This window comes from Primulina huaijiensis, chromosome 6, assembly GCF_012295235.1.
Source record: "Primulina huaijiensis isolate GDHJ02 chromosome 6, ASM1229523v2, whole genome shotgun sequence".
Taxonomy (NCBI): Eukaryota; Viridiplantae; Streptophyta; class Magnoliopsida; order Lamiales; family Gesneriaceae; genus Primulina; species Primulina huaijiensis.
This window is the reverse complement of record NC_133311.1, coordinates 12872877-12935720: the sequence shown is the minus strand read 5'-3', so window position 1 is coordinate 12935720 and position 62844 is coordinate 12872877. Positions and strand designations below refer to the sequence as shown.

The following is a 62844-nucleotide window of genomic DNA, read 5'->3' as shown; positions in this document are numbered from 1 at the left end:
AATGAAATTCTTTTTGTTGTTTTTGTTATTGATGTTGTTGTAATTATTATTATTATATTGTTGTTATAGGATTGCATTGGAGCTATTGATGGCACTCATATTCCTGCCACGGTGTTTGGGCGTGATACTAATAGTTATCGTAATCGTCATGGGACGATTTCTCAAAATGTTTTAGCAGCATGTAACTTTGATTTAGAATTCATATATGTGCTCAGTGGATGGGAGGGATCTGCACATGATTCAAACGTATTGACAGATGCTTTATCAAGAAATAACGGGCTTAAAGTGACACAAGGTTATTTTTTTAATACTACTAGCTTATTTAATTTTTTTTATTTTTTAGGATTATATATTCTATACATTAGTTACTTGATCCTACAAAATATGGTTTGATAGGTAAATTCTTTTTAGTGGACGGTGGATATCCAAATCGACGTCAATTCTTGGCTCCTTTTCGTGGTGTGCGTTATCATCTCCAAGATTTCACTGGCCAAGGTCGCCACCCTGAAGATGCAAAAGAGTTGTTCAATCTCCGTCATGCTTCTTTGAGGAACGTAATTGAAAGGTTATTTGGCATATTTAAATCGCGGTTCAAATTATTCAAAACTGCTCCTCCGTTTAAATATACAACACAGACAGAGATTGTATTGGCTTGTGCTGGATTACACAATTTTCTTCGCAAGGAGTGTCGTTCTGATGAATTTCCAGTTGAAACCGAGATTGAAGTTCCACCATCTTCATCAGAACAAGTTTACGAAGATGACAACTTTGGTGAATTATTCGATACACAAGAACAACAACGGACAAAAGCTAATGCATGGAGAGATGCTATAGCAAATCAAATGTGGAGCGATGTTGATCATATTGTCAATATAAGTTAGATTTTATTTCATAAACTACTGTTGAAATTTTATCAAATTGTCATACTATTTTGATTTTTTAATCTAATATTCACAAAAAGAAATTGTTATATATTCTAAATTTTTTGATTAATTAATAATTTATGTTGAATTGGTTAGGATCGAGAAGTTCAATTTTTGAGTTCTAAATTGACTAGTGATTCATTATTTGTTAACTGAAAAAGTTAACAGAAGTCTACAAAAGTCTTGCAAAAAGTCTACAGGAGTCTATGGAATTCTGTTTAGAAATCTGTGAGATTCTACAAATGTCTGTCAAATCCACAAAAGTCTCTTACATAGCTTGTTTATATATTTATTCAATTTCTATTAATTTAGACATTAAAGCTTATACTTAAATCAAAAAAAAATTTATCTCTTGTTTCTTCCACTCCAACACTATAAAAATTTTAAGCATACCCAGAAAATAAATCATATTTCTTCAATAAAATATAAAACATGTGTATCAAAATCACATAAAAATAAGCTATCATAAATCATAAATGAAATACCAAAGACATAATATCTCTCTCAACAAATAATTGAAATTGCAAAACTTTTTCATCCAGAACTAACAAAAAACATGTTCTAGCATTGTGATCCAAAATCTCCAAACTCTTTAATTTATGTTAATTAGTGATATATTTTAAGAAAAAATGATCTAGTGGCAAAAATAATTACTAGTGGCGGAAATAAAAGACAGAAATTAACTAATAACCAAAATAAATTGATAATAAAATAAAAATTTTGACACATATATATTATTTTATAACAGGGAGTAAATCTCCCGGATTAGGATAGAATTGTCCTTCTACATCTCCCTATTTTTCACTTAGAAAGGAATATACTAGAAGACTTTGCCCATTTTCAATTTAAAATTATTTCTTGCTTAAATTGAAACTATTCGTTCACCTAAACAATACAACTTTAAGTAACTGAATCCTTATATTCAAAAACTCTCTACAGTGATGATTAAATATCTGTATGATAGGTTGTGAGAAGTCCCAGATTGATTGTGGATTATATATAATGAACTTGAATGAAGAGGCTTGTGAGCGGTTGAAGAATGATTTAAATAAGTGTGCTTGGAAATCTTGAGAAAATCGAGAGCTTGTAAGCTTTTCGGAATTCTTCAAATGAATGAAGACACTATCAATTTGTAGTTACTCTTGATTCTAACGTTTAAACCCTTGCAACGTTCGAATTTTTCTTTTCCGCTGCAAAACCAACTTTTTCTCCGTCCTTTCTTGTGAAATAGGATAGTTTTGGACTTTGTGAAGTCCGGTTCTGATCCAATAGCACTGAAACATGCAGTGTCCAGTTGAATTGGATAATATCCAGTTGTAGTACATAAGTAGTTTGGTCTGTTTGAACAGTGATCCAATATTGATATATTCTATTGCAAACATTGTGATTGGACTATTAGAACTCCAATTCCACCACTTATAAATACATTAAACCATAGCTGATTCCTATAAAAAAAAATGTACTGTTTTTTATCACAAAAACTAAGGAATTACAACTCAACAATTTCTTCATTTTTTTATGACAAAACTAAGCCCTGAAAACAAAGAAAATTTAGTTCAACAATATCAAGGAATGATAGAATTTATTTCATTGAGTTAATGAAATAACTTTATTACAAAAAAACTTCCACCACGACCACCTCTGCTGCTCTTATGATGAAACTCACAAATCTTCCTCCTCCAGTCTTATTATTTTCTGCTAGCCTCTTCATGTCTCCTCTTTTCATCCTCAAACTTCTTTTCAATATGTTATCCGAGAGTCAATATGTTGTTGTGACCGAGTGATTTGTCCGGATAAGGCCTCAACCAACAGATGAAACTGAGTATCTAGTCGCGGGAAGTTGTTGTGCACAGCTACTATGTGTTCAACAACTCAGAGACTATGATGTTCAAGCTGTTAAATCCACAATATTTTATGATAACACAAGCATCATAACAATTACCTGCGATCCTGTATTGAATTCACAGACCAAACATATTGATATTTGACATCATTTTATCCGAGATTATGTGATGAAGGACGTCCGAATAGAGTACATATCTACAGAACAACAGCCGTTGACATCTTCACTAAGCCATTACCTGACACTAAGTTTTCAAAATTTCGTAATATTTTTGGCTTAGAAGATTTAAACTAGATGAATAAATTTAAGGGGAATTAAATTCGAGTTTGTAAAACAATGTGTCAAGTTGGTACACAACTCTGACCGTTCTGGCTGGAGTTTGTGGAAACATGACTTCATGATATGATTATTCAAACAAGAAAAGCAAACGCGGTCTAAAACAAAAAATCACGCCCTCAATGGTTGTCATATTCACCCATAAACTATGAAAAACTAAGTAAGAAATAACAAGACATGGAACAATTGAAATTCAAACGAACATTCAGAGAACTCGTCTTTGACAATCTGCGTAAAAACAACCGATAAACGTCACAAAGACTGAATATATGATAATTTGATTTTTTTGATGAACAAAGCAAAAAGTTTTTGAATTTGTGAGAAAACTTGCAAATTTTGATAAAATTATTCAATATTTTGATAATCCAATGTTATAAGTTATATATGATAAAAAAAAAAAAAACAAAGTAAATATCTTTCAAAAATATGAAAATAATTTTTCCATAATTAATTTGAGCCAAAATCTCGAGTTTCTGAAGTTTTGGCCGAGAGGAACGAGTTGGAGCACACAAAAATCCCTGTCGGGGCGTGCTGGGCGCGTAGGGGCACGTAGAAGTGACCGCTAGGGCGCCTGGTCCTCGGCCTAGCGCGTTGGGGCGAGTTGTTTTGGCCGCTGGGGCGCATCTGCTTGGCATGGAGCGCTGGGACGGGCTGAAATGGGTGCTAAGGCGCTCCTGTTTCGGTCTGGAAACTTTTTTCTTTGTCCTTCAACATTTGAATGAATTATAATGGCTCCAAACTTTATTGACATGCTCTTGGTAGCTCGCCGTGAATCTTTGAAGCGCTTCCTTGAACTTCTTGCTCCATCCCCTAGTAAATTGTCATGTCGGTAACTCTAACGAGTCCCACGTCGTTTTCTTCGGAGCGTCATTGATCGCATCATCATCCCCTTTTGAAAAAATTTGTCCTCAAATATTGATCATCTCCTACATCATATAACGAAAGATCGGTAACATTAAAAGTTGAACTTACATTATACTAAACTGGTAAGTCCATCCGGCATGCATTGTTGTTGATATTTTCTAGCTCTTGGAATAGACCATCTCCCCTTGGCAGGAGTTTCGAACGCCTCTTCTCCAGAAGCCTCTCTTCCTCAATTGTGACCACACCCAATCTCCAGGTACGAAAATCATTTTTTTTCTCTCCTTATTGGCTTGCTTGGTGTATTGCAAATTCTTTTTTCAATGTTTGCCTTGACTTTCTCATGCAAGCTTCAAACAAGCTCCGCCTTTTTCTTACCATCCATGATTAACCATTCACTCATAGGTAAAGTCATTAAATCCAAAGAAGTTAATGGGTTAAAATCATAAACGATCTCAAACTGTGAATAATTTGTGGTAGAATGCACATTACCACTATAAGCAAATTCAATAAATGACAAACATTCTTCTCAATTCTTTAAATTCTTTTTAAGAATAGCACGCAATAGAGTCCCTAATGTAACATACCGTACTTTTTCTACTTAAAATTTGCGGAAGAATTAAAAATTTTCTTAATAAAAAGTGAACATAAAAAAATTCGATAAAAGAAGTAAAACTGTACGTCTCTCAAGTTGTTGCAACAAAAGATTTGAAATTCAAAATTTGACATAAGAAATAAATGTTTTCATAAAACTTAAAACATGGCGGTCCTCGGGTTTAGCCTCCCGCTCAGTCCAAGCCTGCTCCTTGGTCCCCACCTCCAGCCTCCTCATAAACATCCTCACCTGCATCGATCAAGTCTAGTGAGTCTAAAGACTCAACACGTATAAACTGGAAGTAATGAATAATACGTAATAAAACCACATGCAACTTCAAAATAGAGCTTACATACTTAAAACTTGAACTTGCATATCAAAAGCTTGAACATATGTACATACATACATAGACGTGCCATCAACATAAAACTTTTCTTAAACATGCTTGCATACTTGAACATACTAGAAGATACATAATTTCATCATTTTGCGTAGAGGCATGTTTCAAAGCAAGTGACCCATAACATAACCGCCTGATCAGACTAACCACAGTACTGGGATGACAGGGACGTATCCACTGCCACATCCATGAGATCCCCGTTCATAATTTAACGGGCTGATTGGTCCACGTTCATAATTTAACGCTTTCCAATATCGATCTAAACTCGTTCATAATTTAACGGGCGAATTGGTTCCCGTTCATAATTTAACGCTTTCCAATCCTAAACATAATTTGATCACAAGACATTTAGCGTACCTCAAAACTTGAAATATTTTTTTTTGCACGTCAACATACTTACTTGGCGTTGAGGGATTCGTTGGGCTTCGATTGGGGCTGTTGCCGCACTTACTAACATGAATTCCAATGCTTAATCTTGCATAACTTAGACGTAAATATCATGCTTACTTACGAGCTCGATCAATTCCTTAGGACGTTCTAAAATTCTCATGACTCGACCTTGTAAATCATTGTACTAAACCATGACATCAAACCAGAAAGCATACTATAAAATTTTCCCAAAATGACAAGCACACGGACCCCGTGCCTAGGTCCGGCTCCGGGTCCGTGCGGTGAAGTGTGTCGTGAAGAAAAGGAAAGGCACGGACCCCGTGCCTAGGTTCGGGTAGGGGTCCGTGTAGACTCTGTAACTTGACCCTTCGAAGAAGAACAAAGGCACGGACCCCGTGCTCTGGTCCGTGTACCCTCAGTAGGAGAAAACCCACGAATTTTTCTGTGCAAGAATTTCTTAACGTTCTAAACTCGGTTGCACGGACTATGAACCGACGCCCCGAGACCCATCTTAGCATGCTACTCCATTGACAACATTGGTACAAACACCTCGAAACAACGGCGTTCAACCTACGACACAATGCAACTCAAAACATGGAAATTGACATCAAATTGTTTCCTACGACTTCTAGTGAATTCAAGTGCCTATCGACACTAACCGGTAACCCAAATGCCAACTCAACATCATACTAAGCATACCTAAACGCAGCAACGATCGCCCGTCGATCTCCAACGAAGCCTGCAACAATAAAACTTCAAGAACGCATCAATACATAATTTTTTGAAAAACGCAGTTTGAGTAGTCCCACGAAAAACTCCATATCTCACTCAATTTTCGTCCAAAAATTTCGAATCTGATATCAAATCGAAGGTATCAAAAAATTCTACAATTTTTGTGTTAAAAGTTTTCTCAGAATCACTACCGAAAAATCGCAGTATTTAAAATGACAGCAAAAACTTAAATCTGTGATCCAAAATCGTTTCAAAATTGATCTAAACATGATTGCTCAAAATTCTACTCATCTCACATGAATTTTTACGCATAAATATCGACACAACGCATAATATGATGAGATCGATACAGGAATGAAAGAATATACGTGCCTTTTTATATTCCAAAATACCGTGACGACGATACCGAAGCGGGGAGAGATGCGAGGTTGATCCGGGATGATCGTGGCGCTAAAATCTTGCAACGAAATTAAAGAAAATTTGCTGGAATGTTTGGAGGAGAGGGGCGGCCGCTTCTTAGATGAAAACTCTAAGTTTTGCACTCTCAAAAATAGAAAAATCTGAATTGTGATAGTGTGTGTGTGTTTTACGGTTTCGGTGTGTGTAAATCGTGTAGTGTGTGTGTTTGGCTAGATTAGAGGATTAAAATATTTCTTAATTAAATAATTAACTAGCCAATCTAAAAAGAATACTAAGTCTCCCCTAATTAAAGTAAAATACACACTAATTTTAAATAAACTCCTTAATTCAAATAACACCCAAAAATGCAAAATTGTAAAAGTTTTAAACTCTTAAAATTACTAACTAAATGATTTAAGCTTAAAAGAACACTAAAACTCAATAAAACATTAAATCGCCCCATCCTTAACTAAAAATAAAAAATACCACATTTTAATTTGCCAAGATCGTCACCGGTCTTTTCCTCGATCCCGCCTCGAGTAATCGCCTGAAACATGAAACTTGAAAAACATTTTATCGTGCATCATATAACATAAGTAATTTAAAATAATGCATTTAAATAAATCATGCATGGTAAAAAAAATCAATTAATCAAATGATTTAACAATTAAATAATTGAATGGGTTATACGTGTACAGAATTTGGGCGCTACACATAACGTCCTATTAACAACCTCAGTTTTTCCATCCGTTTGAGATGACAAGTAATAGAAAACATTAATTTCGTGCCAAGTTAACCCACAATGTTTTTCAAAAATAACTCAAAAACTTAACATCACAACCAGACATAATCGTCTTAAGCATACTATGCAACCTAACGACTTCTCTAAAGAATAAGTCTGCAAGGAACACATTGTTAGTTTTGTGACAAGCAATAAAATGTGTCATCTTAGAAAATCTATTCACAAGAACAAATAGAGCATTCCCCTTCTTAGTTCTAGGAAAACTCAAAACATAGTCCATAGAGATTTCAACCCAAGGTTCACTAGGAACGGGAAGTGGAGTATACAATCCATGTGGTTGTGTTCTAGATTTAGCTTGTCTACAAGTTTTTCATTTTTCACACATTCGCTCAATATCACGCTTCTTATGTGGCCAATAGAAATGTTCCTGCAAGGCATTCAAAGTCTTAGTCACACCAAAGTGTCTCATCAAGCCTCTCCCACGTGCCTTCCTGACAAGTAATTCATGAATGGAAGATCTAAGAATGCACAATCTATCTTCTCTAAAAAAGAAATCATTTTGCAAATAGAATGTGTCTAGTGGACCATGCATACATGTTTCAAAAACTTCCCTAAAGTCCTCATCCATTATATATAATTCTTACACATCCTCAAAACCCAAAATTTTTTACTCCAATGTAGAGAATAGTACGAACTTCCTTAATAGTGCGTCGGAAACTACATTTTCCTTACCTTGTTTGTATTTGATCATGTATGGGAATGTCTCAACGAACGCCACCCACTTGGAACGCCTCTTATTCAACCTCTTCTATCCCTTAAGTTTCTTTAGAGATTCATGAACCATATGAATCACAAATTCTTTAGGCTTCAAGTAGTGCTGCCATGTCTCAAGAGTCATTACCAACGTATACTATTCCTTGTCATATGTCGGGTAGTTCAACGTTAATTCATTGAGCTTCTCACTAAAGTACGCCACAAATCGTCCTCCTTGCATCAAGACTCCTCAAATACCTACATCTGAAGCATCAAGTTCAATTTCAAATGTATTAGTAAATTCAGACAAGACAAGTAAAGAAGCATTAAATAGTTGTTGTTTAATATTATTAAAAGACTTCTCTTGCTCCTTGCAACAATGGAATGAAATGTTCTTCTTAATCACCTCTGTCATTGGTGTCGTCAATGTACTAAAATCCTTTACAAACCTCCTGTAAAATCTTGTAAGACCATGAAAGCTTCGAACTTGACCTATAGTAGTAGGCGTTGGGCAATCTCAAATAAGAGGTACATTGTTTTCATCAACTTGTATACCTTGTGAGCTTACCAAAAACCAAGGAAAACAAGTTTGCTTATACAAAAATCACACTTTTTAATATTAACATACAACTTTTCAAGTGTTATTAGTACAAGTTTCAAGTGTTCATCATGTTCATCTAAGCTTTTGCTATACACTAGGATGTCATCAAAGTACACAATAAATTTTCATATATGTGCACGCAAAACATGGTTCATCGATCTCATAAAAGTGCTAAGAGTGTTAATTAAGCCAAAAAGTATGACCATCCACTCATACAACTTGTACTTGATTTTGAAAGCAGTTTTTCACTCATCATCTTCTCTCATCCTAATTTGGTGATATTCACTCTAAAGATCAATTTTGCTAAAAATACTTGATCGATGCAATTCATCTAACATATCTTCTAGCCTAGGTATATGATGTCTATGCTTGATGGTAATGTTATGGAGAGCTCTACAATCAACACACATACATCATTATCCATCCTTCTTAGGAACTAAAAAAACAAGTACAACACAAGACGATATGGACTCACGCACAAACCCTCTATCTAAAGTTCACTTATCTGCCGTTGAAATTATTTATACTCTTTCGGGTTGCTCATGTATGCCGGTCAATTCGGCAACGCACTTCCGGGCACCAAATCAATTTGGTGCTCTATCCCTCTCAAACGTGGTAATCCTTTTGGTAGCTGCTCCGGAAATACATCATCAAATTCCTATAAAACAAACAACAATACTCGGAAGTGGTTCGGCTATATCACTTTTTTTTAAGACAACCTCCTTATGAAGAATTAACATAAGTAGTTCATATGTGTGCAAAAGTTGTTTCAATTCACTCTTTGGGCAACATATGTATTTTTATTGGCTTAATTCCTTTCTTTTTCTTTTTCTCTTTTTTCTTTCACATAATCATCTCACTCTTTTAATCACTTTTTTCAGTCATGTCGTTTTTTTTCTAAGGTCATGTCACTTTTTTTATCAGTCTTTTTTCAACATCGTCTCTTTTTCTTTTCTTTAATTGGTCCTCCAATATTTACTTTGGAGACAAATGGAGTAATACAATAGGTTCTTTCTTTAGAACAAATGAATACATATTCTCGAAAGCATAATGCATCACTCGCATATCATATTGTCACGGTCTCCCTAAATATGGCAAGTATGCATTGGCATCACATCGCACAATATCTCATCCACGTACTTCCCAATTGAAAACGCCACCAAAACTTACCTATTTACTTTCACATCCGCACAATCATTCAATCATTGTAGCCTATATGGTTGAGATGATGATTCGATGTAGGAAAACTCAATTTCTTCATCATCTCACTACTAGCCACATTGGTACAACTTCCGCCATCTATGATAAGGTTGCAAACTTTTTCATTCACAAAACATCTAGTATGGAACAACTTATCCCTTTGGTTAGTCTACTCCTCTTTCACTTGGACACTCATGATACGCCTAGTCACTAGCACTTCACCTACAACCGCCTCATATCCCTTATCAGAGTCCGCCTCATATCCCTCATCAGGAGTCCTCTAACTCGGGCATCTCATCATCATCACCCTCGTCACACCTCTCACTTTTAGATTCATACTTCCATAAGCATTTATTATCATCACCCTCTTGTTTGGACATTTGCTAACAATATGGCCAACTCCTTGACATCTAAAACACTTGATATCTCTAGAACGATTAATAGAAGTTTCATATTTATCTTGCATTCCTTGTTTAGGCGCCTCTCGCTTAATTTCAACTTTGGGTTTGGTCACCACCTTGCCTTCTTCACATCTAACAATGTTTGGACGCCAAGAAGATGATGAACTCCCCACTTGATTGGTGAGGCCAACTCCTCGCCTCTTGAGTTGTTGTTCCACCTTTACCGCCATCTGCACCATCTCATCCAAATCCAAATAGTGTCTAAGCTCCACTTGGTCCTGAATTTCTCTTTTCAAACCACAAAAAAAAATCGAGTCATTGTTGCCTCATTATCCTCCTCTGTTGATTCAAGTCATCGCTACCTGCAACTCTTTATAGTAGTTATCGACACTCTTTGTAATATGTTTCAAGCTTTGTAACCTCTTGAACATCTCTCTATATTAATGATGGGGCACAAACCTCTTCCTCATAACCCTCTTTAATGGCTCCAATTCGGTCCTCATCATCATGGTTAAGTGACCAAACAACGCTTCCGTTTGAATCTTGGAGAGTCGTTGGTTCGAGCCATCCCCTACTTCATTCTCAAATTTTCTTTCAGACATTGTACCTGCAGAAATGTTAGTAGAATAAAATATTCCTTACCTGAATTCTCACGATCACTCCAAAAAAAAATCACTCGGGTCTTTTTTCTCATTACTAGAAATAACTCATAAGTCAATCCAAATAAAAAAAACATTTTTTGCTCAAGAACTTTAATATTGACTAGATATGAAGAAAAGAACAATTTCGATGCTAAAATAATAGCACTAAATTTTCGGAATTTTATACTTTTTTATCTCTTCTCTTTACGAAGAACAACTAAAAAAAATTCGAGAATTGCAAGATTTACGAACAAAGGAAAAACAATAGACGAGATTTTTTTTGCAAAAATCTTGCGACACAAGAACAAGTTAATGAAGAACAATAGAGCAACAAAAATTTGAAATAACAAGATACTTGAATCAAAGGAACCAAATTGTTCTGATACCAAATGATATGATTCTTCAAACAAGAAATGCAACATCTAAAACAAAAATCACACCCATGATTCAATGAAATAAAGAACTATCATGTTGTTCCGATATTTTGAAACAAGTAACTAGTTGTAATATTCACCCCAAAACTATGAAAAGACAATTGAAATTCAAACGAATCTTCAAGGAGCTCGTCTTTGACAATCTACGTGAAAACAACCGGCAAACGCCACAAAGATTGGATCAATGATAAGTTTGATTTTTTGATGAACAAAGCAAAAAGCTTTTGAATTTAAGAGAAAATTCACAAAATTTGATAAAATTCTTCAATATTCTAATAATCCAATGTTACAAGGTATATTTAATTTTTAAAAAAACATGGTAACTATCTTCCAAAAACTTGAAAAATAGTGTTTCCATAATTTATTTGAGTCAAAATCCTGACTTTCTGAAGTTTTGGCCGAGATGAACGCGTTGGGGCGCACAAAAATCCCTGATGGGCGCATGGTCCTCGGCCGGGTGCGCTGAAGCAGGTTGTTTTGGCTGCTGGGGCGCATGCCTCGGCCTAAACCGCTAGGGCGAGCTGAAATAGGCGCAGTTTTTTTCTTAGTCCTTCAACACTTGATTGACATTATAATGACCCAAACTTGATTGTCATGCACTTGATAGCTCGCCATGAATTCTTGAAGTGCTTCCTTGAGATTCTTGCTATGTCTCCTCGTAATTGGTCCTGCCGATATCTCCAATAGGCCCCACGCCGTTTTCCTAGGAGCATCCTTGATCGCATCACTTCATCATATATTCTGACCGCTACTCTCTCTAAAACATATTAATATTTTTTAACAAAACAATATGATTAAAAGTTAATATTTTTGAATTCTTTTAAAATACATATTTATTGCATAAACGATTAATATTCGCTTGATTCTATCACGTGGATATATCAACCACCAAAAATCATATTTTGACTTTCAAAATTTTAAAATAAACTTATGATATGCAGACACATGGACTGTCATATCTATCACATCAAATTGTATATATACCATTGTTCTAAAACTCGAGATAGGTAACCGCTTAAGTGCCTCCTAGGCGCTAGGCGCCATCCAAATGCACAGAATAGGTGTGGGGCAACAGGCTAGGCGGGACTAGGTGGTCCTAGGCCTTTAGAGTTTTTTTGGAAATTTTTTTTTTGGGCTTTCAAATTGAACATGCCATAAGAAATAATAATAGATTTTTGTCCCAATTAAAACCACGATTTGCTGGATCACTCTCATCTTCTTTGTCTGCTTACTTCTGCACGCATAAGAAAATCAAATCAGACCCTAAATGTAAATTTTTTTTTATTTTGATTTATCTTGCATTGCCTATTATCTTGACCCGTCTTAATCAGAAGAAGCATGAGGAATGAACCAGATGTCAATTGGATTTTAACAAAATTTGTGTTGAAATTTATTATAAGAACCATTACAAGTTTCTTAATACCATAGAATTCGTGTAGCGGTGCCTAGGCTTTAATCGTTGGTCTGGCGCCCGACTAGTGACTATCGCATTTTAGAGCCTTGGTATATACTCATTATTAGACACTATTACATTCATCCCCTCCACCATCTATAGAAAATCAGACCGGTGAGCTTCCAGAAATGCCACTTATCTCTATTGATGACATTGTCAAATTTTAATCATTGTTTGATTTCGACCAGACCAAGATGAGTTGTAGGTTAATATTGATGATTCACAAGCTCAAGCCACCAAGGCTCAGGTGAACCAGCTGCCGAACCAACAGGAGAAATGCATGATGATATTCCTTCAACAAGTCTAACCGGTGGGGAAATCGATATTCATATTGCTTCCAAACCTAAATCAAATCCTCTCAATATATACAAGATTGGCCTTTCAACATGACATGGAAATCAATTTTATGAGCTTGACGAAGAATGTGATGAATATCTTATGCCACAACAAGTATTAGTTGGAAGATGTCTCCAAGTTCATCAGCAACTTGGACATCAAGCACTTTGCTCATACTATACATTCTGACAACTTCAAGTCAAAAATTCTGAAAGAAATCGGATTTATTGGAAAGCTTTACAACAATCTTAGTTTCGACCAGCTCAAAATGAAGAGTCAAGCCGCAAACATGAATGTTGAATTGTCAACAGGGGCGTAGCCATAATGTGGGCTGGGCTGGGCTTATTATCAATTTTTTTTATATAACCATAATGTAATCCAATTATTTCCTTAAGCTCATCCATTACAAAAATAAAATGAAAAGAAAAAAAAGAGATAAAGTAAAAAAAAACAATAGGAAAAAATGCGAGATGATGAATGGGAAGATTTTCTATGGAGTGTGAATAATTTTTGTGATAATCATGACATTGTAGTGCCTGATTTTACAGATCGTTATGTTGAAGGTACTAAACGTTCTTGTCAACAGAAAAATCATTTTACAGTAGAAGAATACTATCATTTTCATGTATTCAATGTTGTGATTGACAAACAACTGATGGAGTTGAATACACGATTTACTGAGCAATCAATTGAGCTTCTCACTCTCTATGAAGCCTTGAATCCCAGTTATGGCTTCAAATCATTCTCTGAGGCATCGTTTGGTTCATGTGATAGGATAAGTAAATGATATACAATAAGAGTGATTATAAAATAAAAAGTATGAATAAATAACACATTATGATAAATTATATAATGTTTAACATGATTTTAACTTGCTTGATTATTTTTTTAATTATATTATGATTACTAAAATGACCTCATCATATATTAATTAATAATATATTCTTAAAATGATTGAATAAATCAATAGATTTTCTAGAATTAATTTATTAAAAAATTATAAACAAAATTAAAATATTGTATGAATTATTAAATTTTCATTAATTTCAATTTCCGAAAACAACTAAAAAATCGATTAATATTATAAAAATAATTAAAATTTTATAATAACATAAATATGTATTTATTGTGATAATTAAAATAGTAATACAAATTTGAATATTAAATAATGGTTAATAACAATTATAATATTACGGTTAAAAATAATATCATAATAATTAAAATATGATCAATAATAATTAAATTAAATATAATATTAGTCAAATTAAAAATTATATTTAAATATTATTAAATTTGTTGAATTTATAATTATTTTAAAATTTAGGATATTAAAGAAAAATGTAAATTAATCAAACATCATCATTTCTCTCTCAAAAGATTATATAACCACCATAAGAGGATAATAATACATACAGTGCGGGCCGGGTGTGGACTGAACGAGCCTATCACAATCTTAATCATGCACACCAAACACATGATAAGTGAATGATTAAAAATCAATCACCCCTTATCATGCATACCAAACAATGCCTGAAAGTGCTATTTATTCTTTGATTGATAAATTTTATCCCAACGATTTTTCCAAAGATGACATGAAACATTTGCAGACTCAATTGGATCATTGCAAGCTTGATGTATTTGAGGATCAGATGTTTAAAGATGTTGATTCTCTTCCTAAATAATGCCGACTACTAGTTGAAACAAAGAAGTCGAGGATTTATTTTATTATTGATAGACTGATTCGTTTGGCCTTCACTCTTCCAGTTTCCACTGCTACAACTGAGCGAGCATTTTTCAGGGATGAAACTTCTGAAGACATCACTTCGCAATAAAATGGAGCAGGAATATTTAAACAATGCAATGGTTTTGTATATTGAGAGAGATTGCTCATGACATTGATATAGATTACATAATTGATAGATTTGATCTTTTGTTGCGACTAAAGTAGTGTTTATTTAATTTACCCTCTTTTCGTGTAAGTTGTATTTTTTTTATTATGCGTACTCTTTCATATGATTAACGTTTAAAATTTTGAAAAATATTTATCCAAATTTGATGATTATATTGTGAAAATCGTGGATTGCACTTAATTTTTATGTCATATGAAAAATGTTGTATTGATTTTTAGATTAACTTTTTTTTTATTTTCTAGCCCTCCATATTTTGAAATTCTGGCTACGCCCCTGATTGTCAGTGTATGCTACAAAAGTGAAAAATCACATGGATGCACAGCTTGATCACCTTCAGACTACCTTTGGCAGCTTGTTGCAAGAGATTCTTGATTTTATAAAGCGTTGTGATTCCAGAAAAAAAGGGAAACATATTACAAGAAGCTAGAGGAACAAAAGAGAAGGGCAGCGAGAGCCAAATATGAGAAGCCAAGAAAGCTGAGGAGAGGAGAAGGCAAGAAGAGGAAGACACAAGGAGATGTGGTGAAAGTTGAAGTGGTGGTTCAATTCTTAGAAGATAGATTTTGTTTTGCAAGTGTAATAGGTTTTACTTTTTCAAGCTCTTGTAGCAATGTCATTTAATGACTCAATGAAACACATTTTTCTTTAAATTGTCAATGATACTTAATTGTTTTTATGTAATAATTGTATTTAGTCTTGCAGCTTGGTTTTGTCATCACCAAAAACAGAAAAAAATTTTAAGTTCAAACTACTCTAAGTTTTGGCAATGAAAAAAACATCGAGTTTTTCAAATCCAGTTGTCTTTCTCATGTATTTATAGGACTCTAGCTGCTGGACAAGTCAATTCGTTCATATTCTATCAGAAACTCAAGCTGAGTTTCGGCTTGAGTTTCCGCAGACATCATCAAAAGATTATTTCTTGTATCTGTTTTTAACCGGATCGCTTTATCCAACCAAATGCTTAGAGTCTGACCGTTCAACTCTAACCGGTCAGACATTAACAGATTAAGATGGATACAACAACTCAAGCTATTCAATAACTATCAAATAAACTGACAAGCACAATATTCTATCAACGTCCAATTGACAAGAAAGTTTCCTAAAATGTCAAGAGTCAATCAAATTTTCAAAACCTAAAAACCGAAACGGTAAAAAGCAAAGAAACATTAACTGAGCTTTTAATGCATTGTACAATGAAGAAAGATTGACAATAGAAATCTGTCGGGAGATAGTACAGAAGATCTTTGATAAAGTTTTTCCAACCATTGAAGACTTCGAGTATAGATATGGAAGTTCAGAACTTTATAACCATGAAGAATTGATAACAAGACCAATATAATCTATAATATACAGGATCTCGAACACACTTATTCTTTCTAAGATATCAAGATTCTCACTTAACACACATTTATTTATTCATATAATATCATACAAGATCAACTTGTATTACCCCACCTATTCTAATCGTTCAAAGTTAAACATTGGAAAATTTGTTCTCTCTTTGAACTAAGGGTTCTTAGAAGAAAAAATGACGGAATTGTTATTTTTGAACATCCATAATATCTTGTCCATTTAAATTGTGAATTTACTTCAATTTTCATATATCCAACTGTTGTGTTGATTCATTGCTTGCATTTAATATATCTTTTAAATATCACTAGTCTAATCAGACCGTTTCCGTATTTAAATTTTTTTTTAGTGGTCTAACAAAATCTAACTGTTCAACAAAATCTAACCTTTCAACAAACAGTTTTAACAGCTAACATCTGTTAAAGCTATCTCTAGTTTTGGAAAAAAAAATTAAAAATATTATTCACTCTTCTAAAATCTATTTTGATCCTTACAAAGACACTTCTTACACCCATCTTGTACTAGAGAATATGCTTAATGTTATTTGCATATCATTTTTTACGAATATCTCCAATATTTATTTAAAAAATGAAATATATAAAGTATTAAATGAAGTAGAGAAAATATTTTAAATTATGCAACTATATAATTCAGAAAATAACTAGTGAAATATTATCTTGGTATCTAGAATACAGTAACATATTACAAAAAGAAAGAAAAAATCTATTAGTCCGATTTTTCTCCAAACATCTCTGATTAATAACCCAAATTACGAAATTTAATGAAAATATAAGCAAGTGTGAAACACCTAACAAAGATATGGGAAGCACCCCTAAAATCTTTAAGCAAAAGCAACAACTTTAGTGCAACAAATTGTACAATAAATAATAAGTGAACAACGAACTATGTAACCTATAATGGAATTGGGAAAAAAAATTTATGTACATACCTTAGCTCCAACGGTCCCCCATTGATAGAGTCGAAAGAGAACATAAATGACAGCTAATTTACTCCAACACTGCAACCTCATGCTCAACTTTCCAATAATTAGAATCGCTAAATTCCTTCATAGCTGCACCGTCATTGTCTGAATCCTCCTTTTCTGTTTTCTTCGAAACAGTGTTTCTTTTCATTGGCCCAGCTTCTCCTATGATACCTTCCTTTAGAGCGCGTTCCATTGCCTTCTCTGTGCCCTCTAATTCCACGCCCACAAATTCAACATCCTCTTCAAACAACGAGGGTACAGCAGCACCTTTGTTACTTGAATCAAATTTAGATGAGCTATCACTGGAATCTATAGAAGTAGATGTTGTCCCGTTTGATATGGAGTCATCACTAGAAGATGGAGGTACAGGGGTAGAGCTCGCCTTTGCTGAATTTGCAAGATCGTTGTTAATATCGATCGGTTCTTCAAATGGATTCACACTAGATCCACTAACTTGAAAATCGAATGTTTCACCCCATGACACCCATTCGGGTATAGGTCTGTCTTCTCCAAATGGGTTGTCACTGTCTGGATTCTCGAAGGGAAAGAAATCCGAGTCACCAGGGGTAATGCTGTTCTTGGTTTCAGCAAATGACTCGTTTCCCTTGTTACTGATGGCATTGAATCCATAGAAGACTTTTGCATTGGGACTAGATGAGCCATTTGCAGAAATTTTGCTCTCCAACTCATCATCCTCCCCAACTACTACCTCATCATCACTACTGCTGTTGCTGTTTGATGTTCCGTTCAGGTTACTATCGTCCATCATGTCAGATGACGGTGATGGGCTCATACTTACGTCGCCATTTCTATCATCATCTTGGAATGAAAACCAGTTGGAATTTGTGAACAAGCTGCTGCAAACGAGAAATAAACAAGGTCATACAGAAATGAGTCATGGAAATGGTCAGCCACAAAGGACACAAAAAGTAGGCTCAATGAAAAAACTCCTGCTTGTTATTTCCTCGTGCCTCTGATTAATTCTTTTTTCCTAAATTTGCTGACAAAAGCCAACGAAACTCACCTGCCTTGCTCATTACCCAACCTTAGGGATGAAATCACGACTTCGGCAGATTCATCATCAAAGTAGACATCCTAAAATTTCATCAAATTTAAAAATCTTGAATAAGAACCACCAATTCAGAAGGGAACGGCAAATGAAAAAACTAATCACCCGTAGGTATTCTTTTTCGTAATTAATAACTCTGATTGGCAAGAAGCCCATTGTTCATTTGTACCAAGTAATAATAGTGAAGGAAACGTGGCTATTTGTATTACCTCATCATCACGATCAAGAGGTCCATAACCCTGCAATCAAGAGATGAAAACAATAAATTATATCACAACTAATTACATATTCGGCTTCAAAGAAAGTTAGCAGCAACAATAAAACAGCTTTTCTTCTGTCTCATATGTTTACCTCAGCATCATCATTATCATACATGGTGTATCTAAATGCTTGGCTCAAATTATTTGCCAGAGCTGCCACATCATAATCCCTATCGTGAACGTCTTCTTCATCACTATCCCTGTTCCTGTCGTGCAATGCAGCGGGTCGCCTGCAGTGGAGATGGAAGAGTCCATCATTTTAAGGAACTATAGCCGAGTAGAGCAGGAAATACCTTGGTACACAAAGTTACAGTGATTTTTGCACGAGAATTAACAGCTTCGCTTTCTGAACAATCCACATAACACACACAGAAAGTCATACCCACAAGCCCATCGATAAACATTCTCAATCATATTGCGCTCCTGTAAGCCAGTGGAGTGCCACTCGTTCCACTCACTATTTTCCTGAAGAATGATATCAAGTTTGCATGAGAAAAGACACGAGTAAAATAAATTGATTGTGTGGCAGAAAAATTAGCATGAACATCGTCATAATCTGAAATTACACCCAGAGACCCACCTGAAGATGCATTTGAATTCGAGTATCATTGCTTCCCAACTGAACTAATTTATTTGATATCCTTGTTAGGTGTCCAAAGTATCCCGCCTTAGGAGCCTGTCTTCCAGATGCTGGCACAGTTGGCTGCATTGAGTAGAAAAAAGCCAATCAGAGACCCCAATAGGTCTTAACTCAAAATCTGTAATCCACCAGAATCTAATAAGGGCAATTATACTTCACATTTAATGACAAACAATTGTTTCAGAGGCATAAATCTGTGGTATCAACTTTCTTACCATCAAAACAAAAGGCAACCACATCTCTTCTCCAGAAAAGGGAGAAGCCTAACACAAGCTACATGAACTGAAAACTTCAATAATTTCCAACTAAAAATACCTGACTAAGATCACCAGAAAGGACGGGACTTTTCTCAGTTTGAAGAATTTTTTCAACCAAATGACACTCCAGGAGAAGATGATCATGGATGGCGACATCTTTACTGTCCAAGCAAGAATATACTATGCTCTCCACGTGGTGATGCAAAGCATTGTTGTATGGATATCTGCAGCAGACAAAATAATTTAGAAACACCATCTGCACTCATGGGTTCGGCCTGAAAGTTCGATTGAAGAAGAACGTGGAGCACTTCTTCATAGCAACCAAGAGTGTGTAATTCAAAAGGCGAAGTACTAGAGTAATGGAATTTACTCAAAAAAGAGATTGAGGACTCTCTCAATAGTTCCTGAGCTAACCAATTCTTTCTCTGCCACCACGTTGCCAGTTTTAAGAAGTACCGCAATGAATTCGACAATCTACAATCAGGTACCACAACAGAAAATGTAAAATAACCAGTTAAGAAATTTCACACGCGTATATTTATGAATCAATGGAACTGTCCATGGCTCTCCCTATATCCCGCACAAACTAAAATTTTCAAATGCAACAAACTATTTTGAGGGCTTTGGCAAAAATAAATGACCACAATAGCGTGTCAATGAACCTTTAGACGATGTTTTCCAAGAGGAGGTCTCAGTTCACCATATGTTGTCTGCAACATCTTGTCATCCGATGAGACATTCAAAAGAATAAGCAACTCCCCTGAACAAAATATTTAGATGCTTATTACAGCTGTGGTCAGCCAATTACAATAATGCGACACACTTGATCCAAATTTCACAAGATAAAGAGTAGTATCAGCAGTTGATATCCGGCCATTTGTAGAATTCAAAAAATTCTCTTAGCTTCCAAAATATGCACATTCCAAGATCATGAACGAAGTAGCAGCACAGTAAAACAAACAAAAAGATCCATAAAGGAAAATTACAGCTTCATCCACCCATGTCCATCCGTGCGAATTTTAGACTCAACTTTATTCTTACCAAAATACTTTTCCCGAGTCACACAGATATCACCTCACCTCTACACTAACCCCTTTGCATTCCCATATCCAATTCCAACATATATTTTAAAACAAAGAACAATTTTTTTATGAAAGTTTTTTTTTAGTTTTTTCTCGAGGTTAGAGGATGAAATCAAGGGAGTTGATCATAAGTATCCGGAAATGACCCGTCGGCATATGTAGTAAACTAACCAAGTTTTGGAAGCATTGCACCAACAGTATCCGGGTTAACATTTGTCGTTGATTCATACGTGTGTTTACTTCTGAAAGAATACATCGCTGGTGAAGGAATCGATCTCTTTGGATCCAACAATGAAATACAGACAGATAGCGAGTGAACAAGGAAAGATTTTGATTGTGAGTCTTCAAGTGCATGGGCAAAGATCCTCTCAACAAAACTGCAAAGCAAAAAGGCTAGTAACTCAAACACATCATCATGACAAAAACATGAAACTAGAGTTGGAAGACTACCTTGGACTGGATAGTTTGGTGAACAGAGGTGATGGTGCATTTCTGGTTATAGCACATAAAGTTTCTGCTGCGTTAGCATGCACTTCAGGAGAACTCTGAAGGTATAAGAAACAATCTCAGATTCAGATACATAACAAAGCCACTACATGAAGTGAATCAGAAAAATATAATCCCATAGGCTGTCCAAATAGAATAACCTCTAAATACCCAAAGTTCTTCCTTCATCTATGTCATAAAAATAATTTAGTGATGAACGTTCAATGAGTTTGTACGTGCATTATAGACAATGAACTCAAATCCGAATACAACCACATGGCAGATACACCGAAACAATTCAAAAAAAAAATTAAAGAATTAACGTGTATGAATTATGATGAGCAAATTCAGGAGAACACAGCAGTACCATTCATGTGCACAAAGAGTTGAAGAATGAAACAAAATACCTTGGACTCTTAGCGTAATATAATATGAAATATCAGTGAAATATAAAGTGGAATAATGTGAAGGGTGGATCAATTGTCAGCCAATTAATAGTCAAAAACCATACAACTCAATGAATTGATAAGCTTGCCCAACCAACAGTAAGTTCCCCATCATGACAACAATAGCTGTTTTAACTCACCAGAATATTCAGTTTATCCACAATCATTTCTAATAAATTGCTACTCGTCAGCCACTGCATCACATCAAAAGAATTGGGATAAAGTTGATCGTCCGCACCTACAAGTCGTACCAAAACCTGATAGTAAAAGACAAAATAGGAGAGAATATTACAACCAAAACTCCAAAACAAATTGATACGAAAAAATTAAATCCAACAAACTGCTTGATCCAAAGATAGCAACATATACATGCACCCAACCTCCATGATGGACGTGATACCAATCAAATCAACCAGCTGCACAAACACTTCTTGGTGAACCTGTAAGACATCAACATCAGACACAACATAGACTAGGGCAGAAAATATTTTGTTTGTAAAGATCAAGATAAAACAAATCCAAGTAGCACATCGTCCAACAAATTTTGGAAATACGTGTAGGTTTCTCATGTTAATAGACAAGTTTAAGCGTTAAAGAAATACTTGCCTCAAGCTTCTGAATACTCATCAGAGCAGTCAATTCTCAACGTAATCTAGACTTTCGGCATTTTTGTTCTTTGTTTAAAAAAGATTTATTGTAAAAGGCCAAAAGGGTAAATAATCAAGAATTTATTAACTCTTTTAAAACCTTTTTTGCTTAAATGAAGAGAAAGAAAGTGGTGCAAACCAGGCACTACTGGAGATATATTTTACCCAACTTGCTATTTAACTACCCCACAAGTGTGATGGCAAACAAAGATCAAGTAATCTATCAAATAATTTCAAAAATTATTATTGCCAGTTAGAAGGCGAAAAAAATCAATAGGCTTAATTTTTAGCACAACAAAACTTGGTGGGAAGCACATTGATTACCCATTCAGAAGGATAAAGAACTGTAAGGTCGTAGGAATTACATAGCAGCACATTACAAAAAAAATTCAACTTAAAAATTTCCTTCCATCAACTCTAAAACGAGACAGGGAGAAGAAAGATGGCAGGAGATGCATTCAGTGATTTCCTATTTAAACTTGAATTGCAATATCTTGTACATAATCAAAGAGGTTCCCCTTAAGTCACCTTGAAGTGATTCACGAAGGGAATAGTTTTCCGCAACATGAGGCACACTACAACCTGCGAAAAAACCAGAAGTTAAATCAAACAAGTTATGCCATAATCCCAATTAATTAACAGTGAGTAAAAGATACTGAATTCAATTGCAAAGCAATCACTCTGTACCTTGCTAAAATATCCAGCCAACAATGCACTATGAGGACGGCTTGGTTCCAGGAAAGAAAAGAGTAAATCCATGAGCTGAAACAAGATAAAGAAGTTGATTGAACCATAAATGGGCAAGGTGAACCAAGATTTGCCGTTTAGTTTTCTATGCTAACTCTTAGATAGGATAATCTCACCTCATCTTCCTCCACCAATGTCTTCAAGATGACGTCAATTTCACATGTAAAAATTTCACAGGCAATGAAAGGAAACCTACAATACAAAACCAGATTTTGAGCCAAAAAGAAATCTTCCTTAAGAAGTAACACGATGTGATAGACTTTCTTGTACCTACTATTATAACTTTCTAACAAACAGACATTGGAATAAGGGTCTAGAGACATATACGCATAGTAAAGCACACAGATTGACATTTGAATAGTAATTATCCTGCCTAGTTCTTTAAATTGGCATACTTGAAAGTCCGCCTGCTGTCTGCATCCTCCGCGGGCTCCTCTACAATATATCGCAGCATCTGTTCAACCTGAGCCCGATCTCTCAAACTGAAACCAAGGAATTTTTAATGTCATACATGGAATCAACACTTTCATGATATTCAAGTAAAATTGAATATGTGCATAAGTTGTTTATAATACATGTGATCGACAGAAATATGCAGATGCAGTAGACGAAATGGCATACAAATTTATTAGGCGGCTGTTTAATGCTTTGCATTCTTGAATTATCTCTTCTACGTCCAAAAGGTCTTCCAATGTAAAATTTTCTTTGTCCAGAACTGACTCAACCTAAAGTAATAGAATAAGTTAGAACATCATCAATGAAAAGCACAAAAGCAAGTTACAAACAAACAGAACAAATAACTAAGAGGACCATATTTACGCAGTGGAGGATTGATGAACCAAGATAAATGACTTAATCATTTGATAATCTTTATAGCGTTCATTCCTACCTTATTACCAAGCCATGCTATCAAATTATAAGATCAGAAATAAACTCAGCATTCAGTTAAAATTCATAACCACCGGTCATTGGCTCAAAAATTGTGAGGGAAAACCAAAAGTTGACACCAAACCTAGTCAATATCTTGATTAAACCGGGTAGGCTCTCGAAAATGTAAAACTTAGGTAAACTGGGTAGTCAGTTATAAAACATTTCTTCTACAGATAGGGTATAATCTGGTGTTAAAATACCCTGAGAATGCATAAATCTTTTCCCCAATGCTTCCGCTGTTTCAGTTCTTGTCAATGGTCTTGTGTTCTCTATTTATTACCATTGTATTTCGAATCGAAAAAATGCCAGAAAAAGATTAGCCATAACCACGTCTTGCTGATCACACCTACTCAAAACTTTTTATCAATATTTAATATTTTATAAATTTGGTAAAGTACATATCACATCAACTTAATATTAATATATTTTCTCGGAAACTCGAAGTTAAGGTGCTTAGTTGAAACTAATTAGAAAATTTATTTTTAAAATAAAAATAATTGATATGTTAATTTTCAAATGTATTTACAAATTCATAAAATTACATAAAAATACATACATATTCAAAAAAATGTGTTTAAAAAGAACACTATATATATACATATGCATACACACATAATTCAGTATATATATCAAATAGAATATTTAAATACTTAAAACTATAATTATGATATTTTATTTAACATCACACTAGTCCATTTTAACTTAGACACAAGTGCCAAGGCTAGGAATGCCCCACACATGCATTCTTGCCTATAATAGGCCTCTTGAGGTTGAGTTTTACCAGATATTTTATGCTAAGAAACTCGCGGGCATAGTGTGAGGAAATGTAAACAGAAAATATGGGGAATGTAGAGGGCAATTAAGGAAAAATAGCTACAAAATAATGAAAAATTCTAGAGAAACTCCAGAAAATCTTCACTTCTCCCAGAAATAAATTAATCAAGGAGGTGCACAAAATTGTTTAAAACCAAAACCGTGAAAAACATAAACACCAAAATGCAGTTTGCAGGTGCTACGTTGAGGATTTTTTTCTTAACTTTATAAACTTTCAAGTCATGGTTTGAATATGAAGATTGTTAAACAAATATCGTAATACATGTGTCAGTACGCCACCAGTTAGCAAAGACTCTGGAAATGACTATTTCAGGTAGCCAAAAGACAATACTCAACATTTGGTATTGATCGGTTGGGAATTTTAAAAAGTCTTACGCATAAAAATCCTAGATCATGATAAAACACGTGCTCGGGAAAAATTGGCCACGCATAGAAGACAACCCATGCGCCACCCATAATGCCATTTACATATTCTGGGCAATTTTCCATGGATTTAAGACATTCTGGAAAATTTTCATAATTTTTAAATATGCAATTTATTTGCTATGAATTTTTAAATATGATGTTACGCAAGGGGATACAATTTAAAATAGAGATGGTTTTAAAATGATCAAACATACTTTCATTATGATAAACCGCAAAATATTGTTTATATGTAACAGAAATTGACTGTCTAAGGTATTGAAAGCACGGAGAAAGTAAGTTACCAAGGCAAGAAATAAGACGGTTTTTTAAAAACCCCTTCGACATTTAACCTGAAAAATAATATAATTCTTCTAAATATAATCACGTCGCTTTATTGACTTGCACATGTGCATATTTGGATTTTGGACCGTATCTCTATTAGTTGTATCTCCATACTATATTATCTTTACAAATTAGTTCACTATCCTAGTATCGTGTCCACTGATTGTATCAATTCCGGATGATTTTTTCCATATACTAATCTCATCTCCGCTGATCATCTCATCACATTGATCACAACTCAATTTATTTTCTCATTGAATTTCCCTTCTCCACATAAATCCCAATGAATAAAAACTGTAATCACTGGCACTAAACTGAATAACTGAACAAATAAGGTAATTGATTGACATGGACTGGAAAACGAACTTCAATCTAAAAATTAAGTCCACTGGACAACGAGCAACAAACGAACTGTCTAGATACATGGTTTACCCTAACTAGACTCCAGTCCGAAAAGTGAGTTCACCTTGACTCAAATGAATGATCGACCGTACATGTTCTAATTGACAAATGGGAAAAAGTGGTATACCGAAAACTCAGGTGGGAGCCATCTCTTTAGCTTTAGCCACAATGTTCACCACTTCAACTCACAAACTTTTACCAGCAACCTTTGTCAATGATCATTTACAGAGATTTTTTATATTACTCTGTCATGCTGTACTAACTGTTATAACGTTTCTTAAATATTTATTGATGTTTACTTTAACCCAATATATTGATCATTACTAAGACATATTAGACCTAACCCTTTTTCTTTGATCTATTATAATTTTCAGAACGGGGATTATTGATTTGGATCAAGTGGAGGAATTGTCTTAAGGATGTCACAATATTTTGTTTGATTGCAAGATTTATATTTGATCAGTTTGGTTCGTAATGAATGAAAACACTTCAACTGATGAAATATTTTTCTTTTACAAGATTGTTGCGTATATTGCCTGTGAAACTTCAGAAAGGGACTATGAAGTGGTTGTGTGAGATGTGAATGCATTAAAAGGTTAAGCAAGCACCTTCCAAGCAGCGTTCGACATTTCCCATCCTTATGAATTTTGAATATGCTGCTATTATCTCTAAGTTAAGATATATTTCTTATTTAGGTTTTTAAACTATGATCCGCTTTTGACAAGTTGCACCAATGGCAACAAAAGTTTATGCCCCAGGCAGTGTTTGACAGTTATATGAATGATTTACAAGGTCGCACTTGAATCTTGCTCACAACTGAACAAGCCATGGTCAATAGAAGTGCAACTAATTCAGTAATTATATAGCACCATGTATATCAACTTATCAAGAATAGAAGTCAATTCATGTGGTATCCGAACACTAAAAACTAAAACTCCAGAAAACCAGGAATGTGTGATACCATAAAGGTAGATAGACCACGCTCAAAAAAAGATGGTCACACTTGGCAAGTAAGAGGTGATTTAATCATCGCTAACTCGAATGATACATGACAGCGATAAGAGCTAAATAGTATTATTTTGAAATTCTCAATCAATCCCCCTTCTATATCAAGGATAGTGACGCACATTACAGCAGAATTAAAAAAGTATAGAAAAGTCTGCCTTGTCCTATGATTCAAGACCACGTGAATTTGAGTTCAATTGTTAACATATTCTTTTATGCTCCACGAAGTACTACAATTCAAAAGATTAAAAGAGATCCAGAATATCATATGTTGCTTGATGCTAATTGTTATCCAATCCCTTGACCAGTCAGTCTATTACATAATACGATAGAGCAGGGGAAAGGTCTGCGTACTTCCTTTTGGACTAAAATTTTGCAATTCAGCAAAATCCGATTAAAGAAATTGCCAAGTAGGAAAAAATGCAAGCTAAAAATCCGCAGTCTCCCAAGCCAAAACATATAATTAAGTAAATTAATTGATTGCGAATACGTAACATGTGTTAAAAAAGCCATAGCCATTCTCAATAGCAAATTCAGGTTACACTTCCAGCTACCCGAAACCACAGAGAAACAATACAATACCATATAAAGTTCATTATGCTAAAATTTCAAAGTCCATAATCGACATCCCATCAAAAAAGATATCATCGAAAATAAAAATATCAACTCATTTAACTTACAGGAGAAGAAGCAGACAGAGCTGTGAGCTTCCAAAACATGTTGTCACTCGGAGAGAATTCAGATACAAAAACGTGTGCGTATCCTCGGAGAGAAAAGAGAAGTACACGACAAAGATAAACAGGGAGCTCAATAGATCCGAAAATCTTGAATTTGAATCTAACAAGCGGGATACCACGGCAGCAGATGGGTATTTAGGCAAAGAAATTGGAGCTAGGTGGAGAGAAAAACCCTAATTTTCGAAGATATAAAGAGAAGGGGGGCAAGCAGCCAAAGATTTTGGCAATTAAAGATCGCTCAAAATAGATACTTTAAATAGAATATTAATTTTCTCGGTAAATTTAGGCTAAGACTCAACATCATCTTATTTAAAAAACTAAAAATCACTTTTGAAATGTCTATTCTACCTTTAATTTTAATATTTTCAAATTCTTTTTTTTTTTTTTAAACCCTAAACTAATGTTTTTTTTTCTTATATGCAAGTATCTTTTACTTGTGAGCGTTGTTACCCAAATTCCACTATCTCCCGATTTACCGTCAACTTTCCTATCTTCGATTCTCCCGACTCCGTGTTGGATTTGCTAATTGTATGTATCCATATCTCGGCGACGCGTTGATCATTCATCCAAATTGTCTGATCATCAATTGACGAAAGTTTTGTGTTTCCGAATGTTTCTTTTTTACTAAAAGCTGAATTTACCATGCGATTATATCACCGGTGTTTTTCTTCTTTTTTTCGGTAAAAAGTTTATATGTTTTTATATGTAACAGTTGCTTAATTATTGGTCCTGATTTATGTTGGAAAAAAAATCCGATTAACTACTTTTTTTTTCTCTTTGTAATTTTTTGATCATTGATGCTTTTTTTAGTACGATCGTAGTATACAAAGTCATTTGCTTTTGTTGTGAATACGTGAAGCTTTGTTTTTCAGAGTTTTGTTGTATTCTGTTTAATTGTTGGTTCCTATTTTTTCACATGAGGGCGACCGAATGGCAACTGAGTTATATAATAAAAAATAGTGAGCAAGTTCATGTTTTATATGGTACTAAATATATTAAGATATATTTTTATTGATAAGATATTATAAAATGAAAAATATTGTGAAATAAGCTAAAAAACGATTGAGGGCGACCGAATGACGATTGAGTGATATGGTAAAAACAAAGTGAGCAAATTCGTGTTTTATATCGTATTGACTATATTATGGTACGTTTTCATGTATAAAAAATTACGAAATTAAACATAGTGTGCAACAAGGCAAAAATGACTGAGGACGACCGAATGGCGACTGGAAGCGACCGAATGGCGACTGAGTCATATAGTAAAAATAGTAAGCAAGTTCATGTTTTATATTCTACTTAATATATTAAGATATATTTTTATGGATAAGAGATTATAAAATGAAAAATAGTGTGAAATAAGCTAAAAAGCGATTGAAGGCGACCGAATGACGATTGAGTGATATGGTAAAAACAAAGTGAGCAAATTCGTGTTTTATATCCTATTTACTATATTATGGTACGTTTTCATGGATAAGAAATTACGAAATTAAACATAGTGTGAAATAAGGCAAAAAAGACTGAGGGCGACCGAATGGCGACTGAGTTATATAGTAAAAAAATAGTGAGCAAGTTCATGTTTTACATGTTATTTAATATATTATGATATATTTTTATGGATAAGAGATTATAAAATGAAAAATAGTGTGAAATAAGCTAAAAACAATATTTTCTAGTACATCAACTGGTTCTATTAGATCACTCATATATCACTTGGTCGCTCTTTGTATTATGACGTTATTTTTATATTTTACACTATCACTCCATTATACGATACTAAGATAGAGTAAATAGACCCCAAACGTGAATTTGCTCGTATTTTCTATTATAAGAATCATATATCTCTCAGTCGCTCTTTAAATTATTTTACGCCACTTTTATATTTTATACTCACACGATTATAATATACTATAATATAGTAATAGTCCACAAAACATTAATTTGATCACATTTTATACATTGAATAGTACAAAATATCTTCGATTCATTCATACTAAATCATTAATGTTCAATTATATTTTTTTAAAATAAAAAAAACATCCAACCTTCCACTTCCAAAAAACAATATTTTCTAGTACATCAAGTGGTTCTATTAGATCACTCATATATCACTCAGTCGCTCTTTGTATTATGACATTATTTTTATATTTTACACTATCACTCCATTATATTATACTAAAATAGAGTAAATAGACCCAAACGTGAAGTTGCTCATATTTTCTATTATAAGAATTATATATCACTCAATCGCTTTCAGTCGCTCTTTGAATTATTTTACGCCACTTTTATATTTTATATTCACACGATTATAATATACTATAATATAGTAAATAGTCCACAAAACATTAATTTGATCACCTTTTTATAGATTGAATAGTACAAAATATTTTCGATTCATTCATACAAAATCATTAATATTCAATTACATTCTATGGTCAAATTACTACCATCAATGGAAATAGCTGTCCATTCTTTAGATTCGGATAACCATGTATAAGTTACTTGTTCATTACTCTTCCACTCTCCATTAGAATTAATCAAAATCTGGATGATCGTCATTCCTATACAAAATAAGCAATAAAGATGTCATAAAAATTAAATGATTTAACATATAATTGGATGACATAACATATCAAAGTGGGCGACTGAAAACAGAATTGAGCGACTGAAAACAGAATTAGGCGACTAAACCCATAATGTTTGGGCGACCGAACAATTAAGAATGAAATATATGAAAAATTATACTTACAATATATATATTGTAATAAAAACTAGTAAATCGATAAAAAAAATTGAGATGACATTAGAACTTACACCTAATTTAAAATCTCTGACAATGTTGAGAAAAATTGAAACTTTTTTTAGACACAAATGACTACAATATTCTCTTGCTTAATGTAGAGGAAAAAAATTGAAGAGAAGACCAATGAATGAAGGATGAAGAAAAGAAGAATCGTTGTGAGAAGGATGAGAAGAATGGAGGGAACAAGAATCCATTTCCTTTCTCTCCTTTTTGTTTCTACTATTCTTTTATTTTTTAATTAATTAATTATTTTTTTTAAGTGGATGTTATTTATCAAATTTTGAATTCTAAAAAGCTAATATTTAAAATTAAAATTTACTTAGGGTTAGATTTTAAATTGCCCCAATTTTCTCTCACATTATTAGATGGGAAAATTGGTTTTAAATCTTTAAACTGAAACTCAACTTTTCCCAACTCTCTACACTTCAAAAACTTTGTCCAAACTCCCTAAAAAGTTTAAAGTTGACAAAAATACCGTTACATATTTAATGATTGATTTTCTGGGGCCGAAATGGTATCAGAGCCAAAGTAAAAATTATTTCAAACATACAAATTTATTATTATCAAGTAATTAAATATTTGAGTAGAAGAATTTTCTCAATTTACATGAATCTAAACCCAGGTTCGAGATTAATTATTTACAGGATTTATTCCAGAACTCTAGAATACTTGAAACAAGAACACTCGGCCAACACTTGGCTCGACGGGCACCTACTATAACATAAAATCTCTCATCTTTCTCTCTATTTTCGCAGGAAAAAAAAAAGAAAAAATAAAAAAACATGGCTGGAACCTCTGCAAAATCATTGAAAAATATTTGTGTATTTTGTGGGTCGAGTCCTAGAAAACAAGAAGTGTTTGTAGAAGCAGCGAATAATCTTGGAAAGATATTGGCTGAGAGAAAAATTCACTTGGTTTATGGGGGAGGTAATATTGGGTTAATGGGATCTGTTTCAACATCTGCTCATCTTGGAGATAGTCAGGTTTTGGGTATTATTCCTACAGCTTTAGCTGAAAGAAATATTACAGGTGTTATGTGCTTCTCCATCAGTGTAAAAGTCTGGTTGGGATTCTCTCATATTTATATTCTGAGATCCCACACTTTCTCTTGGAGGTTACTGCGAAGATGACCACGTTATGGTATGTTGTTCACCTCCAGTCGTGTTCATCTTTAGATCGACAACCTTGAGGTTTGCAAAAGATTTTACAAGCTCTTGTAGATCCTCTAGACCAATCATTTCTAAAGTCGTCATCAGATTAATTTCTTTTCCGAGACTGTTTTGATTAGATTGATCATTTTTTCTTCTTCAGTTAAAGGTTTTGACATCACTTTGGTCATCCCTCTTTGATGTAATAAGGGTTCAACCAATGGTGGTAACATTCTTTCTGAAGTCCTTTTACTAGAACTTGATTGTTGTTTTAGATTTTAAAGTCTTGTTCGAATATCCTTTAATATTCCAAGAATTTCTTCCTGGTTTTCAAAGATTTTCTCCAAATTTTGTGGTACGTAATACCACATATTGTCATAATTTTGTACGGTATTTTGAATTTCTATAAGATCTCCAAAGAGTTAAGAGGAATCCAGTACTATTTCTAAGAACCTGTTATTTTGAATCATAAGTTTACCTCAGGACTCTGATAAGTTTCAGCGGAAACAAGGTCAAGGAATAATCAAATTCCTTTGCACCAAACACCCTATGGAAATCTGTTTTAGAACCAATACATCCTTATGGGGTTATGCTTAACTTAGATGTATTAGATTTCAAAAACAGAGAAGATCTCATAGATGATTGGACATCTGCTATGAGAGTCGCAACAGGAACACTTGATCTCAACAGAGAAGGATTCATTAAACTTCTGGAAATGAGTTTTTTGGGATCAGTGAAAATTGCTTGGGAAATGACTTCGGTATAAACCAAAGAATCGGTCCTAGCCAGAGAATCTCTTAGCGAGATAGCCGAAAGAATGGCTATCCTCTTTAAAGCACAGTTTATAGGGATAGACTATTTTAACAATCAAGATACAGATAAGAAAAAGAATATACTCAAGCTCTGTATAGTCTTGAATTATATGATATATGTCTAGTAGATGAATACATTATGTTATTCACTAAATATAGATGGAATTCAGGAGTCGAAGAAGATATAGCAATGCAACTCTTCTTCGCCAAGATGTCAAGTCCCTGGAGAGAAATGCTAATAAAGGAATATGTCCCTGGCAATCCAGATACATTGGCACGAAGATCCTCTTTCCTTAAAGGAAAATTGGCATAATGGTGTCATTTGGCAGCATTACAAAAGAATTACAAACGTTTAAGGGGTATTAACAAACATACTCCTTTGTGTTGTAAGGAAAATGATCTTCCAACAATTATTGGAAGTAAACCACAGAAGCATAAGCGGAAAAGTTTTAGGACTCATCCTTATGCTAAAAGTGGAAGAAGTTCTTGGAAACCAAGAACACTTTGGTCTAGACAAAAGGCCAGATCTTATAAATTTGGGCAAAAAAATGGACCATCAAGAAGTAGGATATCATCCCAAGCATCGAGTACATCTCAAAACACAGGAAGAACACCTACGAAGAAAAATTTCAGAAGAGCTCATACTCAGGCTAATGAAAGTTTTAAAGATTATAATTGCTGGACATATGGAGCGAGAGGTCATATCTTAACCAATTGTCCAGAAAATGAAAAAAGAGGTATTAAACGCTTCGATCCAACCTCGGATATTGAGAAGCAGTTTATTATCAAGATCTTATTCAGGTATACCGATTTGAGGATATTGCCTCAGATGAAAGTATATATGAAGAAGAAGAAATCTTGAGTCAAGGATAATCTGATGGAACTGAATTGGAATCTGACTGAAGACGAGGTGTTTCGACACAAAACACGTGAAGATTTTTCTGGTTTCGTTAGCCAAACAACAATATCTCATAATATGGTCCAAAAGATCATGAGAGAAAATCCTAGTCTACAGAGATATCAAGGACTCTCTGCAGGACAGATAGAAAAATTCTTAGGAAGTCTTGGCCTAAGAAATAGAAAGCATCATCTAATCTATAAAGTCTCTAGAAGGGAAATGATAATCACAATGGAACTTACAGGAAATAGAATGGAGATGCAATTAATTCTTTCTGAAGAAATTAAGGAGGAATTACAAAAACTCAAGACAGAAGTAGCACGGACCATGTCCTGGATTTATATCGGAGCAATCCAGATTACGATAAAAGCTACTTTCAAAGAAGGAATAGATTCACTCATTGATATTGCTATATGCAATAAACGAATGAGTAACCTTCAAGATTCAGTACTGGGAACCATATCAGGAAATCTTTGTGCAGGAAAGATTGTAGGGGTAATCTATCCAAGAATTGCCTACAACCTGACAAATCGAGATTTTAGCCGAGCCTTGACATTGCACCAAAATTTCAAGGAAAAAAGACTGATGAAAGAAGGTAATAAACCATATTCCATTACCAATCAAATCTCATATGATCTAACTAATACACATTATTCAGAATTGTTTATTAGAAATGAGTTTATTGAAATACCTGAGATATTTGGAAAAGTTGCTCAGGCAATTTATTCAGAAAGAGTTGAGTTTTCTTTAATATAGGAAACAGATATCCAAATACAAGACAAACCGATTTTACAAAAGAATCAAAGTCTTAGATTGTAATAGAGAAGACTATATTTTCAAGGACATAGAATTACAAGTTACAGATGGAGAAAACACCTGTCCAAAAAACCCAACAGGAGCCAAAAAGCTTTTCTACAATAGGAAGCTTAGATGCCCAGAAGGGTGGAAAGAAATAAAAATAGTATTTGATATTACAAAACATAGAAATCAATTTCTTTGTAATAGTTGTTCTAATAGAAATTACCAAGGAATGATCAAGATCGGATGTAACGTCACGAAAATCAAAAAGTCCACGTGAACCACATGCATGCAAATTATTAATTTTTTTTTGGTATTTTATTAAATTCTTTTAAAGCATAAAATGTATGTTTATTTTATTAAATTATGTTTAATTATTTTTATGCATTTTATGCATTATTATTACATGATATGATTTAATTAATGAAATTTTAAAAGTTCATGCACAATGATTTTTAAGTTTCATTTCGCGCTCGAAGGAGGAGCGGAGACGGGGAAATTTTCAGAAAAATTATTTTAATTATATGATTTATTTTTATAAATTATTATGAGGTGTTTTTAAGTGTATTTTTCAAAAATGAGATTTTTCTGGGTATTTTTATCTGCAGGATTATATTTTTAACGGTACGCAAATTTTATCGAATCGGGGGACTTTTTAATGGTTCGGCTAATCTTTTCAAAATCTTTTCAACACAAAATATTTTTCGAGAGTGCGTTCGAAATTAATGGGCCCACCTTTGGACTTATTGGGCTTAAAACTCTTTTAAAAACCTTTAAATTACAATTGTGGCCCATTAACCTAGCATTAGCTATATAATTAACACTTAAACACCATTTACCATAAAACTAAACTTTGTACCAGCCGACACCCCTTCAGAGCACCATCTCCCATCGGTTTCATCATTCAGCTAGAGACCCCATCGGTTTCATCATTTATAGCTAGAGACCCCATCGGTTTTGTCTTGTTCTTGCGCTTCACACATCAAAGGCACGTTTGTATTTTCCTTCTCTCATCGTGCACTCCAATAATAGGCTGTAATATGTGTGTTTGTTTGCAAAAGTTTCGATCTGTTTGAAGCATGCACATTCGAATTATTTTGGCACGAAACTTTGCTCATTTTAGCTCTCAACCCACGTTTTCTGTTATGTATTGCAAAGGGGGCTGCTGTATTAAGTGGTCAGGGGCCTGTGCAGATCAGGAGTGTGAGCTGTAGGCTCTGGAGTGAGTAGATGATCGGGTTTGGCTGTGACCGAGAGGGGATGTGCAGATCGGGAGCTTTTGACGTAAGGGTTCGGTCCTTGTTTCTGCCACGCCAGCTGAGCGAAGGCTTTCTCCAGCCCTGGACCAGACCCTGGTGGGTCTGAGTCAGGGTCTGGGATGGCTCGAGCCACGCTGGAAGGGAAGGAACGAACAACCGAGCAAGGGCGAGATGGGATGGTCGCGTTAGGGGCTTCACGTGGTTTCTGGGTTCTTAGCGAGTCGGGCGCATGCATGGGGCTGGTGGCTTGGTCCAGGGGTGTTCCTTGGTGTTTGGTCTATGTCTACAGTAGGTGGGTTCATGGCTGGAACGATGGATTAGCTTGAGGTGTGAGTTTTTGGGAGAAACGTGTGCTTGAGGTGTTGAAATAAAAGAGGACCGAGAATTTTACATGTTCTGGAATTTTGCCGTGGGTTTGAGGAGCCTAATGACAGTGTTTTAGGGCCTATTAAGTGTTTTTATGATATGGTAAAAGTTGTAGAAAATTTGGGTAAATTTTGGATCGATTCGGATTAAAACCGGAACCCCGAACCGAGTTTTAAAACGAATTAGATAAGCGGAGAATTGGGTTCGAGTTTACATCTAGGAATGCTTTTAAAAATGTTTTGGGACATTTTAAAGAGTTTGGTAAGATTCGGGTCAATAGTAGAGGTCCAAGGTTGAAACGATAATTTTTGGGTTTTCAGGGGCAAAATGGTCATTTTGCATCCGGGGTGTTATTTTGGGTACTAGCAGCGCCCTGAGCACAAATTACGATATTTTAAATGATTGTGCATCATGTTTACGATTTTTAAGATATTATGATAATTATGATGCATGCTTGGTTTAAAGAAAAAAATTAAGTATACGCATGCTTTTATTAAGTGATGAATATGTTGACACGTTTTGAAAGAAGTGATTTAGTTGTGACTAACACGATGACACGATGATGTGTAAGGCCCGGACTCAGTGGGCAGGTAATGCCGTCGCTGATGATCCTCGCCGTCGGGTACCGCGGCTACACGTAGATGGATCCATCGACTGACATGATAACATGATATACGAAAGTCTCAGCTAATAGACGGAATTCAAATTAAGAAAATTAACACGTATATGCTGATATGATTATACATGCTATGGTTTTATCATGTTTTGACAGGACACATTTACGTATACGATTTTTACTGCAGACATGAAATATATGTGCATTATGCTATTTTTCACTGTTGTGTGCTATGTATATGTATTTGTTATTACTGGTACAGATGTGTTGAGTCTTTAGACTCACTAGGCATTTGTGATGCAGGTGATCAGTTTGATCAGGGGACCGGAGGTGCCGAAGACTGAGTAGGCAGGCGGGATGTGTGGTGACACGATCCGAGGACCATTATTTTCCGCATATTGATTCATGTGTTTTGATAGGAGTTACACATTTTTATATATTGATGATTTTACGATTTTTACACGTTTATGTTTACGTTGATTTTAGATGACGTTAGTTATTTTTAAACTACGCTACTTTTATTGACAAATAAATACGATTATTTTAAATGTTATTTTGTAATTGCAAGCTTTTAAAAATATATATATTTCCGCACTTTTAAAACGGTAGACGTTTCATCGGAGAATTGGAAGTTCATATCAAAGGAATTCAAGAGAAAGAACCAGATCGATTGATTCTTGGACTAGAGTTTCTAGAGTAACACAAACCTTGAAAACGTCTAGAGTATGGAATGAAGTTTATTACGGACAATAAGATATGAAAAATCCAATGACCACAAGCACATTTTCGATATACATTCCAGTAGGAATGTTATATGAACAATATAAGGCATAATATTTTGCCGCTTATATTGATTCAGGTGCTGGAATCTGTACAACAAAAAGAGGAGTTTTTCCAAATAATTTGGAAGAAGAATTACCAAAGATTGCTGGAAGAGATTTTTCCAGCACAATCTTAATCTTATGTAAAGGGATTAAGATGACGGAAATTGTAATTGGCGGTGCTAGACAAACACTTTGGTACAAGGTAAAAACACCACCAATTTACTTTCATGATACAGGAGCTGCCATTTTGCTAGGAAATAATTTCCTACAAATGTCTAAGTCCTATACGCAAGAAAATGAGACTAAAAGATTAGTATTCACAACACTCTGTGATCACAAAATCATAGTCCAGAGACTAAGAGAGACATTTTACAGATAATTGTCAATCCAGTTTCACAGCAAGCGTCGTGATGAAGAAAAACTTCTGAACCCAAAAATGAAGGATTCTAGATGGTTTGGAGAAACAATGCTCCAACTAAGAGCAGAAAAAGAGCTCCAACCAGAAGAAATAGAATGCCTTAAGATAGCTCTACATAAGAACGAGGTAGAGTTCGAATCTAAGGTATCATTAGAAGATGTCAAGAAAAGGATCAAAGAAAATTACAAGGAAGATCTATTGGCATGGTGGGACAAAAATCAATTCAAAGCTTGCCTTAAAATAAAGGAAGGCAAAGAATATGAATTTGTTCATTGCAAGCCTATCCCAATGAATATAATTGATCAAAGGGATATGCAGATTATAATCAAGGAACATTTGGACCTTGGTTTGATCAAAGCAGGAATTTTACCATACAGCAGACCAAGATTTCTGGTAAGAAATCATAGTGAAATAAAAGGAATAAACCCAGACTAGTTATTAATTACCAAGAGATTCAGAAGATTCTGGAGTTTGATGGATATTAGAGAACATCTGATTAGTTGCATACGCAATGCGAAGATATTCTCGAAATTTGATTGTAAGTCTGGATTTTATCAAATTCGGATGCAGGAAGAAAGTAAGAAATTCATAGCTTTTTCTACACCACAAGGACAATATATCTGTGAGGTATTACCAATGGGATTGGCTAATTCACCATAGATATTTCAAAAGAAAATGGATAATATATTTAAAGATTATTTCAAATTTATATTTGTCTATATTGACGATGTGTTGATCGCATCTAAAAATATGAAAGAATATATTAAGCATTTAGAGATTTTCTCTGATGTTTGTAAAAAGGAAGGACTGGTTCTGTCAGAAAAAAAAGCAGTCATTGCCATAAGAAAGATTGAATTCCTCGGAATAGAAATCGATGAGTCTGAAATAATTTTGCAAGATCAGATGGTAGAAAAGGTGCAAAATTTTCCAAACGAGTTAAAAGAAAAGAAACTACTTCAAAGTTTTCTGGGAGTTGTTAATTTTGCTGGGATGTTTATAAAAAACATAGCAAAACATAGGAAAGTGTTTAGTCCATTATTGAAAAAAGATGCAAAATTTATATGGACAAAAGAACATACGCAGGGACTTAGTCAACTAAAGGAGATTTGTAAAAATCTTCCGAAAATGGCTATTCTTCAAGATGAAGATGATCTGGTATTGTATACCGACGCCAGTGATAATTGGTGGACAGCAGTTTTAACAAAGCTCACACCAAAAGGAGAACAGCAATGCAGATATTGCAGTGGACTCTTCTCAGATGCAGAAGTCATAAGATGACATATGAACGAAATATAATTCTATGCTGTAAAGAGGACTTTTGAAAAATGACCATTATTCTTACTCGCAAAGAAATTCACCTTAAAAGTTGATAATACACAGGTGAAAGCTTTCTTAAGGAATAGAATTGAGTCTAAACATGAGAATGTCAGATTATTAAGATGGCAAGCATTATGTCAGAATTATATTATTGATATTGTAATAATCAAATCTCATGAAAATATTCTTGCAGATTTTTTAACAAGAGATGGACAGCGGTGATATCGATGACATCATCAAGATGCAGAGGCATTTGAGGGAACACCTTGAAATGCTTCAAAACGAGTTCAACAAGCTAGCCTTAAATGCAAAAGTTGTGGTAAGGCTACAACAAGCCGATAAGAGAATTGTCTCTGATCGAATCACAGGATGTTTACAGGCTTATACTCAGTTATGGTCTGTAATGCAAAGACCTATCCTCTAAGGCATTGAGAAGCCACTGGTTTCCCAAATGGAGAGTATTTAAGTATAAGACTCTATACCTGGAGCAGGAGATTCAAATACCCCTAGCACAAGTGTTAAGTTGGGATCATCTCTAGATGAGTCGGCTGAAACAAAAACTGAGACTCCAGATCTTTATCTCGAGTCCTCAAGTCAAACTTTCACCTCGAGGATTGAAGAGGGAAGATCAACCTTAGACTTAATACTAACAAGGGTAAATCTAAAGTTGATACTAATGAAGTCACAATTTCTCCATTTCAGGTTTACCAACAAAATTGGGAGAAATTAAAAACAAGAGTGGGCATTAACCCAGCTACAATCAGGTTTGATATTTTAGGAAAATATCCTAGGGTATGGATGAAACCAAATTCATATCCAGAGGAGGTCAAAGCATGGTATGAATTCGAGGCTCTTGCCTCTGTTTATATCACATCGCCAAGCTTCTCAGAAATTTCAGAATTACCAAAATAGATTCAGGAAGCTGTTCGTGAAACATGGGTAAATAATGACTATTTGTCCAGAGGAGACATCCTGGAGCTATACTTCTTCAGTACAGCACCAGAACAAGTAGGGAAAGGCTCACATGAAGCTTTTCATTTTATCAAGTTAAGGAGGCCAGATACAAATGTTTAGAAATTTGTTAAGCATCATCCGACAGAAGAAACACCTCTTTTTGATTCAATAACTGAAGATGATATTTCCACTAGAAGAGCATGAGATTTATGGGTTTGTCTTACTGAGATGGACAAAGTCAAGTTTCCGTTTAAATTTTATCATAATTCCATAAACGGATCATTCCTGTTGAACAGTATGATAGGAAAAACCCTAAGTTTTGCAGAAGAACTATTCGAAAAGAAAAGAAATCTTCTGTGGAATAGCAAGGTGCCGGGGAGTAAAGAAACTCGTCGGAAATTCTGCAATATGGCTCATGTGGGAAGATGGTTAGAACAGATCTGCCCAGAGTGTCCAAATCAAAAGGAGCCGGAATTTGGCAAGAGCTTCAGACCTCGGTCAGACAGGAATCTTCTTGCAGAGACAGGACCAAGTGATGAAGGACCACAATCATGTTTTCCTCGGGGACATCAAAAGTTTAAGATTCCTTGACAAAAATAAGTGGACATGTGAACCTAATCACTTTTCCTTGGGAATAACAAAAGCTAAAGATTCCACGACAAAAGATAGTAGGCATGTGACTAACCCACTAAATGAACAAAAAAATTTGGATCCAATTACACTTATAAATAGAGAGTAAATGGGAACCAGTAAAAATACACAAGAACAAAGTCGGAACCTAAAATGTATTACACATGCATATTTGCGGGTTTCTAAAAATCGCATCAAGGATATAAGAAAGCAGCTATCAAATTTCAAAGATTACTACAAACGGTTGAAGGAATCAGGAAATGAGATAGCAGCTGATATAATACAAACGCATATCTACTATTTATGCCAAAAGATAAAATCAGAAGAACAAGCCATTTATAGATTAATGATCTAGAAAAAGACAAATCAAGAAAAGGTGGAGGGACCATTCAACCACCATTCACGCGCAAGATAGTGCCAACCACAACTGGAAGGCATCAAGTTACAGCCAGAGTTTGAAGTCCGAAATACAAATCCGCCAGGGGCTTCTATAAATAAGAAGACAGAAGGAAGATGTAGGCATCACTGAACCTCTTCGTTTTTCTTCAAAATAAGTTGAAATATTTTCTCTTTCAAGTTTATGTGTGCTGTAAGTTCAGCTACTATTAGCAGATAATCAAGTTTCTCCTCCTCTACAGGAGATTACTATGTAATAATATTTCGTATGTTTGAGGAAAAGAACCAAGGCTTTTGCCCCTCTCATGTATTGTTTTCGAATTGAACTACTTTACCCTACACCCTGAGGTAGAAAACGAAACAGGATTGTGCTAAGTGTTGCTGAAGGAATCTGCGTCTCAGAAACAATCGGTTGCGATTGTGTGGTTGGACTGTGAGGAGCAGTCTGCAAAATTAGTTGGATATAACCCGTCGGCATTCTGGTAAAAAAGGTAAACAGTTCAATTTATTATTCGGAAGCATGATGGGCCTTTTATATAAAAAAAATCGATCATTTGAGCATGATATATAGGCTGGAAACCTTGCGTAGCTGTATGTCTTGAGGCTATATTTCATTAAGAACAAGCTCGATAGGTATAACCATGCCATGTACTAAAATCATAGAATTAAAGATGTTTTTGAAAATTTTAGAAAAATGGGGAGTTTAAACAAAGAAATAAGGGAATGAGGAGTGAGGAGAAAGTTGAGAATGAAATGGGGAGTGAACAAAAATTTGCTCTTATCGAACTACATCCTTTCACAATGTGTCTGAATCTCTTCTATTACTGTGTAATCTACTTGAAAATTCAAATTTTTTGATAAATTTTTATTATTTATTTTTCTCACATTATTTAATTTAAATTTAAATATTAAAAACAAAATATTCATCGATATGTTCCTCTTTTGTTATTCAGCCATCCACTAACAAATTCAAAATTTTCTGAAAATTGTAACATATGCATTTTTCTCACATTATTTTAATTTTAATTTAAATATTTAAAACAAAATCTTCATCGGTATGTTTCTCTTCAATTATTTAGCCATCCTCTAACGAATTCAAAATTTTTGAAAATTGTATCTTATTTATTTTTCTCATATTATTTAATTTAATTTAAAAATTGATCTGACAACAGAAAAATTCAAAAAAAATTTGAAAATTAAACAAAGAATTCGAAATCTGACAAATGGCTGCCTATTTTATGATGTTTTGTATTCTATGCAATCAGTCCAATACAGAAAAAATATTATTACATGTTTTCTGATCAACAACAAAATCATATTCTCACAAACTTGTCTAGCTACAACAAGCACTTGCAGATTCAAAATTGTTTCTCCACAAGCACCGAACATAAAATCATTTTTTCTTATATAGTAAGGTTTTCATCCAACCATGCTATCAATATTCAGTTTAGTTAAAGCAATTGCACCAACCAAACGAGATTGTGCACTCAAACTCCATGGTAAGATGTTATCAGTTACCTGCATTTGAAGAAAAAAGAATTTTTTATTATAAAGATATAAGTTTTTATAAATCTACTTATTTTATTGTAAAATACTTTTAACTTTTTATTTTCAATTTCTCTAGGGTTGAAGGATTCATGGCAATGCTAAGAATCTATAATTGATCGAGAGGGTGAAATCCATACTCAAAGAAGAGAATTTATTTACAACAAAAAATTGTAATAGTTGCTGATAATAACATGAAATACAAAACAACATCCATCAGGTACAGAATTAATTTAGTTGGAAGAACAAAAGTTTGTGAAATATTTGATGAAACATTTTTTGTCATATATGATGTATGAATTTACTGATTTTAAGAATTCAGAAGTGGTAGACGAACGACCTTTTTCGGTAAGTAAGATTTTAATTTATTTAAAAAAATTACTTTCAAAATTATTTTATAATCCTTTCTGATTTATTTTGGTTTTATTTAACCGGTCGTGTACTTCGGAATATTTTGGTGACATCCATTTTCTCATATTGGAAAAAGTGGGAATTGTAATGGATCATAACATCCGAAATAGAGTTTGACTATATATTCATCATTATGTCCATGAAAACAATATCTCTATGTTGGGGATCGATATAGAGTTTAGAGGGGGGTGAATAAACTCGTTCCTTTCTTTGACGTTTTTGCAAAGGTGCTAGAATCATGTTAGATATTATAACTTATCTTGTTTGAATATATTTCTTGCATATCAAAATAACTTGTGCGGAAAAGATCGGATGGTTTGAGGTGAAACAATAAAACAGTAGGCAGTAGACAATAGTTATTTCTGGAAGTTCGAAGATGAAATCTTCTACATTTCCCCTTCTTCTGTTTCCAGAAGATATCACTAAAAGACTTTGGGTTTTACAGTACAACTATTGTACACACCCACTTCAGTAGGACTTACCCTTAGCCTACTGAAACTCTTAGTTTCACAACACAATATAACGAATACAACAAAGTTCTTGAAAAGACTCTTTTCCAGATTACAGACTATTCTCAATAAGATGTTTTAAAGTGAATCGCTTGTGAAGAGATAAAAAAAACAGCAGCACAAGATGATCTCAGAAGATCAGATAATTGCTATAAGAGTGTGCTGCTTTTCCGTATGTTGAGCTTGAAGATAAAGAGTAGTTCTTTGATTGCTCAAAATAACATTGGATAGATAATGTATTCCTTGATAATAATTATCGTTGTTTTCTATATAGGATGGATCCTTATATATATAGAAATCTTTGAATCCAACGTCTATAAGTAAAACGGCTTCTTGACTCTGAGTGAATCAGCTTTATCACCAAAAAGTGTCCTGCAGAAAGCTTCAAAATAATCAGTTTTTGTTTCATACCAAAACTAGTAAGGAGCGTTAAATGTCTTCGTACAACATTAATGGTGCTATTAATACTAGTACTAAGTAAAGTAACAGTAACATTTAAGACTAGTAACGATCAAACGAAAGTCGTTAAGTTCTGCTTCTGTTTAAGACAAGTTCTACTTCTGCTTTTATAAGCCGTTAAGTACTCGAAAAGTACTGCTTCTGTTTAAGCGATACGAGAGCTTCTGCTTTTTATATTGTCTTCTGATTTTACTATCACGCCTACTGGTTTTGACTTTCATCACCACAATTAAATTAAGTCTAACACTCTATCATATCGTCTATTAGGATTGTTTCCTTCTATCCAAATTGCTGAAACCTAGTCAGCAGTTGATGAATTGTAAGATCGTTGATCGACACCTGCATTCTAACGAATATGTAGATTTATTTTTTCAATGCAAGAAAAATTATTTATCCTCCGCAACAATTCCGAATAAGGGTTATTTCTCATGACTTTCATCATGACTGTCATAGTAATTTAGGCATTTTCCATTACATTCATTCTATTATTTAGTTCATCCTGAATATACATGAAAAATAATTGGAAATGAGAAGATCCAACTTCATTAAGCACTAAAGGCAGAATGTTGTGAAATATTTTGGCTTAAGGTTCTAAAAGTGTAAACCCTTTGGACAAGTAATTATTGGTAATGCGATGAACAAGTAATTATTGATAATGTTAGGCACTAAAAACATTATATTAGGCACTAAAGATATTCTATTATTATAGTGTCATGATGAACAAGTAATTATTGGTAATGTTAAGTTGAGAAAAAGCTGAGTAAATTGGAATTAAAAAAATTTACACATTTATTCACACTTTTAGATAAACAACAAGAACAAGAATTTTTAGATTTTTTGAATTCCAACTTATCCTCATTTTTAGAACTTCCCCTTATTTTTAGAGATCTATTTTGTAACGATTATTATTTATAAATTTTAACCAACTCATTTTGACAGTCTTTTAATTTTTATTTATACTTCTATAATATTTTAACTTGATATCATCTCCATTTAATAATCGATTTGAATTTAACTTACGAATGTGTTTTAAAATTTTATACCTAGCTCTATTATATTTGAACTTGAAATTTCAATTTTTTTCCCCTCATAATATAATGGATAACATTTAATTTTACCTTAAATCGTTAAGTTATAATTTTATTTTATCAATAATTACTTTTCCATTAAAGCAATATAAATTCAATTAAAAGTAAAAATTAAGCATATGTACGTGACTAAAAAATTCAAAGATGTCCCACTATTTTTTTATACCTCTATTTTATTTGAACTTGAAATTTTAAATTTTTTCCACATAATATAATGAGTATAATTTAACTTTATATTAAATATTTAAGTTATAAATTTATTTTAACCCAGTGTTGTTAGGTCCATACCACAAAAAGTTAAAATGGGCTGGGAATATTTAATTTTAAAAAATAAATACGTTAACAAAAAAGATATAAAAAATGAGAAGAAGTTCTAAAAATGAGGAGAAATTAGAAATTGGTAGGCCAAGCAAATAATTTTTTTCCCTCATCTATCCTTGACAAATAATGAACTTTACGAAAATACTCATATTGAGTTTCATGATGTAAATATAAAAATGAGTATAGAAGGCTAATTTTTTCGATGCACAACTGCAAAACAATATCCTTTATCAATATTTTTATAGGTATATAAATGTAATTGAAATATCGTGATCAATTTGATGAATGTTCCAATGATATAAAATAAAAGATATCTCGAGGCAAGAGAATTAACAAATGCCCGATTTCCAATGAGATTTTTTGGAAGCAAGATACACGTGAATGGCTCCCAGGAAACCTGGATTTTCAATTGGACGTATTTTTTTTGGTCCACCAAGATGTGGGGATCTGTTACATCTAAGATGTCTATTGTACGTCAAACGTGGCGCCACATGTTGCGATGAAATGTCTTTTGTTAATGGTGTTCAGTATTCGTCCTTGTGTATGTTTGCTATGGGTTAGAATTGTTAAATGATGACAAATAGTATAATGATGGTATTGTTGAGACAAGTGAATGGGCTTCAACGCAATCAATGAGAGTTTTTTTTCCTACCCTATTTTTATCGGATTGCATTAGCCGACATGAAATGGTTTGGGAGCCTTGCTGGACATATTTATCATATGATAAATATTTTTTTTTTTTTACATAAAACGTGACTTGCTGAAACACCAAGGTAAACATAAAGTAAAAATATGTCTTTTGTTTTTACGTTTTTTTTATATTTTTTAAAATGTTATTGCTCTTTTTACAGAATTGCAATTAAACGATGATTATGCATTGGAGGAGATTGAGAAGGTTATGCAAACTTCAGGAAAGAGTAGGCTAGATTTTCTACCAATGCCATTTCTCGGTGATCAATATTTTTAGTCTTTGCCAAACAAATTAGAATGCGATGAGTTGTGGTTTGATAGAAGAGTTTTCTTAGAAGAACATGATTCTCCTAAAAAATTTAAACTTTGACCAACATCATGTGTATGACACGATAATGACGGCAGTTAATTCAAACCAGGGTGGAGTTTGCTATCAATGTCATTTCCTGGTGATCAATATTTTACAGTCTTTGCGAAACAGATTAATACATGATGATTTGCAGTTTGATAGAAGATTTTTCTTAGAAGAATATGATCGTCTCCTAAAAAATTTAAACATCGACCAACATCATATATATGACGCGAAAATGACGATAGTTAATTCAAGCTAGGGTGGAGTGGTCTTCGTATACGATTACAGAGGTACTATAAAAACATTCATATGGAAGACTCTATCGTAAACCTTGAGATCGAAGGGAAAAATTGTGTGAAGCGTGGCATCCTATGGTATTGCATATCTTCTTCTACTTGGTAGAAGAACTGCACATTCCCGCTTTGCAATCCCCTTCAAGCCTAACGAAGACTCAACAAGAAATATCAAACAAAGGAGTCATCTTGCGGAACTTATTGTGAAATCCAAACTTATCATATGGAATGAGGCTCCAATGAGGCACAATCTTTGTTTTGAATCACTATAAAGAAGCATGCACGACATAATGTGGTTTGCAAATTCTTCAAATGTTTACTTCCCTTTTGGAGGCAAAACAGTTGTATTTGGCCCAGATTTTCAATAGAGTTCACGTGTTATTCCAAAGGGCAGTAGGCATGACATTGTTCATGCCACTGTTAATTCGTTGTATCTATGGAGACATCGCAAAATTTTTAGATTGCTTAAGAGAAAACGTCTTTATAATTTGGTCTATGATGAAAAAGATGATGAAATCAGAAGATTTTCATATTGGATTGCGAAAAAGATGATGAAATTAGGAGATTTTCATATTGGATTGCAAATATAGGAGACATAAAAATCAAATAACCAATTGATGTTTGCGCGAAGATTGATATTCTAAATGAATTGCTGCTTAAAAATTGAAAAGACCCTATCACAACAATCGTCTATAATACATATCCGTTGTTATCTCATACTCCAGGAGAGAGTTATATTGGCATCGACTCTTCATGTTTTTCAATCCATAAATGAATAAATGATATCACTGGACAATTCAGATGGAAGGTTGTATTTAAGTTTTGATTCGGCGTGTCATTTCGAGAAAAATGTTGATATGTTGCACGATGTGCATACTCTAGAATTCTTAAATTTATTAGATGTTATGGGGTTCCAAACCATGAGCTAAATTTGAATGTTGGCACTCCTGTTATGTTGTTGCAGAACAGAGATCATTCACTTGGATCATACAATAGTACTAGATTGAATATCACGAAGCTCGGAAATCATGTTTTGGAAGGAAAAATTCTTACCGTAAGTAATGCGGGTCATAAATGCTTACTCCAAGAATGTTTTTAACTCCATCTGATCCATGACTTCCTTTCGAGTTCCAACAAATACAGTTTCTCTTAATTGTTTAATATGCAATAACAATTAACAGAGGTCAAGGACAATCATTATCACACGTGGGGCTTCTTTTTGTTTGTTTGAGGAAACCTGTTTTCAGTCATGGTCAATTATATTGTATGTCGTTGTAACTAGAGTTACAAATCCCAAGGTTCTTAAAATTTTAATATATAATTATGACGACAACGAAAGAAAATCAATGACGAATGTTGCATTTAATAAAGTTTTTCAAATTTTGTAATAATACATTTTTACAATATTTTTTTTTAATCAATATTAGTTTAGATTTGTATTTACGTTTTAATTACAAATTCAAATTCTCACAATCCCCAATTTTTAATCGTTATATACATAATTCAATTTGTGCATCGCAGGTGTGAAATAATAGTGATATTTTATGCTGGGCTAAATGTGTACAATCTTCTGTAAATATTCTAATTGACACACAACTCTTTGGATTATTTTAATATGTTCAAAGGTATTCTTTTAATTGAAATATTAGCTCACGTGCCATATCTTTATTTATAAAAAGTTTTTATTATTTTAATATGTTCAACGGTGTTCTTATAATTAAAATATTAGCTCACGTGCTACATCTTTATTTATAATTTGTTTAACATATATGTAATTATGAAATGACCAATATAACTTTAATATGTTATGTTCTATATGTGGTCATTTTCAGACATTGTTCCCAGTTCTCAATCTCATTCCACCCATTTCATCATAACAATTCCCAAACGACCTAATCTCGAAGCATCCTAATTTGTTGCTAGTAGGAAAAAATTGAAGTTGGAATCGTGGTGGGGACTAGGTAATCTTCCATTTTTTCGTTCCTACACATCGTAGATTATGGATATATCAGTTGATATGAAAATGCGGGTTAAGGGTCGGCTTATAACTGAAGGCGAGGCTGATAACCCAAAAATTTTTTTTGTCAGGGGGCTCAAGTATGAATTTAAATATTTTGACGTCAATAGGTTTCATTATATCAACTTATATGACATGTACAATCACAAGGGCAAGCGCAAGCGCAAGTGCTAGTGCAACTGCTAGTGCGGGAACTCAAGCCACAAATGCAACTACTGATGCATATGTTAGGACAAGTTCCAGTGCACATTCTGTGAGAAGACTCTAGACTTTTAATTGAGTGACATGGTTGGTTTGGCAACAAGAATGACAAGTGCTAGTAATGTGTTTTGGTTGAATAAAAATGTTAGAAACTTTGGCTCCAATTGTTAGAAACTTGATATGTAATGTGTTTTGATCGACTGTAGTTGTTGTAAATATGAATGTAATGTGTGTTGGTTTAATACATTGGAATACATGTTTATTTACAAGGTGTTTTGTTTTTGTTGAATTGCATTGAGCTTAATTATTTGTTTTGTATTGGTGACAATAATGTAATAAACTTATATTCATTCCACACAATAAACATACTTTCATTTCATTCATAACAAAAATACACCAAAATACATATATTAGTAGATTTCATATATAACTACACCAAATTTCTATCCTAATTAGAAGTCCATATATAATCAATTCACAATCTCCATTACATAAGCACTCTATTACATAACAAGAAGGCCAAGGGGCACAAGGAACAACAAAGCACATGCAAACCGAAACGTGCACATAACCAATGACCAATGGATCTTGCATCACCTCCTCCTCCTTGGAGTTAGCTTCGCCCTCTTCAGGAGGCTTGACTCGAGTGTCAGGACAACTGAAACTGCTACAATTGGTGGCCCTGAAATCACCGTACGGTTCCTTTTCATCAACATTCGGTACCAAAGAGTATGTCTAGCGCTTGCACTATTGAAAGTACCCACAATTGTTCAATGTGCAACTATAATACAACATCCTTTCGATTTTTTCTTTTCAGACATCACGATCTTAATTTCAGCTCTCTTATTTCAGCCACAATAGATGAATCAAATAACTTATTTCGAAGATGGTCTTGGTGGACACATTTATTGTAATGCCTAAAGTAAATATCACTAGTTGTTGATTTAGTAATGTGAGATTACTAAATAATTAATGATTTTTAACGAATGAAATATGACATATCTTAGTCATATAAAGTCCAAATTATTTAAAATTTGGATATAACGTAGAAAACTCAAAGATATAGAAGTTCCATGTGTCGAGTTTTGAAAAATTTGATCGTTTGACTGGTCCAAAAGGATATACCGGTGTTAAAAATGTTAAATATTATATATTAATATAAAAAAAGAAGTTGATAACTTTGAAACGTACGTTAAAGAATGAATTCATTCATTTCGACAGAAGATATAGCAGAGAGAGAAGAGAAGAGAGATAATAGGGTTTTCATTTTTCTTTTCGATTTTACGACTTATCAGTTTATCCAATCGATGAACCGACTTCAGTTTTGGAATCATTGACACGAGATCTTCGAATTGAGGTATAAATTTTATAGTTTTGGTAATATTTGAAATTCGTCGATTTCTGGAATAAATTCGATAAATTGTTAAATCATACAGAAATTGAAGATTGTTGAATAGTATCCAATCGACGAACCGATTTCAGTTTTGGAATCATTGACACGAGATCTTCGAATTGAAGTATAAATTTTATAGTTTTGGTGATATTTGAAATTCGTCGATTTCTGGAATAAATCCGATAAATTGTAAATCATACAGAAATTGAAGATTGTTGAATAGTGTATGATTTTAACGAAGTAGAGAAGATTATAGTGATGTTATTTTGAATTATTCCTAATTTATTATAATTAAAGATTTTTAATCGTTGCATTGAGATTGGAGAGTTGTTTGTCTGTTGTTATTAATTCTGATTATATATTTGGAGTCTACGAAGTATAGGCTACATCTTGATATAAAGTTTTCGTAGTTTAACGGATGTTGTAGAATAGTCTATTATTGGAAGTTAATTTATTATGGTGTATTTAATGTTAATATTGTGAATTAAATATACCGAAATATTAATTTGTTAAACGATAAGAATTTATAATCAAGTTTTATATTTTGTTGAATTCATTGTTGTTGGGCTATTTGATGTTGTGTATTGAGGCTATTATGATTGTGTTGATACGGTGACAATGATCTAATAATTGTTGTTGAATTATTTAGATACATCACAAGCCTCAGGATCAAAGAAGTAGCCAGATTTTATATATATACTCGATTATCAAGTACATGTTGACGTACGAGAATACGTTGTTATTGTTTAATATTGATAAATACTATTGTGCTCAACGATTGTAAATCATCGGAATTGGATGATTTGATATTATATATGTTGTTGTTTATTATTGTTGATGTTGTTGGCTGTCGTTGTTGGAAGACGTCACGTTGATGTTGTTCGTTCAACGATATTGCTGTCGCCGGAGTTGGGGTGCGACGTATCGTTGATGTTGTTCATGTTGGAAATTTGAATAAAAATTATATCTCATGAATGTGGGAGTGCCTTTTGGCTCTCCACATTCTTGAGTTGGTTATGACTCATTATTGTAGAGTGTCTTTTGACTTTCCACATTCTTGAGTTAGTTGAAGAGTTTTGGCTCTTCATATTCTTGAGTTAATGGGAAGATTAATTGAGTTAATTAATCTTGCATGACTCTTGGTGTGCATTTTGGAGCTTATAAATAGTGGGGTTCATTTCCTCATTTCAAGTACATGAAAATCTTTTCTCTCAAGCATTCTCTTGCATTTCATATTGTTAGCTTTTCATTTGGACTCCGTTAAATCTCGGTGATAAAGTAAAGGTACGTTATCACTTCGTCGTAGTATTGTCTCGTGCTAAGTCACTGCTGGTTGTTCCGTTGTATCCTGGGAAACAGACGTCCAAGATGATCCTCGAAGCACATAAAGGAGGGGACGAATATGTTTTAAGGAAACTGTACATGCTACATGCCTCAGTTTGGTTTTACTTTCTTTTACACGATAGTCATACTGTAAACATCACATTTGTTTCGGTTATTGCTTTATCTCTACAAGTTCGTTTCTACGCTATTGTTGTTAGCAATTTTTCTCACAGTTCGTTCAACAATATTGCTATCGCTGGAGTTGGGGTGCGATATATCGTTGATGTTGTTGTTCATTTGACGATATTGCTGCCGCGGGTATTGGGGCGCGACGTATCATCGATGCTGTTGCTGCAGTAATATGGAAGTGATGACATTGATATCGTTGGTGGTTTGATTGTCTAGAGACAGCAAATGGAATATTTCTGTTATCATTCCAGTTATATTTTATATTGTTGATAATATAACTGTTATGTATTTCGATGATGATTGTAATGTATGCTCATCTTTTGGGGGTTGTTTCTGTTAGGCAAGTTACAAACTATGCCGTTAGACATGATAGTGGTGAAAGACTAGGTGTGTCTAGTCAAACAGTCAGGTAGTTGATTGTAGATAGAGACAGTATAGGTTATTGTCTTATTTGAGTTGTATGAGTGTATTTATTATACTGTTTCTGTTACACTGATTAGATATTGTGGTGATTGCACTACTTTATCGTATATGCATTATATTATTACGTCGTTGAAAAGAAAATTTTATGCATATGATGTCACATGTTGTATGATTACGTGACGAGATTTGAGACGTCACATTTATGCAAGATTCGGACTCCGTGACAGCTTCTGCTCAAGGATTTGACTGGCAAAGTGAAGACGAAGAAGAACCCAAAGAAGAAAAGAGACAACTAATGAAGGGCATTTTAGGAATTTGTTATAAAAAGTTGCTAAAATACAAGCAACACTTGTATCTTCCGCGCGTGCACACAAAGTGGTGATCGAGGGATACGGGAGCTAATATTTTAAATACGTGAGGACCATTAAGCATATTAATATAATTCAAGGGTTATTTGCCAATTAAAATTTTCATACACGCCGCTAGCCCATGTGATAGAAGGTGTAGCTTCTTTTACTTCCAAATAATACATGCATACATGTAACATGCCAATATAATAAATTTTTCTGTGTTGATTAAATTATATAAAAAAAATTTAGGAAAAAATATTTTAATTAAATATATATTATTTTCTATAAGATTTATTTTTATAATTACGGATCGTAATGTTAATTTACGATGATAATAGAAATTTTTCTTTGAAATCTCGTATTAAATTAAATATAATAAGTGTGTATTTTATATATTAAATAAAAAAATTATGATGATATCAAAATTAATTTAATAATGTAATATATGGACAAAGACTTTTTTTATGACAATAGAACTCGCAACAGTATTCTTTCGGTATACAAGGTGTAAACTTAGTGACTAATACAATAGTTTGTAAACTACACTAGACAGACAACACACATTGAGCAAACCATAAGCGACACAATCGCCCAAAAATATTGGTACGAGGAATCGAACATTTGATCATTGGTCAAACTCTCACCTGCTCGAACACTCTATTAGTGGCATGAATAAAGTATATCAGAACTAAAGTACACACATTGTATGTGCAAGGAAAAAAAGATAATTTTTATAACTAGAAATTGAAATAAATTTAAAAGGTGATGATTTATTACTAATATAATTTTAAAATAATTATTTATATATTCTTCTTAAAATTAGGAGTGAAAGACTATGTCAGGAAAATCAAAAAGATTTTTCCAATAAATTGTTGGTAAATTACTTGAAAATATCTATTTCCAAACTTAAATTTGTTGTCAAAGAGCTATGTCAGGAAAATTTTATTTGAATTCACTGACAGTAAATATTCTTCTTTTTTTTTTTTTTGAAACTCTCTGATTATACAAATTTATTGAACTCTCATTCTTTCTTAATTATATTCGTAATTTTCAAAAATAAATTAAAACACTTTATCTATTTCTCTAATTTTTATTGTATACTCTTCATTCTCAGTGTTCGGGATCAAAGAATCCTCAAATATTCATCTGCCATCATCGACTCAATCTATTGTTCTTTTCTACACCTTCACCTGAGTTTCATCCTTCATTTTTTCTCATTATTTATGGCCTTTTTTGGTTAGATTAGATTTTAGATTTTTCGAATTGGTTCGATTTATTGTTATTTTTGTTGGTCCCACTTGCAGTAATTTGAGATAATAAAACCCGAAAATAAAGAATAAACTGGATACCGAGATTAACGTGGAAAACCCCTAAAATTTATTAGGGTAAAAACCACGGGCAAGATGAAAAGAGTTTTCTCTATAATATTTTGTGGTGTACAACTCACTCACTGTGTTTCCAAAGAGAACACACACTCTCTTAATACAGGAGAACAAACACCTCACAAATATTATAGAACTAAGCACTCAAATGCTATAGATGAGAGAAAACTCGAAGAAGGAATGATTTCAGAATGAAGGGAGAAGCTCTATTTATAGAGCCTCTGTCAGTGTGAATAAACGTTAAAAACGCGTTATTTCCTTTTTGAACATTTCCTCGACCTTTCGTTTTGTTCAACAAAGACACCCCAACTACCATATTGAATGCTCCTGTCGACATTTCTCCCACTTTGAGATTTGATTGAGAATCAAATACATCTCCACACATCCTTTCAATCTTGACATTCCCTGCTGCTTACGTTTCTACTGGGCCACTTAAGGATCTGCACCACTCAAACTTATCAGTGTTCACTAGCTTGGTCAAAAAATCAGCTATGTTATCCTTTGTATGGATTTTCTGCATATTCACGCTTCCTTCTTCTACTACTTCCCGCACAAAGTGAAATTGGACTCCAATGTGTTTAGTCCTGGATGAAAGGCTGGATTCCTTGCGATGTGCAAGGCATTCTGACTGTCACAAAACAAAGGAACATTCTTTTGTTTGTGTCCGATATCCTCCAATAACTTTTTAATCCATATTGCCTTATTGCAAGCTTGAGTAGCTGCCATATATTCTGCCTCCGTTGTAGATAACGCCACAACTGTTTGCAGTTTTGAAACCCAGCTTACTGCTCCCCTCGCAATTGTAAACACATAACCAGTAGTAGATTTCCTCTTATCAGGATCACCTGCATAATATGAATCGACATAGGCCCTGAGTGTAAAATCCGATTCTCCATAACATAATGCAGCATTCGAGGTACCCTTAATGTATCTAAGGATCCTCTTAACAGTGCTCCAATGCTCTCGTCCAGGATTCGCCATATACCGACTAACTGCTCTCACTGCTTGAGCAATGTCTGGTCTTGTACAGATCATGGCGAACATCAAACTTCCCACTGCTGATGCATATGGTACTCGAGACATCTCCATCCTCTCTGCTTCACTGCTAGGACACATCTCGGATGATAACTTGAAGTTAACAGGAAGAGGGGTCGATATTGGCTTACTATCTTGCATGTTGAAGCGTTGCAAGACTTTCTTCAAATAATTTTTCTGGGAAAGTCAAATCTTTCTGTTACTTCTGTCTCGGTGAACTTGCATCCCTAGAATCTTGTTTGCTGGTCCCAAGTCTTTCATATCAAATTTCCTAGCCAACTGTGCCTTCAATCCTTGGACATAATCTTTGTTGGGGCCTGCTACCAACATGTCGTCCACATACAACAGCAAAATGATATAATCATCACCAGACCTCTCGAAATACGTACAAGGATCTACACTCAGTCTATTGTATCCAAGGCTCATGATATATGAATCAAATATCTTGTACCAACACCTCGGTGCCTGTTTGAGATCGTACAGAGATTTGTTCAACATGCGAACCAAATTCTCTTTGCTTTTTTCCGCAAAACCTTTTGGCTGGAGCATATAGATTTTTTCTTCAAGATCTCCATGAAGAAACGCCGTTTTCACATCTAGCTGTTCTAGATGTAGGTCAAACACTGCACACAATGCCAACACTACTCTGACTGTTGTAAGATGAACCACAGGAGAAAATATCTCATTGAAGTCAATGCCTTCTTTCTGAGCATATCCTTTTCCCACCAATCTAGCACGATACCGCTCCACTTGGTTATTGCCATCACGCTTGATATTATAGACCCATATGTTTCCAATGGCTTTCCTTCCTCGAGGTAGTGTAACAAGATCCCAAGTTTTAATCCTGTCTAATGTCTCCAACTCTTCTTGCATTGCTATCATCCACAAGGATACATCCGAGCTTTGAGTAGCCTCGTGGAAACTCGATGGCTCACCATCCTCTGATAATAGACAATATGCAATATTTCTTTCAGTGACATAATCTGAAAGCCAACCTGGTGGTCTTCTGTCTCGAGTTGACTGCCTCACATTGGAAATTTCAGACTCAATATGTTCTTGTTCTTCGTGCTCTGGTACTGCTTCACAAGAAATTTGATCTTCATCCGTCTTATTTTCCACCTGAAATATTGTAGTTCTGAATTCGATGTGCTTTTGTCTCCCATTACTTTATCTTCCTCGAAGATAACATCCTTGCTGATGACAAGCTTGTGAACAGTAGGATCCCACAAGCGAAACCCCTTTACTCCATCAGCATAACCCAAGAAGATACATTTTCTGGATTTCGAATCCAACTTTGATCTTTCTTGCTCATTGTACAAAACGTACACTGGACTTCCAAATGTATGCAAATGAGAATAATCTGTCGGCTTCCCAGTCCGCATCTCCATCGGAGTCTTCAGATCAATCGCCACTGAAGGAGAACGATTGATAATATAACAAGCAGTTTTGACTGCTTCTGTCCAAACTGACTTGTCTAGACCCGCAGTCCTCAACATAACTCTTGTTCTGTCCAACAAGGTCCTATTCATCCGATCCGCCACTCCATTCTGTTGAGGTGTGTAAGCCGTCGTGAATTGTCTTTTGATGCCCTCATGTTGACAAAATGCATCAAATTCGTCACTGGTATATTCTCCTCCATTGTCAGTCCTCAGACACTTGATTTTCTTCTCAGAATCAAGTTCAACCCGCGCTTTGAAATATTTGAAGATCTGGAAAATATCTGATTTCTTCTTGATTGGATACACCCAACATCTCATAGAGAAATCATCAATGAACGAGACAAAGTATCTCGCTCCTCCTAGGGATACAACCGGTGCTTGCCAAACATCCGAATGAATCAGCTCCAATATGCTTTTGCCCCTGGCAGTAGAAGTGCCAAACTTTAATCTGTGTTGTTTATTGGTAACACAGTGCTCACAAAAGGGTAATGACACTTTTGTAAGTCCCGGCAGCAGCTTCCGTTCTGAGATAATTTTCAACCCCCGTTCTGACATATGCTCGAGCTTTCTATGCCATAACACTGTTAATTCTTCTCTTGAACCATTTGATGCAACAGCTAATTTCGCCTCTTTGTGTGTTTCTCCCAAAAGTACATACAGATTTGCAGCAATCTTTTCCGCCTTCATAACCACAAGCGCGCCTTTCACAATTTTCATGATCCTATTCTCGATACGGGTTTTGCATCCGATGTCATCCAATTGCCCCAAGGACAAAAGATTTTTCGTCAGTCCTTTCACATGTCGTACCTCCTGTATGGTGCGAATGGTGCCATCAAACATTTTAATTTTGATAGTACCGACCCGAGCGATTTCCAAGGCATGATCATTTCCCATGAATACAGATCCTCCTGAAATTGGTTCATAATGGTCAAACCATTCTCTCCGAGACGTCATGTGCCACGTCGCTCCTGAATCCATAATCCATGTGTCACAAAATTTGTGTCTGCCTTCTGCAACTGTTGTCGCTTCGTTGAATAATACTTCACAACTGCCTGAAGTACTGGCCACATTTCCTTGAGAAATCTTATCGATACTCGTACACTCTTTCTTGAAGTGCCCTTTACCGCCACATTTAAAGCAGTAAATATTCTTCTTCTTACTTCTCGACTTTGATCTACCTCGTCTTTAGCTCTCACTGGAGTCACGGTCCATAAATCTTCCTCTTATCATCGGTAAAACCTATGCCTGCTTCGATGTTACCAACCTATCTTCTTTATTCTTGTACCGGCTTTCTTCACCGAGAACCGCAGTTAAGACATCATCGAATCTTAGAAAGCCCATAAGAATATTGTTTGTAATGTTGATGATAAGTTGATCATATGAATCTGGTAGACTTTGAAATAGAAGCTCTGCACGTTCATTTTCCCTTATTTTATGCCCCATGGAAGTGAGTTGGGCAAATAGAGTATTTAGTGTTGATATGATCGGTCATCGATGAGGATTCCGCCATCCGAAGATTATAAAGCCTTCTCTTTAGGAAAATAATTTTGTGTAGCGACTTGACCTCGTACACCTTTGTCAGAGTATCCCAGATAACCTTAGCTGTTTTTATCTCGGAGATACTTGACAATACTTCGTCTGCTATAGCCAAGTGTAAATTGGCGACATCGTTGTCATTCATCTCATTCCACTTTCCATCATCCGTAATCTCCACCGGTCTATCTCCAATAGCCGCTAAGCAATTCTCCTTTCTTAAAACTGCTTGTATCTTTATTTTCCACAGCATAAAATTGCTTCCGTTGAACTTTGCTATCTCGTACCTTCCCGCCATTATGTCTACAACAATTTTAGTCGAATGGACAAAATAATCCCGCCTTAAATAAAAATCTCAAAAAATCTTTTCTGATGTGGAAGATCAGTCTAGGCTGCAACCGCAGAGCATATTCAGAATTTTAAGAAATTTTAAACCAAGGCTCTGATACCACTTGTTGGTCCCACTTGCGGTAATTTGAGATAATAAAACCCGAAAATAAAGAATAAACTGGACATTGAGATTCGGAAAACCCCTAAAAATTATTAGGGTAAAAACCACGGGCAAGATGAAAAGAATTTCAACTATAATATTTTGTGGTGTACAACTCACTCACTGTGTTTCCAAAGAGAACACACACTCTCTTAATACAGGAGAACAAACACCTCACAAATATTATAGAACTAAGCACTCAAATGCTATAGATGAGAGAAAACTCGAAGAAGTGATGATTTCAGAATGAAGGGAGGAGCTCTATTTATAGAGTCTCTGTCAGTGTGAATACGCGTTAAAAACGTGTTATTTCCTTTTTGAACATTTCCTCGACCTTTCGTTTTGTCCAACAAAGACAGCCCAACTACCATATTGAATGCTCCAGCCGACAATTTTTTGGTGAAATTATTGATTTTATGTTAGTGTTTGTATACAATGCTTAGTATTGGTATACTATTTCGTGTTTATCAAAACATATGCAGAAAACGATGGTTTAAGGAATTTATTAGACGGAATATTTGATAATATAAGTTCTTTAAATCTTGTTTTATTATTATTTAATTTAGACACGCCATTTGTAATATAACAAAATTTTAAATAATAAATATGGATTTTTTTTTATGGGCTGAACAAGCAATGACGAAACTTAGCTACACGAAAGAGAATTTACACTAATCAATTCTCAAAAATAGCATTTCACTACAAATAAAATCGAACACTTCACCATCCACAATTTGAAACGATTAGCGATCCTTAATCCATTCTCAGTTTTTGACGATCAAAACACGAAATAAAATGACGATCAAGACAAGAAATAAAACTCCAAATAAAAAGAATTCTTTAATTCAAGAAATTAAACTGATTTTTGGAAAATATGACTGGTTCAGATAACTGCTCGTGACCCGTCATGCCCCAGAACCGACCTAGGCGTTGTGTGACAACAGCGTTGTTCTCAAACAATACATTCTAAAACAAGAAGCCTTATAGAAGTATATATTTCATAAACCAGGAAATTCATTTATAATATCAATATACATTGTCTGATACAATTTCAAGTATTGACTTGCAGTGACGGAAATATAAAACAAAGCGTAAATCAGAACTAACTAAATACTTATCAAATGTAGGGGATAAACAAAATAAAATTTAATCATCGGAGATAATCTAATTTTCTTCAACCTTAGAACTAGATTTGTTGATTTCCCTCGATCTTAATTTGCTTCATTCTTATATGAAAAGGATGAGTGATATGGTCATCACTCAGTAAACGGAGAAATCTCCTTAGCCTTTAAACTCATTTTAAACAAAATTCAAATATATTTAACCAAAACATAAACACATATATTTGGAATAACACGTATCATTTTGTGCACGGAACATATTACAAATTTCATGACTAATTGATATTAGCCCCCTATATTTCATTCTCTAAGGGATGAGGCAGGAATCGGTAATCAATAATCAGTAATTTTCGGAATATATATTCTTACTATTTGTTCATAAATTTCACTGCTTCAAATATACAGATTTCATAAATCCAACTTTAAATAAGTACATATGTGGTGTTCGGTTTTAAATCAAATTATATGAGTTAAAATAGAAATCCCACTAATTGTAATAAGCTTAATAAGATTTCGGTTGAATTATGCAAAGGGTTTGTCCTCACTACTAAAATGCTTCTCGAAAATAAGGTTGCTCTTTGCTTCAAATTTTAGGTGACGTGTTGTAGGTTTTGTGTATCACTATCTCAGCGATTCACGTGCTATTTATTGGGTAAAATATGATTGTTAGCCTCCTATTTAATGGTCATTATCTGTCCTGATTTGGAGTTAATGTATCAGTTACAAGTTTGAAACAACAGCTGACTGCTGGGATAATCTGCTGAAATGGTCCGCTGACTGCTCAAAACTTGATTTTTGTTATTGCTCGAAAAGAAAGGGTATCTTTTGTGCATGTCTTCTTTTAGTTCCAATGTAGATTCACACTCCGCATGGTTAGACCATTGGACCTTGACGTATGGTATATATCTTCGTCTCAAAATTCGATCCATGGTACCAACTTTGTGAATGAGAATTTCTTCATACTGCAGGTTCTCTTTCAAGTTATCTTGAACAACCAGGGGTTTTGTTTAATTCAAGTATATGACTTGGATAAGATACGCATATCCTTGGTTGTGATAAATGGAAAACTAAATGGATCCTCGAAAAGTTGTGTGGTTAAGCCAATTGTTAATTAGTGCACTCACTTTCTTCAGTATTTCAAACAACCCCACCTATCTTGGATACAATTTTCCAATTTTTTTGAATAGAATCATGCATTTCATCGGAGAGATATTCACGTATGATTTTTCCCCGACTTCAAATGTTAGTGGTATCCTTTTTAGATTTGCCTAACTCTTCTGACTATCTTAGGCTACTTTGAGCCTTTGCTTAATGACCTTAACTTTATACATGGTGGCTTGAACGAGTTCAGGTTCGATGATAGTTTTCTTTCCCGCTTCATCTGAATATAGGGGTGATCAAACACCTTCTTCCATAAAGTACTTTATAATGAGTCATGCCTAAACTGCTATGACAGCTGTTTTTGTAGGTAAACTCTACAAGCACTACACACTACAACAAAAATCCTATTTAACAACACATCAAAGACAACGGTTTTAACAAAAACCGTTGTCTTTTTACTTTTAACAACGGTTTTAACAAAAACCGTTGTCGTAGCCTAAAAAAATCCGCCCAAAGACAACAGTTTCTTTAAAACCGTTGTCTTTGATATATCTACGACAACGTTTTTTAAAAACCGTTGTCTATGAGCGTTTTATTTTTGGACTACGACAACGGTTTTTAAACTGTTGTCGTATAAGCGTTTTTCTTCAAGCTACGACAACGGTTTGTAACAAATTGTTGTCTTTCAACTGGTTTTTCTACAAATTTTGTTGTCAATATTAGCTTTCGCGACGGCCTAAGTAAAATCTGTCGCTAAATTTAGCGACGGTTATACTATACCGTCGCTAATTTAAATATTGCGACGGTTTATGTATACCCGTCGCTAAAATTTGCGACGGTTTTAAGTAAAACTGTCGCCGATGTAGATATAGCGACGGTTTTCCAAAAACAGTCGCTAAATTTAGTGACGGTTTTGTATAACCGTCGCTACATTTAGCGACAGTTTTATTAAACCGTCGCCGATCTATAATTAGCGACGGTTTATATTTAACCGTCGCTAAATAAAGCGACAGTTCTTATAAAAGCGTCGCTAATTTTAAATCGGCGACAGTTGAAAAAATAACTGTCGCTAATTGTGACGGTTTAATCAAAACCGTCGCAAACTGTCTATAAATATCCTAACCCTCAGTCCATTTTCTACCCTACCACTTCACAACACTTAAAATTTTTCTCACTTACACAATTTTAATTTCGTTTTTCTCTTTAAAGATTAATAAATTTTTACCACTTCACAACACTTAAAATTTTTCTCCCTTACACAATTTTAATTTCGTTTTTTTCAAAGTTTAATAAATTTTTAAAATCAAGAATATAATATTTTCGACTGAAATTTTTTTTTATTTTACTGACAAAAATAGCGACGGAAAGCATAAAACACCGTCGCTAATATTAGCGACGAAATGGAATTAATACAGTCGCTAAATTTAGCGACGGTGTATAAAACCGTCGCTCTTTAGCGACTATTTTAATTACGGCCGTCGCTAAATTTAGCGACGGGTAACGATGATTTCCGTCGCAATTGCGACGGTTGTTTAAAAACCGTCGCAAATTGTAGTTGCGACGGTTGTTTAAAAACCGTCGCAAATTGTAACTACAACAACACTCTAAAACCGTTGTATTTTAGCGAATTCTTTAACCACATGACCTTTACCAACGGTTTTGTATACCTACGACAACGGTTTTTCACCGTCATCTTTAGTCGTCTACGACAACGGTTTTTCACCGTTGTCTTTGAGCACACCCTTTAACCACAGGGCTTCTAACAACGGTTTTAAAAGGCCTACAACAACGGAGAAAAACCGTTGTCGTAGGCCTTTTTTCTTGTAGTGAAGAGGTAGGTGGTCACTCCAGTTTGAGCTGAAATCAACATGTATTCGAGTGTCTGAATAGTTCTTTCGATCTGTCTGTCAGTCTCCTAGTTGTATGTTGTGATAACTATTACCTTCGTACACATCGTTTATTGGAAACTTTTCCGAAATATCGAGGAAAATCTTGGGTCTATGCTAGTGATAATGATGATTGATACTCCATGTAATCGTATTATATTATCCATGTAGAAGGCCGCCGAATTGTCCAAATCGTAGTTCATGCATATGGATAGGAAATGTGCGGATATATATGTTTACCTACATTCACCAATATCTCATTGTGGCTCTGTCGTGATTTTGGCAATCTGACTATGAAATCCCTTGAAATATGCTCTTATTTCCATTATGGGATTTCTAATGGTTGAAGTAATCCGTTGGATCTTTGGTATTTGGATTTAACTTATTGGCATATCAAGCACTTGGAAACAAAGTCTACAACATCTTTCCTTATCCCATTCCACCAAAATTTCTACTTTAGATTTTTGTACATTTTGGTGC

General features: G+C 34.2%; 1 protein-coding gene across 3 annotated transcripts; it reads right to left on the bottom strand.

The window, feature by feature from the left end:
• Positions 1-9217: 9217 nt before the first annotated feature.
• On the bottom strand, positions 9218-27788 carry LOC140979488 (uncharacterized). 3 transcript variants are annotated; one of them, XR_012175746.1, is made up of 20 exons: positions 27518-27788; positions 23541-23644; positions 23315-23401; positions 23036-23111; positions 22860-22934; positions 22701-22754; positions 21906-21965; positions 21666-21782; positions 21044-21138; positions 20765-20970; positions 20174-20271; positions 19882-19985; positions 19570-19735; positions 19195-19317; positions 18997-19079; positions 18706-18844; positions 18564-18593; positions 18310-18380; positions 17250-18142; positions 9218-9233 (listed from the first exon to the last, which is right to left on the bottom strand). XR_012175746.1 is itself a non-coding variant. In XM_073444897.1 (19 exons), the coding sequence occupies exons 1-19, from the start codon at positions 27554-27556 to the stop codon at positions 17308-17310; spliced, it is 2562 nt and encodes an 853-aa protein (XP_073300998.1). In that variant the 5' UTR covers positions 27557-27788; the 3' UTR covers positions 16925-17307. The 3 variants fall into 3 exon arrangements, 2 of the variants coding, with proteins under 2 accessions (XP_073300998.1, XP_073300999.1); XM_073444897.1 differs by lacking the exon at positions 9218-9233 and having other exon boundaries at positions 16925-18142; XM_073444898.1 differs by lacking the exon at positions 9218-9233 and having other exon boundaries at positions 16925-18139.
• Between the last annotated feature and the right edge of the window lie 35056 nt (positions 27789-62844).

What these genes read in the sequence shown, in the direction of transcription:
- LOC140979488 (XM_073444897.1), bottom strand. Translation starts at nt 27,556, where the DNA reads ATGTTTTGGAAGCTCACAGCTCTGTCTGCTTCTTCTCCT. An exon ending in TTTCTGGTGATCTTAGTCAG is followed by an intron (nt 19,318 to 19,569) that starts GTATTTTTAGTT and finishes TACTCAATGCAG; the next exon opens with CCAACTGTGCCAGCATCTGG. An exon ending in ATGATAATGATGATGCTGAG is followed by an intron (nt 18,594 to 18,705) that starts GTAAACATATGA and finishes TCTTGATTGCAG; the next exon opens with GGTTATGGACCTCTTGATCG.